Below are 72,089 nucleotides of genomic sequence, written 5' to 3'. Positions count from 1 at the left end.
GCTCGTTTCATGACCACGTCGCACTTCACTGGCAGGGACCGATCACGCATTTCAGCGACGTACGCCGCAAGCTTAGCCTACAGCTCCGGAAAGCGTCCAGACTTCGGCACGTGGGAAATTTCTCACTTGCCGTCACATTTCGCTTCGCTGCAGTCGCCACTCGCGCCACCCGTTCAGAAACATCGAAATTGCGGCCGGCTGCGCAGTGATTTGTTTCTTCGGCGCAAAGGATGGCAGCCCTCTTGAACGCTGCTGTGAGCGAGTGCCGAACGATTAGTGGGCCTGGAGCACTCATGACGACTGGGGAAGCATAGAAGTAGCACGTAGCCGGCAGTCAAGTGGAACGCGTCAAAAAGTTGGTCAAACCAATACCAATGCCTTTTAACAGAGAAAGAAACCCGCGAGCGGTGTCTGCTCTTCCATGAACTACCGATACTCCCCCAAGCGCCGCTGTTCTGAGAATGCCGCCGCAAATGGGAACAGCGGCGCTTCCATCAACTATCGACACCCCCCCCCCCCCCCCCCATGAGTGTTGCATTCAATGTAAAGCTCTCAAAAATGTTGAAAAACCCTTCCGAAAAGCGAACAAACACGCGGGATAGCGAAAAGATAAGGGTAGGGCCATAGAGCAAACATAAAATTGTAACTACATTGTAGCTCCCGTTGGTATCGCTTTTTTTTTTTTTGGCGGGGCCATGTTTCGGTTTCGATTGTAAGTCAACCCCCCAACTTCAGACTTTCAAATTTAAAAAAAGGGGTCGACTTACAATCGTGTAAATACGGTAAGTCCGAAAAAAACGAATGTATTAAAAAAAGATCACTTTATTTACGTTTTAAGGCCCCTATGCACGGAACAAGTGGTCAATGCGTTGCTGCAGGCACTTCCACTTACGTGCAACGAAGTCCACTTGTATTTCTGCCAGTTTTGAGTTTCGCTGTATGCCGATGCAAGGACTGCAAAGGCTTGAGCCAGATCCGCATGTGGAAGGCTCTGGAGCACACGGCACAACATCCGAGTCAGAGTCGTTGTTTGGCGGTGGGAGAACTTGCTTAATTATTTAGTCATCGTTCAGTTCAGCACACAGCGAAACCGCACTGTCGACATCTGCGAAGTCTTCAAATCTAACAGCGGCAGGAATCCGCACACTGCAGCCTAGCAGGTCATCAATGATGTCTGCATTTGAGCTTGTTGTGGTACGCAGTAGTTGAGCCTCTTTCCTAGTTCAGTAGTTCAGGCTCTGGTTCAGCCTGTACAGTGCCCTTGCAGTCCATTCGGACTGCGTTCGGACTGCGAGGGCACCATTGATGCCTTTTGACGCGGCCTATCTATAACTTCATGAGAAAGACTTCTTGGAGACAGCAGAGCGCTTTATGGAATGCAAACTAAACAAACAAGCACAGCATGGCCGATCGCTGTTCCCAAGGCAAAGCATAGAATAGATGGGCAAACTCAACAAACAGAATGGCGATAGCGGGCCATGCATGGGGGTGCCGGAAAAGGATGTGGTGATCGAGATCTTTATGCGACCTCACAATTGAGGCAAAGCCTCGAAGATTGGCAATTACAGTTAAATCTCACAGAGGCGTAGAGCGGTGACCACGTCGAGGCCTCAGAGATTAGTCTAACATATAATTTCCGAGGCCACACTTAATGTCTCTTCAAGGTTGCCATATGAGATAATGGCGGCAGAGTTGGCACATGCTACAGCCCCGGGCGGAGCCAGGATAATCGAATGTAGAGCTGGTGGCTGTCCGAAATAATGGTAGTCTTTACACATTAAGTCTATGGGGCCATTGGTGGTGCCGCAAAGCTGTCTGAATTACCGAGCATGTCTGGATTATCAGTGTTCGATTTATTGATCAGCGACTGTAGTTAGATTTGAGCAAGTTATTTAACAGGAGTACTATATAGGTCAGTAAGCTTTGCATACATGATATAGAGAGAATAATTTGCTTTGTTTGGTTTTGTTATATTCAGGTTTGTCTAATTCATCAAAGGATTTAATGCCAGTGTCTTCTTTTGCACGCTTAAATAAGGTTGCAGGTATGCATTTATCTGGAAATGCACAGGCACCTAAGTTTACTTGCGTAGGACAATTATGGTCCGTGGTAGGGATTAATTAAAGTGACAAGTTCGGCTGGAATTCTTTTAGGCTATGCCTGGGCCGAGGATAAAGAACACTGCGAGGAGTACGGACGGATGCTAAATGCCGACCCTGCCAAGGTTTCAATGAAGGCAAAGAAACGAGGCCTGCCTCAGGTACGCCATGTGTTTGCAGTTCGTTGCAGCCTAGAAAACTGAATGTCTGGGAGTTCTTGACAATTTTGTCGTTATTTTTTTTTCTCCAACTTCAGAAATGTGTCAGTACACCGTCATTTCAAGTCAATGGGCTTTTACATGTCCAAATGACAGCCCACATGTTCTAAAAACATTCTTCAAAATTGTTGAAGGATGTACTCATAATACATCTGCATTGACAGCTTTTCCAGGAATTTTATTGGTTTTAATAAAGCTAGTAACTTTCTGGAAGTATATTTAGGAAAACTCATTGAATTCACTGTTTTCAATAAGATATAGACAAAAATGTTGTGCAGGTGGACACTAGGACAAACTGGTGTGTCTGCAGTGTTGTGTGTTCATCCAGTTACCCTTAGCTATCCAACCAGTCAACGTTCTTGCTTTTACAGGTGTACTAGATTTGTAAAAAGTATTGTTCATGGAAGTCAAGTCAGTGATGTACATATTTTTACTTCGCTCAAGGGAAATTCTATAGTGTATGCGTTTCGGTGGCAAAGAGTGATTACTTGTTTCTCTGTCTTTATTATGAACATACCTCCATGATAATTATCTTGAAATCACATGCTGCTGGATGATTTGAAATGTTAGTAGGCTTGGATGTAATACAGACAAACCTCTGCTGACTATACTTCATATGACAGCAGCATGTGTCATATTTGCTCAGTAGTATTTTGTGTAGTAGTAGTATTAATAATGGTGGTTTAAGTAGCAGTTGCTTGCACCTGCAAGATTCTAGAATGCAAATTCAGGATTTTTCAGTCAGCCTCTAAGAGTATGTTTATCTATGCCAATTAATCGCAAGAGACCCATTTCATGAGAATGTGCAGAATAAAAATGGGAGTGCCTACACCACACACTATCAAGTCGTGACCTGCAGTTTAGTGCTATCCTTGAAACAAAAGGTCTGTACTTAAATTCATGCCCTGACCAGGAGTAGAACTGCCATGCCATTTTTGTATTTTTCTTGCTGTTGTCATAAGCTCGTTACAATGGACCCATATACAACAAACTTTTCGTTATAACGGACCATATTTCAACCTAAGTTTGTTCTATCTATTTTATTGATGCAACTAAGTTCGCTTTTAACGAACTGCGCTACAGCAGACTATCGGTTACAGCAAACGAAATTAGGGGTGGTGTTTTTTTTTTTTTTTTTTTTTCCCCCTCAATATCTGGTGTATAAAAGGTACTTATGCCCTGTCGACATGGGCTGGCAACTGAATTGCAGGGGTCAGTCAGCAATCGCTGCTCAATATCACACGAGGGGAGGAAATGTGCCGTCTTCTTTTGGGTGCGGGGTACCGGGGGGAGGCAAAGGAGATAAGGGTTATAGTCCGGCAGCTGCTGCTTATGACGCGGCTGCGCGAGACCATATCTTAAAAGCAATCTGCAATACGGACAAAGTGCTTGCCTGTGCCAGTGCCGTATCTTGAAAGTGACCTGCGATGTGGACAAAGTGCGCCCAGTGCCGGTAGCTTCGTATGCGCTGTGCTTTTGGCGTTTAGTTTACATTGAAGCGAGAGACAGCACGAAGGTCAATTCAGTCGCAGCTGCTGCCGCGCTTCCTCACTTCGTTTTGACAGCAACTATCCGTGGTCATTGAGCCAGATAAAACTACTGACCTTACTTTGCATAGCTGTTTACTCATTTGCTATTGCAATTGGTGCTTTGCTTTTTGGTAAAGCTGCGTTATATATATATATATACTTCGGACATTCGTCACTTGCTCTTTTCAGTAACGTAGTGGGGTTTGCTGGGCCAGTTGGTGCATGGGGAACCTATAAGGGTATAAGGGGTCTAGCGTTGTCCTGTTCATTTTTTCTTACTTGTGCTCGCGTCTGTACTTGCTGGAACCCCTTATATGTTCACTTTGTAGTAATATTATTAGACATTGCGACCAATGTTTCGGAAGTGAAGCGTTTCAAATATTACGGAGTTTGGATAAAACTGATGTTTCTAGTCTGATTATCAGGGTCCGTTGTAGCAAGAGTTGGCTGTACTATGTGTATGTTTTTAAACCAGCCAATTCCTTGACCTTGGCAATTCCAAAACCTTGACAAAATGGCTACAGGAAAGTTCAGTATCTAGTAGTATATGGCCTTTCGTGGTTGGAGGGAATTTACGATTCCGGCAACACAGTCTTATGACGACAGTGACACTGAAAAGGTGAGGTAGAGAGCATTATGAGAAGAGGTAAAGTCACAAATGCTTAAGGTGAATATGAAAGAAACATGTACAAATAACCTTTTTTATTGTGGCAAAAACAGTACTACTATCAACTTCTGTTAATTCGACCCTGACAGGACCGATGAAATTAATTGGGCTACCCGGTGGGTCAACTTAACAAGATGCTGGGAAAACGTCAAACCACCGCTAATTCATTTGACAGTATTTGCTTGATTCTAACACGCCCCTGAATCAAATGCATACCCACTTCCTATATGTCCAAAGTAGAAGACTAACATAGAAGTAACATTAACACTCCTAAATAAAGTAGAAACGCACCTAATTTTTTTAGCAAGAGAAATGGACTATGTGTGTTGCACAATGGCGGGCAATTTTCTAAGGTCAGCTTTGCCGCATGGATATTAAAGTCAGCTTTGCCGCAATACATTGGTATAATCCATAAATCGTGAACGCAGCAAACACAGTTTTAGGTCCAATTTTCAATTATTAAAAAAAGACCTGTGTTAGAATCGGGCTGGCTGAAAAGAGGCGCTTTCGATGGGACATGGCGTGTTTAACGCTTTCAATGAGCTCTGAGCTCCGTTATTGACCCCTCTGCTCCATCCCTGTCCATCTCTGCCAGATGATCTGCAATTTCTTGTTGCATACATGCTAGTTGGACTAGACAGCCGTGACTCGATATATTGACTGTTGCTTGCTGCCTTTATTTTGTTCTTTTTTTCCAAATAAGGACCAGTATTATATAACGTAGCATAACTATGAGTAACAGTGTTGTCTTTGTCAGCATCTACCACTAGTTCCATGTCAACTCAAAAATTGAAAAAATGCAGCAACGTCTTGAAACTTGTCACTGCTTCCTGGGCTGCCCTTGTTTGAGGTTCCGGTGTCATTGGTGCTAGACTTCGGGGGAAAGTAAGTTTTATCCCGTGGGTCAATGTAATTGACATGTCTACTGTTGTGGGGGTCTGGGCAGATACACATTGGAAAGTTGGCGTTGTTGAGTTCCTGAGCATTTGCTTCTGTGTGTGAGGGATTAGTCATGAAATATAACTCTACATTTGAAAGGATGCCCAAGACCTTCCTAGTGAACAGCTCGTTGCCAGCTTCGTACAACTTCCCAGGTAAAGCCAAACATGTTTACATTCATATTCATATGATGATGGGGCTGCCCATGTATGTAGCCCTTGAAGGAAAACTTCTACAAACCTTGTCAAGCAGAGACTGGTGCCCTCAGTGTGAATAAATTCATAAGCAAAGTTGTGCAGGGAGCACCCATCCTTGCAAAGATGTGGTTTTTATCGTCTTGAAATATTATATGCATACCGGTCTAAATTTTGGACCCTAGTAACTCTTGGACAGATTCACTGGGTTATTTGTCGCACTCTGCGTATTTCGGCACATGCCCATGCCCCTGTAATGGCTTAAGGTAGGAGTTCCCAAACTTTCTTGCTTCGTGGAAACCCACCTGCCTCCCCAGAGTTACCCCGCGCCATAAGCAGAGTCCCAGTGCTAATGAATTGTGAGATGCGCAAAAGCTTACTTGTTTATTTTGTTTTTTCGCAAGTTAGTTGCAGCTCAGTCTCAGACTCCAGGACCTTCTCCTGTGTATTGCATTTTGTATTATTGGTAGGCAAAGCGCTGTAGCTATAGTCAGTGAGAACCTAACAAGACACAATACAAGCTCCACCCACAAATTTATATATAGTAATGAAATCTGATTCTGTTCCTGGTTCAGATGTTGCAAGTCATTTGTGCTGTGGTGTGGAATGGTCATCGATGTAGTTAATACTGATCACAATGCGAACCTCAGAGGTTTGGGCCTCCCGGCCACATGGGACTGTAGTGCATGGTGTGCAAGTCAAAGTGGTTGTTCCGTGTTTTTATTCGGGACATATTAGAAACTGGTGCAGTGTGGAACCAAACCAGTCTGTTTAAATAGAAGTTGCTTGTGATGCTAGCGTGCCTTCACGGCAAATCACAAGTAAGTGTGGGTTGCGTGTTCCTACAATATGCCATCAGCCAATCGTCATATGTTGACGAGTACACGCGCCACTATATTCGAAAATGGCCTTTAGGTTGCAAGACAGGCAGGTCCATTCTCTTTCAGACCGCCCCACGAGCAGGAATGAAACACATCCAGCTGCACATTTTTGCAAAACTTACTTGGTTTGCATTGTTTCTCATGCTCCAAGCTGTCGATTAATTTGGCCTTTGGAGCTTAGTTCTTTTTGAGACTGTCCTGCTTTAGTGGGGGTCTTAAGTTCAACCTCTGAACCGCGGCAAACTTGCTTGAAGTTTGCTTTTTTGTAAGAGTTACTTACATTTGTGCCATTTCACTATAATTGTGTGTACAAGTTCCTTCTTCTGCAATTGAATTTTTCTCTATTTTCTATTTGATCCCTTTGCCTCACCCACTTGTGTCTTAGCTGGGAACCCTGGGTGCTGGCAATCACTATGCTGAGATCCAAGTAGTAGAGGAGATTTATGACAAGAACAATGCAGCCAAGATGGGAATTGAGCGTTGTGGTCAAGTATGTGTCATGATCCATAGTGGCAGCAGAGGGTTTGGACACCAAGTGGCTACCGGTGAGTCATGCCATTTGCATTATGTTGTGCCATGTAGGGATTAGGCATGCAAGATGAAGTGAGGTCCATTTGAAGTAACTGGTGTGGAGGTGGTGGCCAAAGCAGCGTCATGCAAGGTACACTACCGCAAGCTGTTAAGCCAGATTAGTGCTGATCTCCTAAAGTAACAAATAGCAAGCAAGGCATGCTAAGGATCAGCCACAGTATAGCTTCCACCTTTGAAATTTGCAATACAGGTGCAGGGCATATCAGGTTCTTGAAATAGCCATTAGTTAGTGAGCACAAAGGTTTTGCCTGCTGGATGATTTGAAAGACTGTTGGGCTTGGACGTAATACAGAAACATCTGTGTTGAAATCCCATTATATGACAGCAGCTGAACCTGTTCATTATTGCTGTTTGTTGTCAATCGAATGTGCACACATGCTGAGGCAATTTCTATATCTGTCCATTGTCTGGGCAGATGCATTGGTGGCCATGGAGAAAGCCATGAAGCGGGACAAGATCGAGGTCAATGACCGGCAGCTGGCCTGTGCCCTCATCCGCTCCGCTGAGGGACAGGACTACCTGAAGTCCATGGCAGCTGCAGCAAACTTTGCCTGGGTCAACCGCAGCAGCATGACTTTTCTGAGCCGTCAGGTGAGTTTATTTAGAGTGCAGCTTTTAGGCGCCCGTTCCTGTGGCAAGCGTTGGTGTCGCACGTCATAACCAAGCGACTGAACACAGCAAAGGATGAGATGAAAGACTGTGATAGCAAAGAGAGCGCGAGGGGGGTGCAGCAGAACCATGAGGAGGAAAGCGGAGGAGGAGGGTGTAATCAAAGCGTGAGAAGAAAAGCATAGTGCTGTGAAAGGCGGGCTCTGCAGTTACAATGGCTACGGGATGGCACCAGAATAGCGCGTGTCGTCAGTTCACCAAAGCTCTGCATGAGCAGAGGTCTGTCTGCAGCGGCTGCTGTGTGCCGCATGTGACAAATTGTCTGTGCCAGCCAATATACAGTAGACTCCCGTTAAGATAAACTTGCTTAACATGAACCCTCGGTTAAGATGAACAGTGGAAGTCGTTTGTTTGGTTTCCCATAGAGTCGGTGCAAAAAAAAACCTCTTAATATGAACACTGCACACGTGCTAATTGGTTAAGATGAACTTTCATGGCCAGCCGCGCCTTACCCGCACGCAGCTTTACTTGACCATCCGAGCAGCACTTTAGGGGAAAGAAAGAAATAAAAGATAAAAATTAAAACTTTTCTGCGCCGTTGACTATCTGTGCGACGCGAGGAGACGAGGAGACCTAACCATGTCGGTGTTACTGCGAAGGTTCCGCTGCTCCTCTGCTCCTCCTCTCCCACCCTTCCTCACTCACTCCTCTGTCTCCTCCCGGCCCGGCTACAAGAATCAGCTGCGCTCTCAAGTTCATTCTCTCCTTTGCCTCCCCATCGCCGGACCATGCCCCTCTGCCTGAAAGGCCATTTCATTCATTTGTTCTCATATACGAGGTATTTGGACACACACTGCATGCTCAATTATCATTTTTAGAAGCGCTCCTGATTATATGAACTTCTCATAATTTGAACGCTTTTCATGATCCCTTGGAGTCTACTTTATTGCGAAATGAAAACACTAAGAGCTGCGCTCAAATTTCGCGTTGGGAAATATTGTAATTACTGGTGAATTTCTTTTGTTGGCCGGAGCTCGGAAAAAGTACGTACTAAACGGTCGTACTGTTTAACCGAATTAGCATGAGATCGCCCACTTACCTGTCTGAAACGGAACTGAGAGAGTGCGATAAAAGGGGGAAAAAAACATGCAGTATTTATTCATTTCGCGCAACAAAGGTGTTATTTTCGCATGACGCCGCGGCGGCCATGCACGACGACAGCGGCCTCAAACTTGCTGAAGCTGCGTGCCAGCTTTTCAGCCAGCCCCCTCTTCTCGGCAAACACTGGCATGGAAGATTCCTCGTCGGCGTCACATATTTTCCGTGCATGCACGCAGTAGTGCTACAGAAGTACCGGGGCGCCTTTTTCATTGGCGGGTGCTGTTCTCGTCGCGACGATTGTATTCATGAGGCTGACATAACACGCAGCTTCTGCCACTGTTGGGCCTAAATCGCCGCCCGTGCTGTCGTTTTCCGTGCCGTCCTCATCACTGTTGCTAGTCCGCACTTCGGCAACAACAGAGGCAACAATGGCGAAAAGTCGAACCTCGTAGCCGACATCTCTTCGCCGTCGCAGCAGCGCTGCCGAGCAACTTCTTTGTATTCCAAATGCCACACATTGTAGTCAACAGCAGATCCCTGTCGTGTGCCAGCGCCGACTTCTCTGTGTCACGTTCGATAGCACAGGCGATGTCTAATTTTTCTTCTATGCTGAGCACTCAGCGTCTTTTTTTTATCCAAGCTTCGGCATGACGCGAGTCCTCGCTTGCACGACGCCACAATGCTCTCTGGCATCTCTCCATATCTCTCTGGCACGGCACCGAAATGATGATGTTGATGTGGCTTCACGCGCAAACGCGCAGGGCGCTTGGAGGCCGTTGTTCCTATCTCTGAGGCTTGTTGTCCTGCCGGGCCGCTCGATGGAGACGACGCACTGCCGTGTTTGCGCGATGAAAAGTGGAAACGCTACGTTTTAACCGATGCGTATGCAATAAGTTGGTACGGTTTGTGCGGATACAAAACACATTATGTTCAATGGCCGCTGAGTCGGGGATTTGACTTTACTACTTTTAAAACGAAACTACTGTTTAAGTGGGTACGGTTTAACGAGGTTTTGCTGTAGTTTGGAATGAGCCAGGATATTGATGTCATTGCAGGGTCAAATACGACGAAGCGAAGTGCTATGGATGTGGACACAACTTTGAAACGCAAATCTGAAGAACGCGGAGGTGGCCAACCTGAAATTTATTTCACAGGCATCGCTCTTGAGTCTTCGTTTCTTTATTCAGAGTTTCCCTCAGCTGCTGCCCCGAAATTCCAATGAATCTGCTGAAGAAGCTTTAGATGCCCTCGAAGCTGAGTTTGCCACATTACAGGCGTACAGTCTTCCAGAGGAAATTCTGAATGAAGAAAGGTGGGACGTGCAGTGGTCTATGGTTGGAAAAATGAAAAACACTGATGGACAACATGTCTCACCGAGTCGCCAAGGTGATGCTGGATTTACTCGTGATACTGCATAGCAACGCAGAGTGTGAGAGGATTTTTAGCACGGCGCGAAAAACTAGGACTGAGTTCCGCTCATCAATGTGCAACACTACCCTCCAACACCTGCTGCTAGTTAAGGGCCGTCAGTCTGGACCATGTTCTGCGCAAAGCTACTCCGGCAAATTTTGAAGTGAGCAAAGTCTGCTACTGCAAGGTCCTGCAAAGGTTTTCATCGAACACTGCCTGAAAGTTTGTAAGACCCCCCCCCGTTGACTCGAATAAAGTCTCCCGATTTTTCATCTCACCAGGTTGGCAGGTTTGCCATGACATGTGCACTTTTATCATTAATCAATGTTAGTGCTGTAAAAGCTTGTTAATTCACAATTCGTTAATGTGAAATTTCAGATAATTCGAAGTAGCTGCTGTGATCCGTCCAACAGTGTATTAAAAGCTATATGTAACACATCCCTCTAATTCACACTTAAGTCCGCTCCGCCACTGATAATTTGAACGAATGGGGAGAGTGCTAGTGCGCGAGAGCACGTTGGGGACACTGCCGTCGCCACGCGGGCTGCACATGGCGAATGACCATGGAGGAAGGAAAAAAACTAGGAGGGAGTGTCACGTGATTCTGCTAGCCTCTGCAAGCCAACCTCCTCTGAAGCTGCCCCTCCCACTCACCAGGCCCTTGTGCGTGGTGCCTTTCGGGTAGGAGTAGGCCCACATTGTTGCCGGACTATTTGTGTTGTTTGGTGCGTGGTAACGACTAGTGGCTTAGTGGCACCTGCCATCAGAGGCACAGAGGCGCGTAGGAAGTACAGTGTGTGGATTTCTGCTACCATGGGTGTCGCTGTTTGCTTCAAATGCATTGCCTTGAAACGTGGAAGAAAGAGTGGGGAGCCAGACCCACGGCGACATAATTTTTAAATCATCACTTGTGCTTACCACCGCAGTTAGTCCGCACTCTCACCTTGAAAACCATGCAGAGTACGCAGGTCAGAGTGTGGTCTATTATTTCGTCAAATAAGTTGTTGTGTACTTGAAACTCCGGTGCGTATTTTCTTGCTAATTTTTCCTCTGCCGTCTAGCGCCTATATAGGATGAGACAAGATCTTTTGCGGAATAGTTTTTTTTGTCACGTGTTTGCTTAGTAAAAGGCTCTGCTGTGCATCTTTCGTTGTGAAATAAATAAATAGCATTACCCTGCACTCTAAACGCCGAAGTTGACGCCTTTCCTTGAGATTTACTTGCACTATTTTGTATGATTGTGTGGTGCGATATTCTTACGCTGTTGAGATGTGCCTATTGAGTTCTCGCTGGTCTGTTAAGAGGTGGAAGGCATTGAGCAGGACGACAGCGTCAACTCGGACTGTCTGCCATAACAGTGGGCCAGCACGGTCTCACATGTGGTCGGGTTTGCCCGTCTATCGTTGGGCACAAAATGGAACAAATTTTTTTCACATGGAAAAGCAGTCGCTATGGATCCTGGATGCTCGCTTGAGCACCTGCACAAGTTTGCAGGGGCGAAAGGCATATTGTTTCCCAGAAGGTGCCCCCTAACGCGACTAATCGCTATCAGAAGGGCGGCTCGGTTGCCTTCAAGCGTTTGCAGGGCAAAAGGTTTCCTGGTTTCCTTGAAACCACCCCGAAACGCGACTAATCTTTAAGCAGGTCTTCACAGGTTGTTGGGCATAATGCTGATTCCTTTGTTCACTACTGCATTGGCGCCTGTCTGCTGCTTGCTAAAGCGGTGAGTCGCGTGGTGGTTCGGTGCTATACCCGACTGACATAACATAGACTCGACTGCTTGACACACTTGAATTTCTTCACTCAACCTCAGCATGCGTTTGCCACGCCGACTATGTACGCATATTCCAAAACCCCTACAGCAGACACAACCAAAGCAAGCTGACCAAAGCTACCACTTTCCTATCACGTGAGGGCCTATTTCCCATCATGTGATTCCTCTTAAATTTTTTATGACTAGGCTTCAAAATTGTCATGTGATGCTCCATCCTAGTATTTTCCTTCCTCCATGCCACATTCTCTGTTGCAGGACAGTTCTCTCCCTCTCAAGACCTTCAAGATAAAAACGCAGACAAAGTGCTGCATATTTTTTTTTCTTTCTTTCTTTACACCTTTCGGTTACATCTTGGAGGCTACGCTCTTTCTCTATGAGGTGTTCTGCTGAGGAGCAGCACCAGGTAATGTCTGAAACATGGCGGCCGTGACGTTTATCGGCGCTTGTAGTACCAAAAAGCAAGGCCTTTGAGATTCAGAGACCAATGTCGCAGCAGGTTGTGGTGCGTTTCACGGGTGCATTTTAGAGCGCAGCTCGTTTCTGCGGCGAGCGTTGACGGTGCAATGGCGCTTTTATGGTCTGACGTTTCCAGCCCCCGTCGCTTGTGGCCAGTCACGCTACGCCGCTTGCTTTGCGCCAAGCAAAATGCCGTCCCCTCTAGGCTTCGACACGCTTGCCATCGGCTGTTCTCTTCGGAGCATGCGCAGTGTGATCCCCAACCCACGCGCTGCTTTGAATGGCTGTCTGCGACCGTCAGCGAAACGGCCTGGGCACCTGTTCTTGTTTGTTTTTTTCCATCATGCAGTGTATTGTGGATCAACGCATTACGTGGATCTAGCGATACGACGTCGTGCACATCGGACCGCATTGTCTGCGTCTGGTTACGTTGGCTGTGCTGGTGCTTTCGAACTGTAGACGTTTTTGTTCTCGCCAACGTGACATAGCATATGTACGCACGCTCACGCTACGTCGGTCTATACACGTGCTTTAGCCGAGCGTTTTTTTTCTCTGACTTTCATTAGTTTAAATTTTGTATAATTCAAATTTTCGTAGCATCCCCGTGGAATTCAAATTGACGAGCTTTTACTGTACTGCTCTGGTGACTCTACAAGTAATCTGCGATGTCATACTATATATATATACTGTAGTTCTTCATAAAGGATATCATCATTATTATAGACAATTTTTTTTTAAAGAGTTCGAGGGGCGGAGGTTACCAGGTGGCATACTGACTAATTTGGGGGGGGATGGGAGAGGGGGTAGGCACGTGCCTGCGTGACCCCCCCCCCCCCACATCTGGCTATGTCACTCGCTGTGTACCGCTCATACTTTGCCTGTAATGCACCACAGTCTTGTACCGGAGAAAAAAAAATAGAAGAGTGGTTGTCTTAACTGGTTTCATAAACCACATTTCATGTCTTTCCTAAACTTTGTGAGAACTGCCATTTGTGCCATTATATATTTCATGATATGCTTTCTATGCCTGCAGGCATTTGCCAAAGCATACAACACAACCCCAGATGACCTGGACATGCACGTGATCTATGACGTGTCGCACAACATTGCCAAGGTGGAGCAGCACGTGGTTGATGGCAAGATGCGCACCTTGCTCGTGCACCGCAAGGGCTCAACACGAGCCTTTCCTCCTCACCACCCTCTCATTCCCGTTGACTACCAGGTGGGCAGGGCAGTTGAGCATTGCTTTGTAACATGTACCATTAGTATACGTTAAAACTCAAAACTAGAATGCGATTTTGCATTCCCAGGTTCACCCACATTTATAACAGTGGGTATGCCCTTTGAATGGAAAGCTTCCAGAAATTGTGAACGCTTTCTTCTAGTCAAAGAGAATTTCTGGAAGCTTTCCATATCCAAAATCTAGACCCTGACAGCTGTGTGAGTGTGCCATCATTGTTCCTGCTTGCATAGAAGTGTTGACTATAACTGTGTTACACATGCGCTGTTTTTTTTTTTTGACATTTTACTGATGTCAGTTGTACAGTAAGTCATGTGTCCTATCTTCATCTTGGTCTTTGCCTTCCTCGCAGTTTACTTTCTTGCTTTCCTATTCTGTTTGCTGGCATCCCTCTGCTCAGAGCTGCCTTGGGCAGGCATCTATGCTTCTGTGTCCTGTATGCAAGTCCATGCAGCTGCTTCACTTTTTTTTTTCTCACATGTGTTATTAGACTCTACAAATTACTTTCTCACTTCTGCTGTTTTTTTTTTTTCTTTTCTTTTTTTTTCTCCAAAATAGCTGAGTGGCCAACCAGTGCTGATTGGTGGCACGATGGGGACCTGCAGCTACGTCCTGACGGGCACTGAGCAGGGCATGGGCGAGACATTTGGTACTACTTGTCATGGCGCCGGCCGTGCACTTTCTCGGGCCAAGTCACGGCGAAACCTTGACTACCAGGATGTACTGGACAAGCTGAATGAGATGGGCATCTCGATTCGTGTGGCCTCACCAAAGCTGGTCATGGAGGAGGCTCCAGAGTCGTACAAGAATGTGACAGATGTCGTAAACACGTGCCACGAGGCTGGCATCAGCCGCAAGTGCATCAAGCTCAGGCCTATCGCCGTCATCAAGGGTTGATCAAGATTGTTTATCTTCGGTGATTGGAAGGTGTCAATGAGACCACATTTCCAAACTTTGGTGTTCAGGACTGACGGAGCATGGTTTCCACTAAGGGGTTTGTTGCAAGAACAAGTTTGTGTGTTTGTGTGTGTGTTTGTTTGCATATTTGTTAACTGATTAGAGGCTGAATCTATGTGCCCTGGTGATGTCTGATTCAATGAATGCCCTTGGACTGCCCTAGCTGGTGGCACTGTAAGGATGAAACCTGGTGTTTTCCTTATCTTTCCGTCTTCTTTTTATTTTATTATGTGCCCTCCGTTCATATTCAAGCCACTATGGACAGCTATTTGATGACTGGTACCAAGCTTCATTTCAAGTACAGCTCATATAATAAAAACTTCAAGCTGTCATCACTTCTGGTTGAAGAAAAGAGGTATTCCCCCAAGCCTAGTTGTGGAGCACAGAGCGTGAGAAAATTAAATTCGATGCAGTTTACTTCTCCATACAGTCATCATACTCCTCTTGGAAATTTTTGGCTTTGAGGTGAGGGCATAAGCAAATTTTATCCCCCCCCCCCTTTTTTTTTTTACAAGTTTTTATGCTCCAAGAACTGTTTTGGTCAGCCGTACAAGTGTAACAGTACGGTGTTGGTAGTTGAAGTGCTGCAGCTGTAGTCGATGAGAACCTAATAATTGAGTACAAGCTCTACCCACAACACAGTGCACTTGCCCTTCGTCTCTGAAAGAGCCGGGCCAGCTGAAGTCTGCTCACAGCATAATGACTTGGTCTGATGATGCAATTGCTAGGTTAATTGGAAAACAAAAGCTTGTTGTCTCAAGCCAAAAGTTTACCTTTGGCTGAGCACTAATATCGGGATCACCCATGAAATTGGCCAAGACATTCAGGTTCCATCTTAGAACCAGTGACAACAAAGACAGATCTGTACAGAGAAAACGAGCTGTTTTAAACTCTAAAGAGCACTTGACGTTACAGACGTAAGCAAAGCTAATTGGCTGGCACATCTATGTAAATTGTTTTTGTTGGACAGCATACATATGACCTTTTATTCCTAGGTTGTCACTGGCTATAGTAATGTTTTTTGTTGACCCTCACGTAATGTTGTGCTTTGCCCTTCGTTACTCATGCTTCTTTTCTTGATGGAATTTAAAAGTGTAATATAAAGCAATTGCCGTGTCCTACTCGTGGGATCTATATGTATAATTGCAACTGCATGATCTTGCACATAAATCGAAAGAGATTAACTTTACAGAGATTTCTGATGGCAACAGTGTCTCCATGCTTTTTTGGAAAACATTTCTATCAATTTGCATGTTGTCTACAGTGTGCATGCTTGTCTTTCCTTCCTGGAGAAGTGAGTTGGTACGGCCCAATTCACTTTGACATGTATTTATTTGACATATTGCATACTTGTCACTGAGCAAGTACATGACGACACAGCAGCTGGCTGCTGTTTGCAACTGCTATGAGCAAGTAAAGTGATTTTTGAGCATGACAAATCTTGTGTGCTTTGTTGTTCACCCCTTTTCATAAAGTAAGGACATGAAGACATGCAGAGTGAGGCTTTCTCTGCATGTTTCTGACTGTCCAAACTAAGTCTTGACTGCTGTTTGCAAGCATTTAAAAAGTGTTGTCTTGCAAATAGTAATGTGTAAGAAAATGGGTGAGGGGGAGGGAGATTGCCAGTATGTAAGTGAGGGACATTTAATTGATATTTGAACAAGTTGCTGCAGAAACGCAGAGTTGGAACATCACTGCTGTTTGCGAGGTGGCTATCGTTTTAGTTGTCAGAGGTACTATTTCATTTCACTCAAAAAGGTATCTTTTAGCACTTTCCTGTAGCACCTGTTCCCATCAATAGGCTGCTACTGATGGTTTCAAATTTGTATTTTGCTGCTTTCTGGGCGCTCGCAGGTAGCTGGCAATATCTATTGGGTTGTTCAGGAACTATTTATTCATTTTCGCTTTTCTGTTTCTGATGCATGGGGATTTTTAAAGCACCTCTGGAGAAGGGGCTTGGTCGGTGCGATGAGTACTCATAGCTTCCAAGATTGCATCAGCATTGTGCACCGCACATCCACGGAAACGTCACATTTCTACGGATTCCGATACATCTGCACACAAGTTCTGGAACGTTGGAAGCGGCACTGACACGTATGACAACTTTGGTTTGTCAGATTTCAGCATGGAGTTGCTTTCTTGAACCGTTTCAAAGCACTTGTGCACTGATAAGAAGATATCCTGCATATTCTAAAGGTTACAGTTCTTACCTGCAAGGTGTGAACATCCTTCGGTCGGGATCATTTGCCGGTGGCTGCGCAGGGAGTAATGTTTTTGTACCAAAAGGTGGCCTGCTAGTAACCTTGATATCGCACTAGGGTCAATCACTAGGTTTATATAGTACATGTCAAGAAATTCTTTGCATAGAAAGGTGATATTTGCTGGAATATTGCAAGGTCCTTTGCTTGGAAAATGTATATGTAATATAAACTTTTGCCAAGTTTAATTTGTGCAAAGCAACAATGACTTATTTATTACAACTTTGACAAAATTATTTAGATATCTTTTTCTTCACATTTATTTTTAGATAGCCACTGTTTGGTCCCACAACTTCCTGCAATTAGATACCATACAATTTAGCATCAAACATGCTCTGTGGTAGGAAAAGACAAGTACTTGCTGGACTAGCCAAAAACTGCTGCTTTTCCCACAGGCATGAAAATATTAGGTCGTGGAAACTCTTGAAGCTCGCATATGGTGGGGAAAAATTCAGTTGTAGTGTCCCAATAATTTTTACCAAATTGAGCAAATTTACTCGCCACACTAGCAGCCATTCCATTGCAAACATACCCTGTCTGTTTGTCTCTCGGTAAGCCTGCTATGGTTGCTTAGTGGCTATAGTGTTGGGCTGCCAAGCACCAGGTTGTGGGATCATATCCCTGTTACAGCAGCCGCATTTCGATGGGAGCCAAATGCGAAAACACCTGGGTACTTAGATTAGGCGGACGTTAAAGAACCTCGGGGGCCGTTAAAGAACGGCATGGGGGGGCCTGACAATCAGATCACAGTTTTGGCATGTAAAGCCCCATAATATAATTTTTTGTCTTAGTGACTTGCCGAGGTCTCAGTTCAGTGAGAATCTTGTGAAGATGTTACCAAGTTTTGCCCTTTTAGATGGGGGCAAAAAAGGTTTTGCAGATATATATCAAAATCCGAGCAACTCGTACATCAAAGACATTGAAGCTGTATAAAGTTTTCACACCCTTTGAAAGCCCTTGGGCTCTCGTTAGCCACTGCCCAGTACTTAAAGGATTTTGGCGAGTGGTGAACATACATAATGTAATGCCTGCACTGTGCACTCCAAGTGCAGAATTACTTTGTAAAAAGTGAGGAATAAGGTAGAAATGCAGGAAGCATTTCCGTGCCCTAAAGTGATCTAGCAGGGCAAGTGTGCAGATCTTAAGCTTCTTATTTGCTTCAGATTTGCTGCACAGCTGAATATGAGGACAGGAACTGCACATTGGTTTCACGATTGAGAGCCTACTGGCATGGCTTCAATTTGCAAGCCATCCTGCTCCTGTCCTGGGTTAGAGGACTATGTAGTGGATCTGTGGTCGCAATACTTTGTTGCACAAGAAAGGCCACAACATATTTAAAGTGCAAAGCATTTCTTTGCCTTGTTGGAGCGAAGGTTAAAGCAAGGTCACAGCAATTTCGTGTCCAAAAATGTAGGCTTGTACTAGAGATAGTGTGAACAAACACCGGAAATAGTACAAAATAAGGTAGCCTGATTGGCCAATACCAGAAATAGTGCAAACAAACACTAGATACAGTAGTGGAAATTAAGGTGGCTTGCAGCAGCATGTGATGCATGTGAATTTCACCAACATATCGTTGCCATGCTGTCATTTTGTTGTCATTTCATTGCCTTCATGACATTGTGATTATTCTTTCGTCGTCATGCCATTGTCATCTTTCCCCCGTTTTTCTCCGTTGTCACTGTGTTGTCATATCCTCGCCATACCGTTGTCGTTATTCTCATCATCATCATGCTATTGTCATCACAATGTCGCCATCATGGTCCTTCCATCAGCGTAATTTTATCGTAATGATTGCCCTGTCATCAACCCATTGTTGTCATACCTTTGTCGTCACACCGTCGTCGTGATTCCATCTTTGTCATCCCTTCGTGATCAGGCCGTCATCAACACGTCATTGTATCATTGTAATAATTTTAACAGTCATCTCATCAGCATGCCATCGTTGTCATGCCATTTTCATCATACACTCGTCATACCATGGTCGCCACGCTTCCGTTATCAAATCATTGTCATTATACCATCGCCCCCACTCTTTGCACACATTTTTGTCATCTATACCTTTCATAAGTGCTTCACATGACAGATAGTCATCAAGAATGGTATCTGCCTTAATTTCTTTATTTGTAAGAAACTATGCCAACGTGCAGTTGCTTATGGATCATTAAAGGAGTTCTGACACACATTTTTAAAGTTGTAGAAACTAGTATCACACGCATCTTGCACTAAAAAGGATCACGCTTATCAGGTATGAACACCTACAGGCTATATTAATTTAATGCTAAATGTGTTTCAAAATGCCCAACTTAGCAGCATTGTGATGTCATGATATCGAGCAAAATTTGCTGACATCGTGCAGCAATAAAGTTGGATATGGCGATGATGCTCACACACACACAAAAAAATTTGCAGTTCAGTGCATGTGTTCTTGTTTGTTTGGCAAGTGTTCTGGCACCTGCCAGTACTTTTTCTGAAGTTTAGGGCGCTTTTACTTTAACTGAACAAAAAGCGTAAAAGTCAAAAATGCTTGTTGGGACTCCTGTGGCATTGCAACCTCCACATCTAAGGGTTTTAGGATGTTTGCAGTTAGCATAGCAAGTCATTCAACTATAAGACTTACAGGAATTATGCACGCAAAAATTTTTTGTGTTGTCTCTACAACCTTTTATTTAAGGCTTGATTATTGTTTATTGTTCAAGTTGAACTTCTTCAGCACCCTGAAAAAAAAAATGTCACAAGATTAGCAATAGTTTCAAGCATGGCAGTAGTACCAGGCATTTTCGCACATTGAAATACACAAAATTTTGGCAGGAGCACAGCCTCAGTTCGAACAAAACGGAATTTCAAATTAAGGAGATCCCACTGTACTAGTTATTGAACTATACCAGAAATTTCTAAATTTTCCGCCGTATTTACAACATGACAGCAAGTTTGCTCTTGTAGCCACAAGTGGTTGCCATAGGTATGTTTCCTACACATTTATCGATGTTGACAAAGATGAAGATTATGGATAAGCTTATAGGAGTTTCAGAACTGCTGGGGACCGCACTCCGCATCATGCTCGGCATATAGCGCGCAGCAGGAGCTACAGAGTAGTGCAGTCGCAGAAGTCTTGCTATTTCGCGATGCTGTTATCTTGAAATGTAACACACTCCACAACTTACAAATTAAGGTTGCATCAAAACATGTATTATTAGTGCCCCTTCTTCCTACCAGTATTCGACATGACATACTGTCTTTTAGTCGTGAGCACACTGGCCGCTGGTTGTAAAAACATCACTCTATTCATTTGGTGTTAAATATAGGTTCAGATTTGTAATGACTTGGATGTAATGCATATTTTCCTGCATAAACGTACGAGAGTTAATGTTACATGATTCATACCTGTCTTCTATATGTGACGTGCTATTTTTTGTCCATGAATGTGAGAAGTGATATAAGACCCTCTAGTTTCCCTGCGTTGCCTGCTGTGTATGAAATGGATTACAAGCTAGCCACAAGAAAGATTCTGTGACTTGTGCGTGAACTATAAATATGAATAACATCAACTGTGCATCAGAATGTAGCCACAGAGTGGTACGGGAAGCTGTTTCAGACTAGGTCGACAAGCCTTGTGACCTGACCAGATTCAGTTGCACAACTACAACTGTGTTGCCAAATTTATTAACAATTTAATTAGCGATCCCATAGCAACTATCGCACAATTTTTGCTGTCTGCCAGTGGGATGAATTTCAGCTTGACAATAACTTGACAAATATACTAAGCCAAAAACATGGCATTTACTGCTGCTGCTGAGGGTTGCAAATTGAACTACGTGTATGATATTTTGACTAACTACATAAGCCTAGCTTGGCTTGAAAGCCTTCAGCAGCTAGCAAATACCATAAGCTATGTTGGAGAGTCCTAAGTGAAAGCTGCTCCATGTACCAACTTGCCCAATTTTGTATCCTCTTCAATGCATGCTTCACAGGTGATACAAAAGAAGGGCTCTGGTACTTGTCTTTGCACCATTAAGCAAAGTTAGCTGTACACCACTGTGATCTAAGATAAAAGCCGCCTTAAGTTACCTCTCCTTCTTGTGTTCTTTGGTGACCCGGAACTGTTGTTCTGCTTTAAGCTGTTCAGCAGTCTTGAGCTTTCTTGAGGGAATTGCCTTGAACGCCTCATTCCAGTCCTTGGTGGCCTTCATGTCGAGAAGGATGCGGGTGATGTGGTTCAGAGCGAGCGTCTTGGAAGACGACTGGCCCCACCTGGGTGCAACATGTATCTCGTGAACATTCACATTCTACCAGTGACAAGCTTGTAAAGTTTGGAAAATGCAGGCCCCGGCACAAATGTGTTTAACCACATTTTTTTTTCCACTGATTTTGAAGCATGTGTTAGCCAGTTACAGCCGAACTTCAATACAACTAACATAACGAATTGTCAGATATAATGAAGTAAGCTTAAAAAATTTAATTTTTATGCCGATATCAGCATGTATGCTTATAATGAATGTACAATACTATAACAATAGTATGTTCATGTAGGACATGACTTTGTTATAACAAGGTTCGATTGTGCTTCATAATGCTTACCTAACAGTCCGCACAAGTGGCTTCCACCACAAAGTCTCATTCACACTATCTTGAGAACCATAAGAGGAACATGAGTCACTTAAACAAGCTCTAGCAATTTTGGACAACAGTCTGTTCACATACTGCACACACTTGTATATCTCACTTACATTCCTGCTTTCATGTCTACTATTTCAAATCCGCATATATCTAGTCTCATAAAACTATTGCTTGCAATTTTTGACCTTTATACACTTCAGATTTTTCATCTTTCAGGCTCTCTGAGGCGGGGCCTTAGGGAGCCTGAAGTAGCGTGGCTGAGCTCTGGAGTGGCTCACACAGTCAAAGGAACACAACTGCCTCCGACCACACCAATGAGAGTGACAACGTGCGCAGGCTTGTTGGTTGTTCATGTTGAAACGAGCGAGTTGTAGCACGGACAAGGAACAAGAAGGCACAAAATAATACACACGTTTTTGGAAAGATCCACAAATGCTCTTTTCAAGCTCAACTCACTGTTATTGAAATGTGCACTAAACATACTAAGTGAATCTGTGCTTTAAACACTTCGCCAAACTTTTCAGCGAGGTATTACAGCAAGGCAGCACAATGCAGTATTGGTAACTTTGTTTCCAGGTTGCAACCCAAATCGCTCCATTTTTAGTTGCTACGTGATGATGATGACTTGCTCGAAATTTCATCTTTGTTCCAGTAGGTGGTGCCCCAATCCAGTGCCCAGTGACTGCTTTCTTGGAGTAACAGAAATAAATATCGAAGGCAATGCTCTTTGCAAATCAGATTTGCTGAAAGCAATTTCAGAGCTGGAAACATGTAACCATGTTTTGGACACTACCTACTGTTTGTAGATGTCCCTTTTAATGTTTTCTAAAATATAGCTTTAAATTACTTTTTGTGAGTGCATTGGTGTACCAACATGGCTCAGTAATAAGCTTTTGGTAAGCCTTTAAAAGCAGCGATAAATGGCAATGACTATCCCCTTGGAATACTGTGGAGATGAGGCACCAAAGAATTTTACCAGGGAAAATCACTAGCTATTTACTACACTAAAATGTCAGACTTCAGAAAGGTAATGCTGTAGTTAAAGTGACTAAAGCTCACTAAATTTAGCAACTTTCTCACTAAATTACCAACACACCCCAGTGGAGATGGGCTGACAAAAATTAGATGACCGGGTCACAAGGCATAATATAAACACTCACTGCAGGTACTCGTCCAGAGGAAGCCTAGCAAAACTGATTCCCTGTCTCTTGGCTCGAGCCACGGAGTATGGCATCTGGGTGCCGAGGTCAACCATGGCACCTGCACAAACCAACCATTTAATGTGGTTGTATTTTATGTACATACAGTAGCACGAAATAGAACAAAAGACATCTGCTGGCTGAGGCCTGGCAGTGTGTTATGAAGAACATGAACGCTAACATGGAAGCGCATAGCAGTCGGTCTCAAGCCTAACTAGGATTAATATGTGGCAGCTGCCATTGAAAAGAAAGTGGAAAGGGAGATGTTGAGTTAAACGGTGTAGGGTCACTGTTTAGGGAACCCTAACAGAGCCTATACGGCAACTCTAAACAAGTGGCTCTACCGTCACGCTTCATTTCTACAATGCAGGCAACCTTTTTGAACCTACAGTGTACGACCATTGATGAGTGCTGTATCGCAGTGGTTGTGTGCCTTGTTGGAACAAGGCTAACTGCACTCTCCTTTGTTCTCTAGAAGAAACTAATCTGGCTTCCCATCTGTAGCATACTTTCTTTGTTTTCCAGTGAAAAGACTTCTCCATTTGTGAGTAGTATTAGTTATTACCCTATGGTGATTTTTTTTCTGTTCTTAGTGCCATATTCTATTCTTTGTTGATGATCTGCTTTAATCTTTGTGACCTGTCATATCGTTTGCTCTTTTCTTTCTTTTTTCCTCTCTTCCATGCTGTTTCTATCTCCACCTTCTCAAAAAGTAGGCAGGCATTGTGGCCCTTTCGGTGGCCATCTACAGCCTGCTTCTTAGCTTCATTCTCTATCTGTCCACTGTATGTACATTTTCAAACCAAGTAATAATAATAACAATCAAAATTATGCAAATCCAACACACATCTTGGTATCTATGTGAAGCAGTTAATCAACTGCTGTAAATTTGACCATTTGATTCCTGTATCTTCGGTGTAAAGGAAAATATGGCGCACCCATGTTATGCAATGTGACACACAGCAATAATCTCAGAGCTAGATGGCGTTGGTGCGACTGTGGCCTAATGTTTGAAGTGTTGGGCTGCTGTGCCAGGGGCCGATGTTCAATTCCACAACCAGGCACGTAATTAAAATTTTTTAACAGCGGAGTTGCTCAAAGTTGATCCTTCGCCTTCCCGTGTCACGCAGGGCCCGGTTCCGGAGCTCACTGCCAGAGTGCACACATGAGGGTAGGAGCGGGGCACCGCTGGCATGGGAGCAGACCAATCAGAGCAGGTGCCAGGGGAGGGCGGGGGGAAAGAAAGGCACAGGAGCAGGTGTTTCGCCAGTGCGTGCCCTTTCGCCACATAAATTCCACTCAGCATGAGCGGCAGCAGCAGCTCGCATGAGAGGGGCAGCACCGACGTTGTGCAAATCCCAAGCTTCAAGAGCAAAACATGCAAGCAGCGCGCCAGAGGAGGGAAGCCACTATCACTGAGAATGGAGAACAGGAAGCGTGAGCCAAGCGCCGGTGGAAGCAAGCCAATCCCACTTTCAAGAGAAGGCAACCCAAGCCAAGTGCCAGCATAGGCAAGCTAAACCTAATTTAGAGAGTAGGAGGCCAAGCAGAAACGTCGACACAGAGAAATTCCTCCCATGGAGGGTGCTGATGGATGGTTCAGGTGAAAATTTCTCAACTGTGAGTGCGGCTACAGCTGCAAAGTGTGTGATAGACTGTGGTTTCATCACAACCTCATGCAACAGTAGAGTGCGCAATTCAGAACTGAAGCTCAAATCTAGCAAAACGATGACGACAAGACAAAAGACTTTCATGAAAATCGCACCAAACACAAGTTCAAACTTGAGAAAACGACCACCAGCTTCGCTGTTTTGACAGTTCTCACTGCGTGGAACTGGCTTTACTTTTTTTCGGTGAGCTCTTTGGCAATGCAGCAGCAGCATCCAGCAGCCATGGTCAGGAAACTCCAGGGGATTCGCAAAGAAAGCTTCGCTTTAATGCTAATCTTGCAGCCAGCTCATAAAGATATGCTGTTTGCTAAAATCTCAATTCTCACCCTCATCCACCTCCATTTAGGCAGTGGTAATTGTCAAATCAGCAATGTTAGTCACTATCATTATTGTAACACTTGGGCGCATTGCCAGTCACAGGATAACATTTGATACCTCCATTCAATGCTGCACCTGCATGCCAAATTTCATCAAGATAGGCCGATAAATAAACAAAATCTTTAGGACCGTCGTCCCTCCTTAATGTGCAAAAAGAGTGCAGTAGATGTTCTACTTCACCAAAAATATGCGTCAGTACTCCTTTAAAAACAATGGCATGACCATACCTACGATGTAGATAGCATCATCACTGTAGCGGAGCGGCTGCCTTGCATCAGGTGTCAGGTAGACCAACTTTTCCTTTGGATACAGGTCAAGGTAGCTGTTCTCGGTGACAGTTATTAGACAGCTCGGCTTGCCCAAGTGAGGTATGGCCTTGTATACGTGATGCTTGTACTGCTCGCCTTTCAGACCACAGAAGACCAGATTGAACGGATCTGGAGAGAGCCTGTTTGTGGCAAACACTTCTTGCAGCTGGTCAGCAGCATTGATCAACTCGCGATTTGTCATTTCCTGCTCGTAGTCCAGGTCAAACACCAATGTCTGCCCAAACATGGCAGCATAAGCCTGCAGAGTGAGACCAAGATTCACAACTACACACAGAGAATGCAAGCACACTACAACTATGTACAAAAATCAGTAACATACTTTGGCTTGCAAGGTATGTGGGCTGACCAGAGAACTAGGAAAACTGGTGCCTCAGCCACTGTGGCTCCTGTCGGACATTTCTAGCGAAAAGCCAATAACTGCAATTGTTGTTTATTTATTTGTTTACATCAGGAAGATGCTGGATGGCCCAGGCAAAAAGTGAGAAATTCGCTTGAAAGAAAACAGGGCCCCCCTTGTACATGGCATACAGCAAGAATAAACACTCAGATATGTCTATACGACAATAAGTGAGCACAGAACTAAGCATGCAAGAGAAATTGTACAAAAAAAGAAAGAATAACCTGACCATATAAGCAAAAGATGCGCATTCATGATAATTCATCATGGAAACTTATCTGCACTTGGATTGTACGTAAATTGATGCTAGGGATTTATTGCTTCCTTATAAGCACATTGTAATCTGTCACCTATCGCATGTTAATTTTTTTCTTTGTGGTTCCTTTACTAAATTTGTTTGCTGGTTGTGTGTGAAAAAGCAGAAAACTGCTTCAAAGCTGTCAACACATACAGCTAAATACACTATAAGGTTGACCAACAATGGTCATATGTGCATGTATGAGCTACCTGGAAATCGATGCTTTTTTAAACAGAATATGTGCTTGTACTTATTAGTATTTTTTCTGATTTCATTAGTTATCTGTGAACAAACAACTGAAGTCATGGGTTACTCTAGAGCCGGTCCAATTTTGTAGAGTCAGCTTTTTCTTTACCATGATGGTGACAGCGAAGCTTTGATAATGTGATAAGAGACTTTCTGCTCAAAGTTGCAAATAGTCTGTATCTCTTAACAAAGTGAATGTATGGCTTTCTACAATGGAAATTGTGTGTTCAAATACGTGTGACACGTTATAAGCAGCTCCACAATCTGATGATCACAAACTAGCCTAACACCTTAAAAGCACTTCCTGTTGGGCTAGTTGGTAGCTGTTCATTATAAAATATAATGGCGCCAAGTAAATGGACACACACAAGAGAAGAGAACGGGACAGGGTGCCACTCGCAACTGCGAATGGTGCCCTGTCCCACTCTCTTTTCTCGTGTGAGTCCATTTATTTAACCTAACACCGTTTTTTGCCTCAGAGGAAAGCTTCTTTCCATCCCCTGAAAATTCCCTATGGTTTACCATACAACTCAACGTATGCACGCGAATGTGTTCTTTGGAATGCTGCGCATGAGAAGAAGACTGACTCTGCCCCACTATAGTGCCTGCTCACAACTGCCCAGTGATCAACAATATGGTCGTGCACAGGAAACCTTCCTCAGTGCCTCTATTACAAGTTTTCAACATCCACTTGACTCAGCCATACACCAATGGGCTACTGTTTTGTCTGTCTTGAAGCAAAGAGCTCAAAGCACCCAAAGCCCCCAGTTTGAGAAACACAGCGACCTACAGCAGCAAGCTTGGTTGGTCAATCCTTCATGGTGTGAACCCACTAGAGGGGATAGGTAATAATTTAGGTTGTTGGAGAAAAAAAAAAGAATTGTAAAATCAAAGAGAACATCCGCCGGACGTCTAATTTTGGGTATCGTACCACAGATGTTCCAAGAATATTGTACATGGTCCTTTTTCAGCATGCACATTAAAGTGATATTAATAGTACTTTAATTAATAATCATAATGAAGAAGCTTAGTTCCACAAACTCTGTTATGAATTCTCAGAAATATAAAATTTTCCAAATTGGAACAATTTGCAAAATCAGCATGGTGGTCTCTCTGTATCACTTTTAAAATTAAATGGAACATCACATGCGTTCCTCTAGGAGAAACCTAGTGTCGATGCACTTCGTTTCTCCAACAGGAATATATGTTGGTTGGCTTGCCTTTAAGAACGTGTGTGTAGCAATAGCTATTTTTAGCACAACTTTTTCGTTATCGGTGCATTGCCGAGTAGGAATGAACCACAGCTCAGCAGAATGTCGCGCGCCCCTACCTGTCTGTAATTCTGAAACCTGTGAATCGATTGATCCCGGATGAAAAGGAAAATTGTGTTCTCGATGCCGTACTGGATGTGGTTAATCGAGCCGTCCTCAGCGGCCTTCTTCAACTTCTCTTCCTTGGCCGCGAGCCGCTCTAATCTGCGTTGTTCCTTGCGTCGCTTAAGAGCGCGCGTTGCCATCTCAGTCTTGAACAGGTAGTTGAAGTACTTCGCCCTTTGCAGCGGAGAACGGATACCGAGCAGCTTCTCCATGTCCTCAACGCTCAACACAGAAGGTACGCGTCCCACAGTGTCACGACAGCTCACGTACTCGAGCAGGACAAGGTGAATCCGTCGTCTCGTCTCATCGCTCGTTATGAGCTCCTTGAAATCGTCCACTGACATTTCGGTGTTTTGAACAGGGGCAGCAGATTTGTCGGGTTCCTCATTTTGAGCGTCCGTTGCTTTCGAAAAGTCTGCTGCAGTTGAAAACGATGGAAGCGAGAACGGCGCTACACCGTTCACACTGAAGTGCCCTCGAGGGCTCGGTAAACACTGTCCGAAGCGCGCAGTACCGACTCCCCACGCGGGCGCGCAGCACCGGGTGAAAAGGACAGAAATCCTCGAAAGGAACTTAGCCATGATTCTTGAATGCTATATACCAGGATCTGCGCGTCCTTTTCCAAAGCAAATTCCGAGATTTGCGATGCCGCTACTCCGCACTTCACTTTACACAGATCACGCTGTTTTCAAAACGAGCGAAAAGTACACAAACATGATCCGCGAGTTCTGCTATGATGGACAGCTGTCAGATTTCTGGCAGATAAATAGTAAAGTAGACCACATTTGAAAGTAACCCTCATAAACTAAGGACACTCTCATGTGGTGCCGAGCAAGGCACTGCAAACGCACATGCTGACCATGTAATTTTGGATTTGGCTCCGGCTTGGGTTGGCGCATTCGCAATGGTTTCTTTTCATTTACGTTTGTTGCAAGCCGCACGTGCGTAAGACATCTGTGTAAATTGAATGAAAATTCATTTGTTTTACGTACGTTTTTAAACCCATTTTACTAAACTACAAAACTTTACACGATGCCTCCTTCGCCGTGAGAGCAACTCGAAAAATTCGCGCAAAAGTTCGTCTGCTAGCCCAGTTCTCATGCGCAGCAATGCGATGGAGAAGGCGTCATGTCGTGTATTACAGTGCCAGAGCTGTTTTCTCGTCTAACGTCCATCGTTTTACAGCGAAGACCGAAAACTAGAGGTGTGGATATGAATTCAGCGAAGCGTTCACACCTGAAACTCCACGGCTAGTGATAAACAAAACTGCAGCACCGGATCGCTGTCGTCCATTCGTAAACAAGGAATGTCGCTGAAGCCAACGTTTCCTCAAGAGCACTTGTATATGTATCCTCGTCGAAACTTTGGCTTCAGCGACACTTTTTGTTCTACCACTAGCTCAGGTCGGCTGTCAATAAAATCTATCTCGCTCTTTGTTTTACCAATGTCATTCACTCAAAAAATTGAGTGATTGAAATCGTGCCAAAACCACGATTTCATAATGAGCCACACCGTAGTGGGGGACTCCGGAATAATTTGGGGATTCCGGACTCGCGACCACGGCCGCCGCATTTCGATGGGGGCGAAATGCGAGAATACCCGTGTACTTATATTTAGGTGCACGTTAAAGGGACACTAAAGTGAAAAATTATTTCTTCTGCATCAGTAAATTACCTTTTTAAAACACCAAAAACACCCCTCTTACAACGATAACACGTTTGGTAAGCCAGAAAAAGCGCAAGAACAATATATGGGTGGGAAGTTCCCGCACCTGGTGGCTGTGACGTCTAGGAGTTTGATGGCATCTTTTAGGGCCTACTAATTATATATAGCGGTACAGATTGACTACATTGTGTTCTAAATGAACCAAATATTGAACATGGCAAGTTTCGGAAACCTTTACTCAGCCAACGCGGCCCAAATGCGAAAACATACTTTGGAATCCCTGTCGTCACGCTGACGTACCGGCGCTGGGGTTTCGGCGCGAAATTCAAATACAGATGCTTGGACCTTCATTTCCTCATCTAATAATCAAACTACATTTTTGAAATGACTGCCTGCAGGGTTCTCGAACAATGCTTCATTGGTCTAAACTGATTTATTGTTTCGCTTTAGTATCCCTTTAAAGAACCCCAGGTAGTCCAAGTCATTCCGGAGTCCCCCACTACGGCGTGCCTCATAATGGCATGGTGGTTTTGTCACGTAAACCCCATAATTTTTTTTAGTTGGCTTTTTTTTTGCGGGGGGAGGGGGGAGGCGTGCCAGGTGGGCACCGTGACGCGCCCGAAGCGACGTGACAAAAGCGAAGGATAGTCGTAAGGTTTCCTATTATTCACGCGGCTTCAGTCCTGCATGTCTGGCTTAATGAGAACTGGCGCTCGCGCAAGTACTATATGCGACTGCCGCCAGCGCCGATCGTGTCAAGGAGCTATATCTGCCGTACAGAAGTATGAGTACTGGTTAGGCCGCCGGGCTGTTGTCTTGAGACCGTGGTTCGGTGCCACCATTGGCTACGCATTTTCTTTCTAAAAGAAGGACACTAAAGAGAAACACTGAATTAGTTTAGATTGATAAAGTAGCCTTAAAGAACTCTTCGGTCGTTGATTTCGCCGTAATAAATTGGTTAGAAGATAAAATCATGGTCAAAGTATTATTTCTTTTTTCTTTAATTTCGCGCCAAAATCGCAGGGCTGGCACGTTTATGTGACATCGTGGATGTCAATGCATTTTATTGCGATAGCAATTATATGGACACTCCAGGCGCATTTCTGCCGTCGCCGTTGCCGTCACAGTCGGTGTCGCCGTGAGGTTCCGTATGAGTGGAAGCGTATGAGGGTGAGCCGGCGAACGGCGGTTCAATCTGGAGTGCGCGAGCGAGGAACGCGGCCCGAATGGCGTGCCCTGTCCTGTCGCGCGCGAGGCAGGGGGGTCAGGCCATGGGTCAGGCGGGGGGCAGGGGCGTTCTTTTCCATCGGCTGCTACAGGGTGCCTCGATGTCCTCCTCGTCCGCCACTCCGTATAGAGTGGAGACAACCGCGGCGTCTCTTACAGTGTTAGCCACGCGAATCGCGGACGCCGTAGTAGACGCCTTTAGCGGACACCGTAGCTACGCGTTGCCGGCACTCGTATGTCTTGAAAGTGACCTGCGACGTGGCCTAAGTGCGCGCCCGCGCGGGCCTCATCTTCAAAGCGATCTGCGATGTTTGCAGAGTGTGCGTAGTGCCGTTAGCTTTGAATGCGCTGTGCTTTCGACGTTTCGTTCGCGTTGAAGCGAGAGATGCATGAAGGTCAATTCGCTTCATTCCTCACTCCAGAATTTTGACAGCGAGTTGCGCGCTCATCGAGCGAGACGTGTTCATGTTTACCTGTGCGCGCGTCACACCGTGCTGATTAATTTAGTCAAAACGCGTTGGCGGGCTAGTTGGTTTGAATCCATGAGTGAATGTGTAAGCGCGACTCAACGAGGACGCAGAAAGAAGCAGCCACACAAAGACAGCGCTGTCTCTGTGTGTCTGTTTCTTTCTACGTCCTCGTTGAGTCGCGCTTACACATGCTATCATTGTTAATTTAGTTAGTAAGCGAATGTTTACAAATTTATACGGCCGATAAACCTACTATCCTTACTTCGTACAGCTGTCTACTAATTTGCTATCGCAATCGGTGCTTCGCCTTTCGGGTGGAACTGCGAATATTTTTTTAGCATTTCGGCCTTTGGGATTCAGTAAAAGGTCTTCAAACTTCCTAAGTTCAGTCTTTGATTTTTTAGAATACGATGCAGTCTACTTTTTACCAATACATTGTTAACTAGGCCTTAGCAGGATGCGTCAAAATCCATGACGTCACGCCGAAGTTGGTACGCAAATTTCAAGGTGGCGTCTCCACCCATGTTTTGTTCTTACGCCTTTTCTGGCTTAGTACCAAGCGTCTTCTCACGGTGAGATTGGCTTCCTTCTTCTTCCTTCTTTTTTTTTTGTGTTGTGGAAGAGCAATTTACCAACACAGCTAAAATCATATTTCTCTTAAAGTTGTGTTGCTTTAAATTAAGCGAAGCTTTCCTTCAAAGACTTTAAGTAAGCTTGCTGTTGAGTGCTGCATGCTGCTATATCTGCGTTGCCGAGTAGCTAGTCCACACGTACTCCTGCACAGCAATAGCTAGACGCGTAGTGGAGTTGCTGCGCGTCTTGCCGGGCCGCACGCATCTGCTATGCTGCAAGCGCGGTGCAGAGCCCCGACATGCAGTTACCTGTATATACCTCGTACACGAGCGTTACCGCTAAGCCAGGCGACGCGGAACATTCTGCGGTATGTGAGGCACGTGGACAGTTCCTTGCGCATGCACTTAAAATAAGATCGCATCACGCTGAGTGAGGTGGTGCGCCAGCCATGCATCGCCCAAAAACCCGATCTTGCTTTTTGTGCCGTTTATCGCTCGGTCTGGCACGTGACTACAACCTACGGATCCAGCGATTACCGGCTGTCCATCACCAGCGTTGCTGATGGCCCCGATCTTCAATAATGCGTCCTCTTCTCACCAGTCCTGCTTTAAAGGGGACATCCCTTCCATGGTCAGCAGGTCGACAACACTGCTGGCTACTGCAGCGACGCAGGAGGATATAAGAGCCCGGGAAGTCCTACGCCCCTTCTGTGGGAACGGTGGAGCGGCAGCCATGCAATCTCCCAAAAACCCGATCTTGCTCTCTGTGCAGGTTAGTAAACCCCCCTCTCTCTATTGTAAGCGGACTAGCAACGTCTGCCTACTGCTCCTACCGTGCCCAAGTGTGCTCCTCCACTGCTTGTGGGAATGTGCATTTGTTACAAAGCTCTTAATGTGTTGCGCTGACGTTGAACTAAGCCCTGGTCCTACTAACAAAGAAATACTTGATGATATCCCTAAACTTTCTGAAAACGTTGACCACCGTCACGTTGAACTCATAGAAGCTCTCGACCACCTAAAGACAAAGCAGGAGGCTTTAGTACAGACCGTCGCGAACCTAACAGTAAGATTATCCGCGGTTGAATCCTTCGTCAAATCAGACGGTTCTGCAGCTCTTAATGATGCGCCACGCCTAATCACCGAAGCTGTGAGAATGGAAGGCCAGGCACTCAATTCTCGACTAGACGATCTTGAAGACAGGTCGAGACGAGATGACTTTATTGTTCTTTGGAATACCGGACTGCCCGACTTAGACATGGGCTCAGTCAGGAGGCCTTTGCCTTTGTTGAAGGTTTTGTCTCGTCACCTTAAAATACAAATTTCCTACTCGGAAGTTTCTCAAGTGCACAGGTTAGGATCCTACACCGATAAAAAGACTCGACCAATTATCATCAAGTTTTCGTCGTCTGAAGTCAGGGATGCAGTCTGGGCGCAGAAATATAAGCTCAAGGGGACTGGTGTATCAGCTAGCGAAGATTATTGCAGAGCTACGCGAAACTCAAGGGAGGAGACTAACACAATTTGCACAGGTAGCCGGGAAGTCGTACTCTCTTCGCATGAATAAACTTATCATGGATAAAGAAACGTACGTTTACTGCTCAATAAGTGACAGCGTACGCGAAATTGCTTCAGCATAACCAGTAGATGCGCATGATTGCGTTGGCACTGTAACTGCACGTGCTGGCACTTCCAGTGCATCATAGCTATGCCCGCCCAGATCCTGCACAAAAGACGCCTCTATTTTTCTTTTCAATATACGGAGTATTCTAAATAAACACGTAGAATTGTCTTCCGTTATCGATGCCTGCTCTGCTGAGATTGTTGGTCTGACGGAGACATGGCTTTCTGCAAAAGTTAAAAATGAAGAAATTTCGGACTGTGAAAAGTGCTACAAATTTTACCGATGTGGTCGTGATTACCGGTCTGATGGTGGTGTTCTGCTGGCGGTTGCCGATAGTCGTGCTTCCCATGTAATTCGAATTGTATCATCGCTTGAGCTTGTGTGTGCGCGCGTGCTCATTGATCCTCGCGAAATAATTTTTTGTGTCTGTTATCAGCCACCAACTGCATAGTTGTCCTTCTGTAATGAACTGCACGATGTTGTCAATCAGCTGTTCGTTAGATACCCAAAATCGCCCCTCTTCTTACTTGGCGACAATTTTCCTGACATCAGGTGGGAACGAGACTCGGTTTCCTTAAAACACAAGTCAGCTGAAAGCAAAGAATTTTAAACTTTTTGTCAGGACTTGAATTTAACCCTTTACTGCACAATTTCTTGCTTCCTCAAAATATTATTCATGGAGTTGTAGGGAAGCATAACTGTACCTGTAGTCCCATAGAAACTTACTTTAGCGAATGTCTGTGGTTTCAATTTGCAGAAAAAGGGTATGTTGCATATTTGCAACAACGTGCAAATAAAGAAGAAGTTGAAAGTAAAAGATAGATTTAGTGCGACTCATACTCAGATGCTTATTTGCACGAGGCAATCATTGGTGCACCTATGATTTAGTGTGGAACAAAGAGAAGCACTTGTACATGCTTGTGCAGCACAGGTGGTTCCCACACTTCGTGCAGTACGTCATGCAGATTCCCGTCCAGCCAGGAAACAATGCAGTGTTTTCGGGTTATTGTCAAAATGTAGAACATCGAAGCACAGACGTAAAGCTGTGCCCGTGACGACGTGACACGGCAACGTGCGGAGGCGCAGCGTACTTTTGAAAAGAAAAAAAGGAAATTCGACCAGAGAACATCTTGTCCACATATTGAATCGAAACGGACTTATACTCGTGGCTGTCGTGACTAAGTGAATAGTCACTGCCTTCACTATCAGGAGGAATTGCTGGGCCATACCAGCGTTTCGAAGCCATTTCACTATTCCGAAGAAAATAAACCATGTACACGTTGTTGCATTTGTGCAACATAGCAACGTTCTGTCGCCAGGAACAAACTATTCCGAAATTACAATGTTTTTTGAACCTACAGAGTCAGAAGGATGTGGAGCATAGCGTAAGAATTTTTTTTGCGCTTTGTCTTATGTAGAAATACATTTACAATTTGTAAAACTTACCTATATCACTGCTCGCGGGCGCGCGCAGCCTTCGCCATGTTTGTTTTGGTAGAAAATGCGAAGGATTAGCACAGATTGCAGCACAAGGTGCCGCGTTTTACAGACCAATTTTGCGGATATGCAACAACGTGTACAGGCAGCTCCAAACTGACTTTGCTTCGGTTTTTAACGCCATTCATCAGAATGTTGCGTAAATGCAACAAGGTGCAGTAAAGGGTTAACTCAGCTCGTTCACCTTCCCACTCGCATAACTACCACTTACGTTAATATTCTAGACTTATTACTTACCACTAAAAAAAAACTAAAAAAAACCATGTGTTGAGAAAATTGCACAAACAGGCCTGGAGTGCGGCCTGATCCCGGTGACCAGAACCGGTAACACACTCTCTCACCAGAGCAGGATTGGCCACCCTGGTGTAGTACTTGGCAACAACCTCCTATATGAATACAACTATCAAACCCCGGTCCTCAGTCTCCAGCAGCCGCGAAGCAACTGACCACGGCGGCGGTCAGATCTCTGACGCAGCAGAGGGCGCTAAGAATACCTGGCTCCGGACAGGCCGCCATTGGAATCAACCTGGCAACGTTTAACGTTAGAACGTTATCCAGTGAGGCGAGTCTAGCATTGTTATTGGAGGAATTAGAGGGTAGTAAATGGGATATAATAGGGCTCAGTGAGGTTAGGAGGACAAAAGAAGCATATACAGTGCTAAAAAGCGGGCACGTACTGTGTTACTGGGGCTTAGCGGAGAGACGAGAATTAGGAGTCGGATTCCTGATTAATAAGGAAATAGCTGGTAACATACAGGAATTATATAGCATTAACGTGAGGGTGGCAGGTCTTGTTCTGAAACTTAATAAGAGGTATAAATTGAAGGTAGTACAAGTCTACGCCGCTACATCCAGTCATGATGACCAGGAAGTCGAAAGCTTTTATGAAGACGTGGAATCGGCGATGGGTAAAGTCAAAACAAAATACACTATACTGATGGGCGACTTCAATGCCAGGGTAGGCAAGAAGCAGGCTGGAGACAAGTCAGTGGGGGAATATGGCATAGGCTCTAGGAATAGCAGAGGAGAGTTATTAGTAGAGTTTGCAGAACGGAATAATATGCGGATAATGAATACCTTTTTCCGCAAGCGGTTTAGCCGAAAGTGGACGTGGAGGAGCCCGAATGGTGAGACTAGAAATGAAATCGACTTCATACTCTGCGCGAACCCTGGCATCATACAAGATGTGGACGTGCTCGGCAAGGTGCGCTGCAGTGACCATAGGATGGTAAGAACTCGAATTAGCCTTGACTTGAGGAGGGAACGGAAGAAACTGGTGTATAACAAGCCAATCAATGAGTTAGCGGTAAGAGGGAAACTAGAGGAATTCCGGATCAAGCTACAGAACAAGTATTCGGCTTTAACTCATGAAGAGGACCTTAGTGTTGAAGCAATGAACGACAATCTTATGGGCATCATTAAGGCGTGCGCAATAGAAGTCGGTGGTAACGCCGTTAGACAGGAAACCAGTAAGCTATCGCAGGAGACGAAAGATCTGATCAAGAAACGCCAATGTATGAAAGCCTCTAACCCTACAGCTAGAATAGAACTGGCAGAACTTTCTAAGTTAATCAACAAGCGTAAGACAGCTGACATAAGGAACTATAGTATAGATAGAATTGAACAGGCTCTCAGGAACGGAGGAAGCCTAAAAGCAGTGAAGAAAAAACTAGGAATTGGCAAGAATCAGATGTATGCGTTAAGAGACAAAGCCGGCAATATCGTTACTAATATGGATGAGATAGTTCAAGTGGCTGAGGAGTTCTATAGAGATTTATACAGTACCAGTAACACCCACGACGATAAGGCGAGAGAGAATAGTCTAGAGGAACTTGAAATCCCACAAGTAACGCCGGAAGAGGTAAAGAACGCCTTGGGAGCTATGCAAAGGGGGAAGGCAGCTGGGGAGGATCAGGTAACAACAGATTTCTTGAAAGATGGTGGTAACACTGTCCTAGAAAGATTGGCCGCCCTATATACACCATGCCTCATGACCTCGAACGTACCGGAATCTTGGAAGAACGCTAACATAATCCTAATCCATAAGAAAGGGGACGCCAAAGACTTGAAAAATTATAGACCGATCAGCTTACTGTCCGTTGCCTACAAAGGATTTACTAAGGCAATCGCCAATAGAATCAGGAGCACCTTAGGCTTCTGTCAACCAAAGGTCCAGGCCGGATTCCGTAAAGGCTACTCAACAATATACCATATTCACACTATCAATCAGGTGATAGAGAAATGTGCGGAACATAATCAACCCTTATATATAGCCTTCATTGATTACGAAAAAGCGTTTGATTCAGTCGAAACCTCAGCAGTCGTGAAGGCATTACGGAATCAGGGTGTAGATGAGCCATATGTAAAGATACTGGAAGATATATATAGCGGCTCCACAGCCACCGTAGTTCTCCACAGAGATAGCAACAAAATCCCAATAAAGAAAGGCGTCAGACAGGGAGATACGATCTCTCCAATGCTATTCACAGCATGTTTACAGGAGGTATTCAGAGACCTGGAGTGGGAAGAATTGGGGATAAAAGTTGATGGAGAATACCTTAGCAACTTGCGATTCGCTGATGATATTGCCTTGCTTAGTAACTCAGGAGACCAATTGCAATGTATGCTCACTGACCTGGAGAGGCAAAGCTGAAGGGTGGGTCTGAAAGTTAATTTGCAGAAAACTAAAGTAATGTTTAATAGTCTCGGAAGAGAACAGCAGTTTACGATAGGTAGCGAGGCACTGGAAGTGGTAAGGGAATACATCTACTTAGGGAAGGTAGTGACCACGGATCCGGATCATGAGACTGAAATAACCAGAAGAATAAGAATGGGCTGGGGTGCGTTTGGCAGGCATTCTCAAATCGTGAACCGCAGGTTGCCACTATCCCTCAAGAGGAAAGTATATAACTGCTGTGTGTTACCAGTACTCACGTATGGGGCAGAAACCTGGAGGCTTACGAAAAGGGTTCTGCTGAAGTAGAGGACGACGCAACGAGCTATGGAAAGAAGAACGATGGGTGTAACGTTAAGGGATAAGAAAAGAGCAGATTGGGTGAGGGAACAAACGCGGGTAAATGAGATCTTAGTTGAAATCAAGAAAAAGAAATGGGGGCGGGGGGGGGGGGGCATGGGCCGGACATGTAATGAGAAGGGAAGATAACCGATGGTCATTAAGGGTTATGGACTGGATTCCAAGGGAAGGGAAGCGTAGCAGGGGCGGCAGAAAGTTAGGTGGGCGGATGACATTAAGACGTTTGCAGGGACAACATGGCCACAATTAGTACATGAACGGGGTAGTTGGAGAAGTATGGGAGAGGCCTTTGCCCTACAGTGAGCGTAACTAGGCTGATGATGATGATTATGATTATGATGATGATGATGATGATGAAACCAGACCTAGCCTCCGGCTTAAGTCATTCACCGGGAATTAGCGATCACTCTATAATTCACTCTATGGGCAAAGGATTCCAACAAGAAAGAAACAAGGGTCATCCAAGACTACGGTAAAGTAGACGTAACTGGAATGAAGAGGGAATTTCAGGTCTTTGCTGATCGGTCTTTCGCCCGTTTTGAGCAGCGATCGGTTGAGGACAACTGGTTGTTTTATAAAAACAAACTCTTGTCTCTTAATGATCGTTTTGTGCCTAAAAGGAAAGTTTCATCAAGTACCCGCTCTCCATGGTTTAATAACACGTTAAAGCGCATGCGCAACAAAAAGAAGCGGATATTTCGACGCGTAAAATTCACAGCCACAATAAACCACTGGTCTTGCTATCAACAATTTAAGAGAATTCTGTACTGCGCTTTCAAAAGCGAAAGAAGGAATTCTTTGATAAAACTCTTCTTTTGCTACTTCGTTCTAATCCCCGTAAATTTTGGAGCATTATTAACGGTACTAAAATGAAGCACAGTCAGTTAATCCAGTCTAATGTTCCAGTAGTTCAAAGCGAAGGCTGCAATGTTCTGAACAATGTGTTTGTTACTCATTTTCATAAGAGCACCCCCACAGTATTTCCACATATACCAAAAACCAACTTCTTATCAATGGGATCTATCGCTATTGACGCGGTTGGTGTCGAAAGGCTGATTGTCAACTTAGAAGTGTCTTCGTCGGCCGGTCCAGATTGTATCTCATCAAAAATGCTGAAGTGTACGCAAGTTTATTCTGCACTGATATTGTCAAAGCTTTTTTAACAGTCCATACAGATGTCTACACTGCCCTCTGATTGGAAGATAGAGAATGTGCTCCCTGTGCATAAATCTGGTGATGTACATTCCCCCAATAATTACCGCCCCGTATCATTAACATCCATTCCAGTCAAAAACCTAGAGCATATAATATACTCGCACTTCATTGAATTCCTTGAGTCCAATTCCTTCTTCAGCATTTATCAGCATGGATTACGTAAAGCAGTTTCGTGCGAAACCCAATCGCTACGTTTTACTAACGACTTGTTTATTAACGCGGATCATGACTTTGATACTGATTGCATATATTTAGATTTTGGTAAAGTATTTGACTCCGTCTCACACGATCTACTTATCTTCAAGCTTAATTTAACATAGACCCCAATGTACTTGCATGGATTAAGGAATTTCTCTCTGACCGTAGTCAATATGTGACGGCTAAAGACTTCTCTTCACCTAATTCTGCCGTAACATCTGGTGTCCCGCAAGGGTTCGTTTTGGGCCCTCGGCTCTTGATTTATATTAATGATATTCCTACTTGCATTTCTTCCTCAACTGTCCGACTTTTGCAGATGACTGCGTGGTCTATCAGAAAATTACTAACCATGCCGATTTATCTCAACCTGCAACTTGATCTTGCTAGGGTATTTGAATGGTGCAGTCAATGACTCAGGACACTTAATACAACTAAATGTAAAAGTATGCAAGTATTTCTCCCCAAGCTCTTCATATCCTCTGCCAGGCAGCACACTCTAGAGACAGCATGATCTCCCTGACATGGATCCCGGCCCATGCGGGCCCTGTCCACCCACACTTCCCCAATCCCACCGAGGTCACCCACTCCATCGCGCGAGGCCTATAGTCTACCGCGCCGGAGTCACTAGAGACGAGTTGGACACCATGGGACAATCTGACCACTTATTAGAGTAGTTTGCTGGGCCAGTTGGTGCATAGTGAACATATAACGGTTTCCAGCAAGTAGGGACGCGAGCACAAGTAAGTAGAAATAGAAATAACAAACCTTGTTATTGTTCTTGGGTGTATACGCATGCGTGGCGGAGATTTGTGGAATGTATTCACCATAAACTTCAGTTGTAAGTCCAGCGTTGTCCTGTCCGTTTCTACTTACTTGTGCTCGCGTTCGTACTTGCTGGAAACCGTTATACGCTGACCACTTATAACGATCTCGTTAAGGACTTTTACCTCAGTCAGTGAACCTTCCTCCCACCTCACCCCAAGTTCAGCCGGGCGCAGGCTACCACCTTGCGTCTGCTACAAACAAACACGTACCCCTCACCCGCCCGCCTCCACCTTATATTCCCAGACATTTACACTACCCCCAACTGCCAGTGCTGTGCATTCACCCGGCTACGCTTCCGCATATGCTGCGGGAGTGCCCAGCACAGTACACACACATTAACAGCACGACCCTTTCGTCGAGGCTGCGTGAGGCTCTGCGGAGCTCCGCCCTCGACGACTAAACCTGGGCAACCCAGCACGCCCGTGGGGCGGCGGTGAGGCAAGCCCTCGACGTCCCCTCATGGGAGGCTTAGGCGCGGCCATCATAAAGTGCTGGTTCTACAATAGAAGTTTATTCCCCTGCCCCCTCTCGCCGCAGCACTAATAATTGTCCGCGCACTTACTGCCTCAATAATATTCCATTACCATCTGTTTACAGCTATAAATACCTTGGTACCCGCCGTGGTTGCTCAGTGGCTATGGTGTCGGGCTGCTGAGCACGAGGTCGCAGGATCGAATCCCGGCCACGGCGGCCGCATTCCGATGGGGGCGAAGCACCTGTGTGCTTAGATTTAGGTGCACGTTAAAGAACCCCAGGTGGTCAAAATTTTCGGAGTCCACCACTACGGCGTGCCTCATAATCAGAAAGTGGTTTTGGCGCGTAAAACCCCATAATTTATTTTTTTTATATATACCTTGGTGTTCACATTTCTTCTAATCTTTCGTGGAATACGCATGTCGAATATGTAACGAACAACGCCAATCGCATGCTTGGCTATCTGCGTCGAAACTTTTTTGATGCCTCATCGTCCCTGAAGTTAACACTTTACAAAACCTTGGTACGTTCTAAATTAGAGTACGCATGCACCATATGGGATCCTACTCAGCCTACACTCACTCAAACTCTTGAAGCCATTCAGAATCGCGGAGCACGTTTCATCTTACGAAATTATCACGTCATTCCAGTGACACATCTATGAGGAAAACCCTAACCATGTCTGACCTTCCGTTGCGTCGAAAGTCATTTCGCCTTAACCTTTTTCCTAAAATCTGTTATTATAACAACGAACTGAAGGACGTTCTGTTTCATCCAGCTCATTATATATCTTCAAGGACCGATCATCGCTTCAAGGTGGGTCTACCTTCTTGTCGCACAAAATTGTGTAATGACTTCTTTGTTCCTAGAACAAGTGTCGCATGGAACCACCTTACGTCCCCAATCGCCAGCATAATTGTTGACCACAAGTTCAAGATTGCTTTACAAAACGCCTACTAATATATATATATATATATATATATATATATATATATATATATATATATATATATATTTTTTTTTTTTGCGGCACCACGTCTTGCCATTTTACCCCCCCCCCCCCCACTCCTTTCTATAGTACCTTTGGGCCCTGAAAGTATTTTAAATAAATAAATATGTGTATCATTGCAGTATATTTAATTGAAGCGTTTCACGTAAGTCTTACTTAACGTTGATTCCAAACAGCGCATTGGATCTAAAGTAATATTACTGCAGGCCCGTAACAGCGTGACTTCAAAACCTACCTGCCGCAATGTCCCTGGAATAATGAAAAAGAAAGAAAGCGTCGCTTTAATGTGGTTTATAACGTACTATCGCGAGCAATGCGAGTGGGAACACGCGAACACATGGCAAATAGCCTCGAAACCGCGTTAGCGCGATACGCGGATGGCGTTGTCGAAAACAGCGGGGAAACGGGGGCGCTCTTCCGCTAACTTTTTGCACTCCCGCCTCGCTAGCGCCGCTCCGAAACGGCAGCTGATTGCGTTTCACCGGCCATTAGCGATAGGGCCGTTATAGCACGCAGAGCGTGGCAATCTGTTGCCCATAGTTCTGCACAAAATACTTTTCTCTCTCTCTCTCTCCATGACACGCACGGAACGTCTGTCAGTGAAAGCGGCTGGATACTATAGCGCCTGTAATGGCGTTCACGGGCAGGAAAAAGCAGTATTTTTATACCTATTTTGAGGGTATCCTGGCTCTCGTGAACGGGGCGAAGTTGCACGCAGCAGTTGGTGGGAAAGTCTTTATTGAGCGCTTGCGACATGGTAACAAACTTTGAATGCACATTTTAAAAAAGTACTCCATTATACCAGCATTAGCTTGCCCTTTCTTTTGCCGCGTTTGGTGGGCTAATAATAACAGGTCATGGCTGCGCCGGCTTGACTGACGGCCTCCATTCTTTGAAGACATTTGCACTCTTCTTGAATAGCTTCTCACAGCTCATCAGTAGTCGCCAAGTCCAAGGAGCGCGTGGAAAGGTTAGTCATCACACGTGCCTAAACATGCTCTATTATGTCCGCACCCTTCGCGCACCACTCATTGCGCATTACCCCTCATTCATCTAAAAGACGTGTCGCTACCTTTGCGGTATGCACATGAATAGATAGTACTCATCTGAGTGTGGACATTTCAGTGCATATGGGATCATATCGTGCTCCAATAATGTGTAATACGCAGCACTCATAAATCTCCCAGAGAGAGAGAGAGAGAAATTTATTTACAGAAAGGTAGAGAGGTCGGCCTGAGCTATAACTTGCACTGGCCTGCTACTCTACTCTGGGGAAAAGGGACGGGGAGGGAAAGGGCTGATGAATGATGATGGTATAAGGAAGAGATGCGTATATACAAATTCACAGAGTTGTGATATCTCTAAAGGCGTGCGTCCAGCCCAGTGGCTTGCAGAAAAGCTACAGCGGCTCTTGTTACCAGGGCTGCGCTGGTTGCATTAGGCCAAGGACCTAAAAGAAACTCGCCCGATAGCGGTCTCTCATGGATGTTTGCTATGGAAGAGACAAGTTGCTGCCGTTCTTGCGCGTACGCGGGACACACGCAAAATATATGTTCAAGTGTTTCTGGCACCTCACAGCATTCACAGTTTGGGCTAGTATCACTGGCACCTATCATATTTCTATAACGGTTGGTGAATGCGACACCAAGGCGAATCCGGTGCACCATGCTCGTGTGGTTTCTATTGAACTTGTGAGGCATACGAAATCTCATTTCTTGGTCCCATTTTGCTTGCAAGGAAACTTAGGCCGTTACGCGAAATAGTCGCCCAGACGTTTACTGATATGCGTCCGCTTGCGGCCACCTCCTTGATGTTTTGTGGACAGAAGCGTTTGTTCTCCGTGCGCCACACTCTTTTGTGCTGGTCACAGCGGCTCGAGAAAGTAGATTCGTCAGAGAAGGTGACATAATTCCAATCCGCCACCCTCCAGCTGCGGTGATCGACATCGAACTTCAGCGAGCAGTTTTGTTGGCAGCTGTGAGAAGGGGCTTCTAAGCGGCGATGCCAGTTCGGAGTGCGACTTCCCTTAACCTTCGCCTTACCATTCTGTCACATTTGCCAGATGGAGAGTACTGCGCACGTCCTTCGCACTTTGAAATGGCTTCCCAGTGACTGCAGCAACAATTTGTAGGTCTTGGTCCATCGACGTGGCGGGGGGGGGGGGGGGGGGGTCACCTCTCGTGCGGCGCATCCTTAATGCGTCCTTCATATCGGTATGCTTGGCCTATCCTGTTGATGGTCTCCAACTGGCAGCGTGTCAACGCAGCAATCTTGCGCTGCTTGTAACTTTGACAAGTCGACGAGTTCTTTCCGCTTATGCAAAGGCACTCGCGACATCGTTATAGTCGCTGAAACACAGATGACTGCTAGGAACGAACAGCCGCGGTCTGCTTTATAAGCATATTCCACGAAAAAAGAAACGAGAAAAAAAAACAGCCGCATCAATACTCTTGAAGGGGCTGCATGATGGGTCATTGGCTGTGGCTGCGCGCGCTGATACGAACTCATATCATCGCTAGCGGCCGGCGACACGCATTCACTGCCGTTTGGTAGCAATGCTAACGAGGCGGAACCGCGGCGTCCTTTCCACTTTTTTTCCAACAACGGCCGCTGCGAATCGTCACACGTCGGGTTCGAGGCTATTTGCCACGATTTCGCGTGTTCACGCTTATATTGCTCACGATAGTACCATGATAGTACACTACAGTGATCGCTTGAACTTCGCCGCGGCGGCCGCATTTCGATGGGGGCGAAATGCAAGAACGCCCGTCTATAGTGCATTGGGTGTCTGTTAAAGAACATCAGGTGGTCGAAATTAAAGCGGAGTCTCCCCTACGGCGTGCCTCACAATCAGATTGTGGTTTTGGCATGTAAATCGGCAGAATTGAATTTTAACAACCGGTGTTTATTGCATATTAAGTGCAATATATAGGAAGGAGGACCTGCGATGGGAACATTAAAATACGAAATCATCTCAAGGCATTGTTGTCAGCAGGCTATCACACATGCGATAGCTGGCGTATTTCGCTGCAGGGCAGAAATATTGAAGGCACACTAACGAAAGAATCACGGCGTTGGTGCATCTGAAAATATTCGTAATCTCACGAGCTAGTTTCTCTCCACAGCGTCCTAAAAATGTGCAGTTCTCAAAAAGTAGGTTCACAAGCACACGTTTGGTTCCGCAGACGATCATTGATACATCAACCTGCTTGGCTGATATTGCAGTGCCCGCATGAACCTGGTATCTAGTAAACTGGCCACATGCAGGAAGTATCGCATATGTTTCTTTTCACATTCCCGTTTTTTATTACCTTGTTTGTTTACTCTATATACGGTGAAGAGCTGAGAGTCTGCCGCGAGTTCTGAGCAGAACTCTTACACCAACTTTTTCTCCCTGCTACATGCATTAACCTGTGTGAAACCTCATGCAGGTAGAGGATAACGGCCGTGCTACAATGAGGGCTCTTTAAATCGGTTGTATAACTTTGTTCTTCATTTTGCCGTTTGAACGTTGCTAACAGCCCTTCCGCTATCGAAGTCAGCAGAGGAATCAGAAAGCCCGCTTCCTGGAGCCTTTGCATTTGGTTAAGGAAACTGTGCTTCTCGTCTGCTGCTGGCATGACCGGGTTAAAGCTGCCTTAAGGCTGAAAAGGACGATGCTTCGTTTTACTATACAGTTTAGAATGCGCTTGCGTGAAATCTCATTTCATTACTTCTTTAACCGAGACGAAAGAAAGCGCCAGCGTCGTCTTCTTGCGCCATCAAATAGGCGCCATTTCGGAGCCTCCCGGGTCACGCAAAGCTTCGAGTCCATCAGCACGGAATGGGGGACCTTGACTCCCGGCGAAAGGACCGCGGAATCCCAGGCACGAGAGATCCGCAGACGGCGCCACAGCGTTGCCAAGCGTTGAGGCCCGGTGACACGAGTGACGCGAGGGGGCAATTAGTAAGCCAGAGCCGAGATCAACCGCGAAAAGAATCAAGCACGACGAATGTAATAAGCAATAACGGGAAGGGAACTGGGAGAGGAACCCTTAACGGGCGCCCGTCTGGAAGTACGGGTCTCGTCGCTTTGGTAGCTGGCAGATACCACATTTATTCGCGTATAACGCTCCCTGCCTCGCGCGTGCACGCACTCAAACGCGATACGTTACGCTATATGCCTATTGGGGCTGAGTTGCTGGGACGTAGCGCGAGTGGGAGGAAGAACACGAAGGAACAGGACTAGTGTTGTCTTACAACTCTGACTTACGATGAACGGTGGATTGTGGACGCCACATTCTATAAGTCACTGTTGCACCATCTGAAGGAAAGCGAAACGGGCTTGCATTTAATTTCGTACTGAAGTTACGCCGCGTGGAAACCGAAGCGAATAAAAAGAAAGCAATAATGTAACCTTCTGACATCCAACCAGACATAACCGACTTACAAGTTGTAGGTCAACGCTAGTCGTGTGTCTCTGGCGGTTTTCCGATACTTGCTGTTAACAGCTAAATATGTAGCAAAGCGGGCGGCGACCGCCTTAAATCTCGTTCCATTTCTGACGAAGCCAACAAAGAAGGCAGCTTCGCCAAGAGATCACGGAATTCAGTAACGATGCAGTTTAGTTTGCTGTCGACACCAGATTGAGTCCGAATGGCCTGCCTTAAAGCTCGCCGAAAAGTTCGTCTGCGTACAAGAAATCATTGGCAGGCTATCCACGTTGTTCTATTTTTTCATATTTCTTTTTTGTCGACGCGAAGTGGCGATAAGCCACAACCACTTCTGAATGTGTTTCAATACTTGGGATCGACACGTTCTTCTTAGTCGTCAACGTGTACACAGGCTTCACAGATAACTGCGCGTCGGCCTAGTTGGAACCAGATTCATTTTTATACAATCTTTTTGTGCGCAAAACAAACAGGGACAAAGAAAAGGAGCAATACAAGGACGAGCGCTCTTCCTTGTGTTGCTGATTTTCTTTGTCCCTGTTTGTTTTGCGCATAGAAAGTTTATTTGAGAATGCTTCAGGGATGGCCAGTATGGAAACAGTCCCTCTGCGTTGCTGTCGCAGTCGCACAGCGTTCTCACGAAGTATCAACCACTTCGCCAATGTTGGGCTCTCAGTAAGAATTTTGAATTGACCATGGATGTCAGCCCCATCTGGAGAACTCACATTAGAAAATCTGAGTTCCCTTGGTATTCACCTGAATTTCAGTGGACGGGCTTTTTCGCATTCTGTCGAAATCAAAATGCTGTCAGCACGGCCCCCCTGCTCAAGAGCGGAGATAAAAGAAGCGGGAAAGCCGGTAGGTTAACCAGAAGACGAAATGGAAAACTTGTGCGAAAGATGAGAGAAAAAGACTTTAAAAAAAATAGGGAGCCAGCCGCATTTATCTGTCAGTGCTGACAGAGACAGTCTGTCAAAGTGTCACGCTGCCATGGCATGACGAAACTGAGCTCCCTTGTCCATTACCGCATCCAGGCTTTCTTTATGGTTGGGGGTGTCGGTGAAATTTTGTCGAGGAATCACGGTAGCCTTTTAGGAGGCTTCAAAGAGAGTAGAGTACTTGCACCAGTATACGGTTATGTGAATACTCCAGTTACAGTCTTAGCTGGAAACCAGCCATAGGAATCACTGGGCGTAAGTTTAACAAACTTAAAGTAACCAATCTGGAATCGCTTTAGATCAAACTATGAGGGAGAAAAGTGCGAATATTTTTGATCCAGACATTCAAGACTGCTTCATTAGGTTTAATGAGAACACAGGAAAGTTGACCTGCCTATCAAAGTGCCTCGAGCGGCCAGTTTTGCGGGCATTTGCAGGCTACTTTCACGCTCAGCAAAACACTTTTATGTAGCACGTAATGAGCAACAGAAAGCTGTATCGGGTATTTTTCACGTCGCTCTACAATTTTCTCACTGACACTTCTCATCTAATTGAATATTTGAGAATTTGATTAATTAAGACTAATTATCTAATTAGGCGGAATGAAAAGAAAAAGCGTGCGCAGCTTGCACTAGTGGTGCAAGGCTGGAGTCAACAGCGGAGCTTGTGATCATCTAGCTTTTACGTGGCTTGTCTAAGTTGTTTGTAGGTGTTGCGAGGTTATGCTAGGTTTTGCTAAGTTGTTGGTAGGCTTGGCTAAGTCGTTTCTAGGTTTTGCGAGGTCATGGTAGGCTTGGCTAAGTTGTTTCTAGGTTTTGCTAAGTTGTTGTACCGGCGGGCTTGACGCTGGAAGTTTTTGAGCAGTTGCACGCCGGGATCACTTTCTCGGCGACGCCGAGCGTTCAGGCGCCGACTCTCGCATTCCCTGGACTGAAACTAGTGATCCTCGACTCGGCGTCGCCTCTTCTCAGCCGCAGCCTAGGTGCGGTGTTCCGGATCAGCTCGGCGGCGGTGCATTGATTCTCGCTTGGCAGTACGGCGCTCTTCCTGGTGAGCCGCTTCTTCTTCGGGCGTCCGGACTTTCTTAGATTTTTCCCATGGCAGCAGCAGGTACGCACGGAGTAGAGGGGGCGAGAGGTGTGTCACCGCGCCGGCTGTTCCGAGCTTTTACTTGCATGTGACGTCACGACTCCGTCCTATGCGCGTGGGGTGCGAGTAGGTTACGTGGCTCAGTGCTCTCGCGGGTGAACATCTTGAAGGGGCAGCGCAATATGACGAAGACAGAAGGCAGGAACACACAGCCTTCTATCTTCGTCATATTGCGCTGCCCTTTCAAGATGTTCAACCAGTACGAACTCGCCCAAGTGTCGATCCTTCTCTCGCAGGTGTTTGCTAGGAAACGCGAGGCGGCGCACAGCTGGACTGCGTTTTCTGGTAACGCTCCACGGCAGAACTAAATGCTTAAACTGCTCCGCTGTTAAAAAATAGTTTTAGTATCTCCAATCGACGGTAAACAGCATTACCTTTACGTGGCACGTGGCTACGTGGCATTTGCATATTTGTAAACTTTCGCTAAATTTAGCTGCGACATCCTGTTTATAGTCATTCACAAGCATTAGCGGTATCTCGTTTATTGCGAAGAAGAAAAGTTTAAGCAAAGAGTTTATAATCTACATTTTCTTCCATTTTTTACACTTTCTTTCCCTCAAGGCTACTAAAATGCTTGATAACTGATACATGCATGAATGAATGTGGGGTGTTTAGTGGCGCAAGGGCCAGGTTCGGCCAAAGAGCGCCATGCCAGCGTTAAATAACTGATACATTCAAGGCTGGCTTACTGCATTCGCATTTTATCACCCTGGCATGTAAACAGGCTACGAAGAATGGAATAGCTGTACCAAACATTGTGCAACTTCACACACATTGTGCACAGCGTTTCCGTGTTTCATAATCTGATTTTTTTTATTCGTATGGGCTGCCACGAGGCATAACATCAGCATTAAATTCAAAACAGGGTTTTTGACGAAATGCGCGTTCAAATCCTTGAAATTAGGGAAGCTAAGATAATGAAATGATTTCCTCTCGCTTACCTTTACCACGGAAGTACACATTTAAAAATGATTCGATGTGATAATTGGCAGCAATTATGCAAATGAGATTATTTACTTTCTAATCAAAAGAGCCATGCGATTATTCACAATGTAAGACTTGAACCGAACCATCCAAGGAATCCATAACCGCTTCAGAAATGAAAAGTTGACGTTGCTAATTTTTACAGCGTAATTCGGCCAATTCCACACAGACAAGCCGAACTGAGCAGCCGAAGAGCGCAACTGACACGCGCTTTCCGTGAGTGGCGTGGCCGCTTGCGCCTCATCGTTGGGCGAGCATCAGTGGGCCGTCCTTATCAAGCCGCGATCGCTCCATAGCATGAAGCGACAGTGAGGCGCAAGCAGTCACGTCACTCACGTATAGGTACCTACAAAGAGCTTGACAGTTGCGCTCTTCGGCAGCTCAGTTTGACTTGTCCGTGTGGAACTGGCCGGAAACTACGCTGCCGAGCACCTTGCCGTTCGGTAAGAACTTCCGTTTGTCACAGGCGCAGCAGATCCAAGGCAGGCGATCACGGTTCACCGTATTGTTTTAGTATGCGTCCGATGCACAAGCGCACTTCATACTTAAAAAGCTTTCTTAAACTTCTTTAAAGAATTCGCGCTGCCATGAACCGCAAACCTGACGACCAGCTAAGATGTCGACCGCGTTCAGTCTAAATGATCGACGGGTTTTGACGCCCCAAAGCAAAGTAGGGGCTATGTAACATGCCGTAGTGAAGGCCTTCGAATGAAATTTGACGGACTGTGTTTCGTTAGCGTGCGCTAAAGAAATTCGGTGCGCGAGCATTTTTGAATTCCGCCTTCATCGTAACGCTTCCGCCTAGAGTCGAACCGGTGACCTCGCGTTCAAGGTAAGCCGCGCGGCGTATCTGTGCATGCTAAAAGCCGCCGCGGCTGCTGTCTCGACGAGCTGTTTTGTGCCGCGTGTTCCGCTCGAAGTCAGGTTCCGTTATCCGCCGGAGTATACGGTACCTGTGAGTCGTGTGGCAAGCATGGCGAGGAGAGGGTCGTGCGACGACGGTGCGCGCATTGCTCGGACCACGACAAACGACGACGAGTCAGATCGCTATCGCGGCGGTTCGGCCCTGCCGCTCGGGCAGCACGCGTGAAAGACTCCCCTTGTGCGCGAGCTCGTGCTCCTCGGAAAGCAGCCTCTCTGCCGCATCGCTTGCGAGGAAGCTCGCTTCGGCGACGGCGGCAGCTGGTGCCCCGACCGACGGCACAGCGCAGCGGGTCTTGCGAGATTGTGCGGATAAGGACCGTTCGCTTTTTGCAACGACGCGCGAGAGGCTGTGCATTGCTACCAGCCGCGCACGAGGGCGCTGCAAGCAGAACAACCGGCACGGCACGCCTGCTTGGCTCGTCTCCACCGCAGACCATTTCACCGCCTTGCCGGCTGTTCTCAAGTATTCCAGCCGACTCGAGTGCGAGCAACGACTACGGTGCGGCCGCTGACAGCGGAATTTGTGCATTACTGCCTATCATCGTCGTCGTATCGCCACCACTCGCGATCGTCACCGTAATCAGCATTACTAACAGCGTCCTAATTATGTCGATACACCTGAGGCTTCGGAAGGTTACTTCAAGTGGGGAGGGAGGAAGGTGGGATGAGGTGGCTCAATACATTTGCGAGGACTGCCCACTGTTTTGCGTGAAGTCTCGCGGGAAAGCACTAAGGTCGCTTCTAGGTGGTATACGTTGTTCCGCGCATATGTTCCCCGATACGCAACAGGCGTCTAGGAAAGGCGGCAAATAATAGGGTTACTGCGTAGATTCTTGTGCTCCGTATGAATTTCGCGTAAAAGAAAAGTAAGCCTAAAGCCCATTAGAATGTCGGCAAAGCCAGGTCCACTAACTTCCCCAGTTAGTTTGGCGCTTAAATTACTCCCCATGCTATTGCGCGTGCTGACGCCGATTTACACGTTCAATAAACAGATTTGTCGAGATTTTCTTTCGTGGAAACAAACAAACACACAAAAAGCTTATAGCACATTAAAATGTCGGCAAGGACAAGTAGACTAATTTCTCTTAAATGCGTTGATTCGGTGCATAAAGCAAACGCCATGCTGGTTCACGTGCCGACGCCCTTTTGCACGACGAATGAACAGATTTGTCTAGACTGACTTTCGCGGGGAAAAAACCGAACAACAAACTTCAGCATATAGACCCGTTTCGCGGTGATCCCGTGGGCGCCGCCATGTTTTATCGCGTGGTGACGCGTCCATTGCTAGACTCCGTTGCCTCCGTGTGTACAATGGATGTCTATGACGACGCGGTGCGGTTCAGGACACCTCTGCTCCGGCTGATACCACGGACGCTGATTGGGTGAATGACACGAAGCTTTGACCTCAACTTCAGAGGGCCTGTAAGCGCTTTCTGAACCCATGCAGTACACCTTGTCCAAACAGCGCGAGCAGCGTATACAGAGCCTGTACTAAAAGCGGGCTAGAAATGAATTTCAAGTTGTACGAACTTCCTGATTATCAATTAAATCAGGATCACAGTGTCTTGCTCGTTTTTTATAGCGAATGCCGTATGCAGGCAGCCGTATGCCATATGCCGTGGCCGACGAACGACCTTGAGCCCCCGTTGCCTAGCAACGCCTCAGCCGCGCTCCAACAGATGGCGCCGCCGTCGCCGCTCGCTCAACCAAATGTGCTCCGCTGGGTTAGAGGGAGAGGAGGTGTCGGCTCGCGGGGGGTATATATACTAAAGCCCCTCCATCCACGCGCCACCGCCGCTTTCTTAGAGACATTAAAGCTAAACAATAAATCAGGTTAGACTAATGGAGCATTGTTTGAGAACCCTGCAGGCAGTCATTTAAAAAAAATATTTGAGAATTAGATGAGAAAATGAAGGTCGAAGTATCAGTATTTGAATTTCGCGCCGAAACCCCAGTGCCTGTACGTCAGTGTGACGTCAGGGATTCCAAAGTATGTTTTCGCATTTGTGCCGCGTTGGCTGAATAAAGGTTCCAGGAACTTGCCATGCTTAATATTTGGTTCCTTTAGAACACAATGTAGTCAATCTGTACCGCTGTATATAATTAGTAAGCCCTAGAAGATGCCTTCAAGATCCAAGACGTCACAGCCTCCAGGAGCGGGAACTCAAGTAGGCGTCGCCACCCGTATTTCGTTCTTGCGCTTTTTCTGGCTTACCAAACGTCTTATCGATGTAAGAGTGGCGTTTTTGGTGTTGTAGAGCGGTAAGTTACTGATGCAGAAGAAATAGTTTTTCACTTTAGTGTCCCTTTAAGTAGCGACAACCTTTGTTGTGCGCCGCCTTTTCTCCTCACACCAAATCCGGTTCCGGCATTTCCGGTTTCAAAATTTCCGGTTCCGGAGTTTCCGCTTCCTGGAGTTGCGCTGCGGGAATTTCCGCTTTGACTGCTGTTAGACGATGGCACGATGGCCTATCTTCCACCATGGACGATGGTGAGACGCCAGCGCATGCTTAGCAGAGCTGTGGCAGTCACCATAAGAAGAATGCAAAGGGGACAAGCTGTTGTATTCCGCTGAAGTAGTAGTTCGCGGTCGCTGTTTTCCAAATGCACGAAAAACGGCAGTGGTCTCCAAGCGCCCAGGCACTACATTCCACTGTACATTGTCTCTCGTGACATTACCCGTCGCAGGTTGACGCGAAGCAGCGAACACGACCAGATCGCTGATTACAATATGCGGTGGTTCTTGTATGAAATCACATTCACAGTTTAAACCGCAGCTGGTTAAAGCCTCTCCATCGACGTGAAAGTAAACAACGCTAAAAAAACATAGCGTCACTTCCACTCGGAACAGGAAGCTGCAGCTACGTAAGTTCCGCTTGGCGCCGGAAGCTTAAGGGGGGAGTGGGAGAGGAGCGTGGAGGAGGACGGTAAGTTGGCGGTACTTAACCTGGTTAAAGCCCCTCCATACATGTTTACGCCAAACGTGCACGTGCACGGATTTCAATTCTTACTTTGTGTTGTTTCTGCAAATCCTGACAATTGGAGAACAAACAAATTACAAGTGGCAGTGGCGGCTGCCTCATTCGTATTTTCTCACTTCAACATTTAATATTTTAAACGTTTTGGATGTCCACTGTAAACACCATGCGCATACAGAATATATTTAAATATATACACAAGACAAAATTTATTATATTTTAAAGATAAGAAGGAAGCCAATTAACAATTCATAAAGGTATGGATAGCTTATGCCTATAGGGAATGAATATGTTGCTATATCTTGACCTCGCTTCGAAATGCTTTGCGTGCTTTTTTGACCTTGAAAAAAGACGTGTAGGCTATAGTGACCCCTCCGGCAGAGTGTTTTATCAACGGCTTGTGAAATGCACGTGAATGATATGTCTCAGTATCGCTTCTTTTTCCAGTAAGCAAAACTAGTGACTCATTAAAAACACTTCTAATAATTTACATTGATTAGGGATGGAAACATAGTCACTTGCATGCAGAAGTCATAAATATATACAGGGTGTCCCAATTAACTACCATGCACCAAGACTTTTAAAAAAAAGCAATGCGTTACTCAAATTCTGAACTGAAACTTGCAGCTCAAAACCTAAGACGGACCACAAAAGGAAGATACGACACACACTGGCCCTGACTGACGACTTCTCTATTTCCTTGTCGTCGATGCATATATAAACCCTAGGCCACACAACCGCGCAGGTGCAAAAATTACATTAGAGATCTGCCAAATTATCACATACGCAAACGTAGGAAGTCAAATTCAGATGGGTGCAGGGACAAAGATGTGTCACTGATGCAATTATCGCATTGTATTTTTATGTGGTAGGCCTCTAAGGCAAGCCGCGCATGCTCATTCTTGCTTTTGCCAAGAATCGACGTCCCATCAAGTCGCACCTCACAATTGTCGCAAGAGTTTATATGCGCAACAAGGTGCGCTCCTCTAACTACATGTGTTTGCGCTGTAAGTTTAAGTTCAGAATTATGTACCAACTAGGCCCAAATGAAGTTTTACTGCGTTACTCGAAGAAAATCTAGTGCATATTGTTTCGAGTACAGTGGAGTAGCTGCCAGTAATTTTTCCGTTACTGAGATTTAATTAGGCAAACATAATTAATTATCTAACTCGAGACATACTGTCATAATTACCAAAGAGTCAATGGCGAATTTGTAGGCACAGTCAAGGGACATCTAACTGCGGTATTTTCAGCGACCTACTAATTGCGCACTAATTTCTTTCCGACTGATAAATAAACCCTGCGAAATGGGGCGAATACCACGTGACTGCGCTCTCATCCGCATCAAAAAGCAGCGTCCTCGAACAGGCTCCTGCTGAGTTAGCCAGAACGAAATGAAGGGAAAATATAGCACTCCTTACAGATGGTTAACCAGCTAATCTTAAATGTACGGACCCGGTGTTTATCACTGCGTTAATCCCGACGGTTCATAAAACGACGACTTGGTAGGCTGCCAGGTCCTCGATACGCAGTCGTTGCTTGCGCTCGGCTGCATGAGCGTGTTCTTGTGCCCGGGCTGCAACATCGGGACGGTGTAGACGAGCTCGTTCCCGGTTCTGCTCGCGACGTTGCTGATTGAAAGCTGCCTGATCCTCAGCAGTACGTATCGCGCGTGGCCTACCCATTTCGGATCCGGAGAGAAACTGCAGCGCGCCCGCACGGCTGCGACGGAGAGCAACGACGCCTCTACTGGCGCAGCCAATCGCGCGCCTCTCCTTCACTTCTTTTTTCGTACATTCGCATGGGGTCGCGCCGGGAGAGTTTTCGGCGTATATGCGACAGATGGACGGACGGACGAATCGGCTAGCCATATACAGCTTTGTTGTAAAACATCATGATCAAGCTAGTAACACGTACGTGCAGTGTTGGAAACAAGCTGTGATAGCTGTTGTCCTAGAGATAAAGTGCACGGATGGTTCTTTTAGTTTGTCATAAAACCTTTCCCCACAAAAGCGAATTGACAACGTCAGTGCAAATGTTCAAAGGTGCGTTTTGTTTCGTCCCCGTCGCCATGTCTTTCTCTAATAAGCAGAAGATAAAAATAATCCTTCACTTGGAATCTGCAAATGACAAGAGGAAGGCCACAAATATGTAACGCTCATTAAAGTGTGGCGGAGGACGAAACGCGTTGACTATCATCAGAAATGATGAAAAACTGAGACAGACCGGCAGCTTCAACAAACAGCGGCGTAGGACTCCATCTCTGAGTCCTAGCCTACGCACGGATGTTCTAGCATTTATGGCCTGTAATGGTTGGGGTCGGGCATGAAATAGATGATAGCTGGCCCATGCCATCGTCCAACTCATCCACGCTGAGGACGTTGTTGAAAGCAGGGACTTGTTCTCATCGAGAACGAGGAATATGGGATTTATTTACAGTATCTACATGAGAACGTTACAGTTCATCAGCCTAACATGACTGAAAAAGCAATGCACACTCAGCAGCTGCACAACAGCTGCTTATAAACACTCTGTCCTCTATAGATCCCTATGTGAGGGGAAACGTCCGTTCAACCGTCGACCAATTCTGAGCGTCCGAAGTCATCGTAGCCGACCAACACCCTCTAGAGAACTCCAGCCGACCCGCCTTTGAGGGGGAGGATTTACACTCACTTCCGCACAGGTTTCACTGACCACAACGAGGTGACAGGGTTCTCGCAGACACGGGTCCTGCCCCGAGCAGACGCCTCTTGATCCCGCAGTCAGTGGCCGCCGCGTCTGTCCATTGACTGACGACTTCTAAGGCCCGTGAGACGGCGCCACAAAACTTCTTATTCCAGGAGTTCCCCCGCCCCAATCATACCGTGACGGTGACGACGAATCCACTAACAATACCTGGTCCGCCGACTGCGTGCAGACATAGCGGCACCGTTCGGTTGGTGACTGTCGTATTGTCGTCCTTACAAAGCGAGTCGCCGCAGTAAACATGGTGGCGCGGATCGGCTGCTGACACGGCGCATTGTTGTTTTCCCAAAACGAGTCATCGCTGCGGGCCGGGCGGGATTCGACGGTCGCTGCTCTAGTTCGCCAGCCCCGCAGCTGCAGCGGGCTTGGGAAAATTTTGCAGGTCGGCACCCCTGCAGGCCGTTCGTAACAGGCCTTAAACCGCCAGGCTAGCGTGCGGGATGTGGCCGCCCAGGTACCAACTTCCAAGTCATCCCTTTGAAGGAGTCTACACGACGGCCTTTCACCCGTATCACCTTAATTAGCACTAATGCTTGGAAGATAGGGACCTGTAGAATCGTCTAGATTTATCGAATTGAGTCCTCACAAAAGCCGATGAGTCACCGGACTTTTTGAGCAACATCATATGCACACATGAAGCCAATTGTCACAGAAACACCCCGGTAAATTTGCATAATTCTGGCTATTTGTGTAACTAAGATGCACACTGGGTAAAGCGCAACCGGCACCAGTACCAGTGGTCATTCAATGTGGGGTGCGGAATTTACGCCGGTGCTATAATCAGTCCCACCTTCTTCTATCACACACTGATTCCACAGCGTTACCTGGACAAAATCCTTGAAGGAGTAGTGGATGAGTTTCTTAGCGAAGTGCCCCTGTCACGTTTTCCACATTTGTGGTATCAGCAAGATGGAGCACCAGCACACTGCAGCAGCCGAGCACAAAACTGGCTGGATGCGAATTTTCATGCGCATTAGATTGGAAGGCACGGGTCTGTAAATTGGCCGGCTGAGTCACCTGACCTCCAACCACTCCATTTCTTTCTTTGGTGTAATGTGAAAGTTGTTGCTTACTTGATCGAGGCAGACGTCAGATTAGCTCAAGACAAGGATAACGGATGTCTGCTGTAGAATTCGAGCACCAGTCACCAAGGAAGCCACTGAAGGTGTGATAAAGCGGACTGCGTAGCTGTAGGACACTTATTCGAACACTTCTAGGCAGCAGGTGGTGTTCAACGGCGCTTACGATTAATAGATAATAAGGGCACACTGAAATCTGATGTATTTTTTGTTTGTTTTTTGGTCAGGCGTCGCGATTGCCAATTTGGCTCATATAGAAGTGGCTGTTTACTTTATTAAACGCATTGGCTTTCTCTTTCTCAACACGTGGGTCGCTTCCTAGTCTGTTTATTTTGCTTTTATTTTCTGCCACGAGCTTGTTTTTTAAAGGAAGTACACACTCTCAACAAAAATAAAACCGTCACTTTAATTTGGCTTTGGTCCGAAGCAAGTTTCTGGCGCGAAATATAGCTGCGGGAACACTCTTTCGATGCGGTGCGAGCAGAGCCGAGTTTTTGAAACATTCTGTGCCGGTTCCATTGCTTTTCGCGTTTCGTGCGTGGTTAGAGAGGCGCTTCGGCAGCGTTATCAACGGGCTTTTGTTATCAATGTGATCAGTCGGCCTTGAGAGACGGATAACAATTGTGACGTAGAGAGGAAGGAATAGGTAGCTGCAGTGCCTCGAAACCTGCTGTTGGTGCTCCTTCCGTACCATTATCAAGGTGAGGCGCCGTCTCTTCGAGTTTGAGACAGGCAAAGCAGTTGCTTTCAATCAGTTTATTGAAGGCGCTGCTTTATGATGTGGGTGGGAGCGCACTGAAGTGGTATTTTTCATATTTCGTGAGTTTTGTTTGCCAGTCAGAAAAAATTGCACGCAATTACTACGTTGCTGAAAACACAGCAGTTAGATGTCATTATGGGGTGCCTACAAATGCCTCATTGACCCTTTGATAGTTAGGACAGTACTTCTCGAACTGGATAGTTAATTTCAATTGTCGAATGAAATTTTAAGAACGAAATACTTGCTGGCGGCTACTCCACTGTACTGGGAACAATATGCACCAGGTTTTCTTCAAGTAACGCAATTGCTCTTTCTTTAAGACTTGGTGCGTGATAGTTGGGGCACCCTGTATAATTCACTCAGTAACCGAAATGAGGCCAAGCCCGATTCACTCGAAATCAGAATCAACAGCAATCATGCGCAGGAGCACTTATACTCGGACTCACAGAAAAAAAGAAAAAAAAAAGAAGACAGAGAAAGGCTGCAGTTTCGCCGGAAAGGCGACGCAGTATTAGTGGCAGCGAAGTATACAATTACGTGAAGGAAGATTACACCACCCAGAGACGCCAGATACTTGGCGTTGGGAGAGGACTTAGGCTGTGAAATTGAACTGTTTCCTACTATGAGGTCTTGTAAATTCTCATATAAGGCCATCACTTCAGTGAACAATTGTTCAAGGTAACACGAAGTTTCTTCAAGTGCAAGAAATTATATATATATATATATATACATATATACATATATATATATATATATATATATATATATATATATATATATATATATATATATATATATATATATATATATATATATATATATATATATATATATATATATATATAATAAACAACTTGCCGCAAGTGGGAACCGACCCACAACCTTCGCATTTCGGTTCCCACCTGAGGCAAGTATTCATCCACATTAATTTCCAATAATTTATCGTTTCTTTATTTTATTTATTAAGTACAAGTAATTTCTTTTATGTTGTCCTTGGTGTCAGTGTTTGTTGGCTTCTTCTGATATGACTAATAAAAATCGGGCCCCTCGGTTAACTCACTTTCTTCTCGTTTATTGCATAACGAGGGTCTCGAATCCGGCAACATTGATGCCTTCAGGTAGCATGTGTGGGTTTATTGACCAGTTGCCTTCACCCAATAAGATCACGGTCTCGTGACGCCTGCGGCAAAAAGGACCTTCCACGTCCGCCGCCAAGGTCTGTGAGTGGTGGCGCTGGCTAACACTCCCAGGATTCTACTGGGTTCTAAGTGGATGGGGAAACGGCGCCGCGGTAGCTCAATTGGTAAAGCATCGCACCCGAAATGCGAAAGTTGTGGGTTCGGTTCCCACGTGCGGCAAGTTGTTTATTCATCCACTTTAATTTGCATGAATTTATCGTTTCTTTATTTCATTTATTAAGTACAAGTAGTTTCCCCTATGTTGTCCTTGGGGTCAGTGTTTGTTGGCTTCTTATGATATGACTATATATATATATATATATATATATATATATATATATATATATATATATATATATATATATATATATATATATGGAACCAATGTGTCCGTGCACAATGTTTCGCTTTTACTGCGAGCGCGTTTTCGCACCGTGCCACAGCGTGTTAGCATTTGGCAGTACACAAGCAACTGTTGCGTGGACGCCATCAGAGCTGTTCAAAAATAATTTCATTATAACTAGGGTCTTCGAGGCCACGACGACTTGTGATGTGCCGTCCGCGATGATTCAGCATCTTTTTCTTCTAATTTCTCGGACGTTTCAATGTCGTTATTTATGTCATTTATTGTGTCATGCTTATTTTTTAATAGGCTTCTTACCATTCTTTTTCCATTCCAGTGAACTTGCCAGTATCTAGCATCAGCAAGCTCGCAGACCAAAAGCTTCATTACATTAGCTGGGCAGCGCGCGCGGGCGAGCGTCTCAATGCGTGCTTCCTGCTACGCACCGAACATCGCAGCCCCGACGCCGTAGCAGAAATCTTTCTCGCTGAAGTGCTTGCTGCACATCCGAGTTGCAGCCGATGGCTGCTTGCCTGTTCTGAGTTTCACGATTCAAGCTTCACGCAGCTTCTTGTCCTGCGGGCACGTGTGAAGACTGACACCGCGGGCTTCGTTGCGTACGTCCGGCCCTGTGGCAGCGAGCAGTAGCCTACCTTGTTGGACACCTTCAAAGGCAGCCGTTACCTATTATACTGTTTCCAAGTGTTGTCATGCAGACAACTGAAACGGAAAAATCTCCCCACTTAATCAGAACCGCATCGCAGGTGGGACTTCACAGCTTGCTTCGGCGCTTCCGAAGCAACCGACGCGGCCGCTGCGCCCACGTGATCCCCATATCACGTCACGCCGACGGCGGCGCAAGCTTTTCCAATGTTGGAGCTCCCCCCCCCCCCCCCCCATAACCCATTAAAATGCTGGCGAAGCCAGGTCTACTCACTTCTATGGGAAGCGATGGCTCGACGCATAAATCACTCCTCGTGATAATGCATGTGCTGATGCCGATTCACACGAGGAATAATCTGATTGGCCCAGTTTGACTTGCGCGGTAAAAAAGGTAAGTCTATAATGCGGTAAAATGCGAGCGAAGCCAGATCTACTACCTTCCCTTGAAAGCGTTGGTACGGCGCATAAAGTACTCCCCGTGCTCTGCAGGTGCCGACGCCTTTTAACACGATGTCATAAACACGTTTGTCCAGATTTATTTTCACAAAAAAAAAGGCAAGATAGTATTTTCGGACATTAAAATGTCGGCGAAGCCAGTTCAACTAGCTTCTCTTAAATGTGTTGTTTCGGTGCATAAATCACTCCCCATGCTAATCCACGTGCTGACGCCCGTTTACACCACGAATAAACGGAATTGCCCGAAATGATCTACCGATAAAAAAAAGAAAAGAAGATCAGCATACATAGCCCAATAAAATGTCAGCAATTCCATGGGCGGCTTACACGAATATCCAATAACGAATTGGAGAACGCGTTGTAGTGCGGACTAGGAATCGTCTAGGGGACGTTTAGGAACGCTTTCTTAGATTCATTATTTTCGTTATTAAATGTTCCTACAAGCAGCCCGAGGTCCACTCACTTCTCGGGAACGTGAAGACTCGACCCATGCTAATTCATTCGCTGACGTCGAAACAGGCAGACTGACTTTCGCAGAAAAAGGTAAGCCTAAATGTTGGCGAATCCATGCAGGTCCCCTCACAACCCTGAAAAGCGAGGGGCTGGACGCATACATCAATCCCCATGCAAACGCACGGGCTGAGGCTGATTACATGATGAATAAACCGATTTGACAAGGTTCGCAGAAAAAAGAAAGGGACACCCAGTAAAATGTCGCCGAAGCCATGGCGGTCGAATAATTTCTGTTAGTTCGACGCGTAAGTCACTCCCCATATGTCAAAGACTTTCTGTCACAAATATAAAATTTATGGATGTAAAATCCCCTCCAATCACACTTGGGAACAAGGGGACACCGCAAGGGTCGGTGCTATCACACTTCCTATTCAACATAGCGATGAGGGGTCTCCCGGTGGAACTCAATAACATTAAATCAATAAAATTTAACATGTACGCGGATGATATCAGCATATGGGTTAACAGTGGGAGTGACGCAGCCATCGAACTTAATATACAGATAGCGGCGAATATGGTGGAAGAGCATGTGGCCAGAAGAGGCTTGGCGTGCTCGCCACAGAAACCGGATCTATTAATCACTGAGCCAAAATATCAAAGGGGCCACGCTGGGAGCAGCAGACCCATCAATGTTTTCGTAAACGAAAATTAGGTTCCCAAGGTGGAGGAAATGAGAATTCTAGGCATGTATATCCAGAGAAATGAATGCAAGCTCACAACAATCAAGAAGTTAGAAGGATACGCGGCGCAGGTCACGGGGATCTTTAGGAGAGTGGCACTCAAATGCATGGGCCTTAAAAAGAACAGCCTCCTCAGACTCATTCAACTCTTCATTCTTAGCCGAATAGCGTATGCCACACCATATCTTGTGTTTAAATAAGAAGAAAAGGAGAAAATAGATGCGATCACTAGGAAGAGCGTTAAGAGCCCTAGGGCTCCCAGACTCGACCTCGACAGACCTCATTCTCAAAATGGGGGTTCGCAACATGTTAGTTGAGCTCACTGAGGCAGTACGAGTGTCTCAGTTGGAAAGATTAAGCCAGTATAAAACAGCGAGAAAAATCATGGAATGGGTAGGAATCCAATGCAACAGGAGTGCCCCGACTGGCAACAAGGACATTCCCTTGGACGTGCGTAAACGCTTCCGAATTGTCCCCCCCCCCCCCGCTACCTACCTAAAGATATGCATCTTATCTACAACAAAGAGAGGAGAGCTCACAGGGCTAAGGCTCCGATAAATAAACATAAAAACACACCGGCGCATAAAGTAGCGTACGTGGACGCTGTGTGCGGCAGAGACGGGGTTGCGTTATCGACGGTGGTTGATGGCGACGGGTGCGTTAAGATAGCGTGCTCCACGTGCACGAGGGACGCCTGTACGGCCGTGGAGTAGCAGTAGCGCTCGCTAGTACGGGTACAAAAGCGGGAGTCATATTATGCGATATAAAATTAGCTATCCGAAATTTTAGCAAAGGGAGAATCTCTGAAGAGGCCCTCCAAATTCTACTCAAAAACCCTCCTAGGAGCTTTTGTTTTGGTTCCTACCCATGAAGTCCCTGGTAAGGAAGCCACTCACGAGCTCTCCCGAGCACTCTACCACCGGGCAACTCTAGAGCAGCCAGTTCCAGGGATAAAAGATAACGTCATCACGCACAGGAAAATTGCAGATCATTTCAAAGCCGAAAGAAGAATCTTTCCGCCTCCGCATCGGTCTCTCTCTCTGGAGGACGTTCGCATTTGGCGGCGCCTCCAGGCAAACAATTATACATAATCATATTGGATCTACTTAGCTCAGCCGAGGGACTATAACGATGCCCTCTGCAAAAATTTCGAGGAGAAAGGTAGGTGTTGTATATGTGGTTTCTGTTCCGGTTTGGGGATCACCTGCCGCCAGAGGCACCAATGTCGCTATGTGTATATATATGACTGTATGTGGCAATAAACCGGGAATTGTTTGGTTGCTAGCAGTTCGTGTACTTGGGCGGCACCCGCCGCTACAACATTGGCGACGAGGGTGGGACCATTTCGGGGGGCGTGACTTTCGCCGCTTGCTTTCCGGCGCCATGAGAATTTCTGGACTCGCGCCGCCGCCCCCGTTCCTGCCTGTGCCTGGTCGACCTGCTGTTGCGTGGCCGCAATGGTTCCGCATCTTCGAGAACTACCTGCTTGCTTCGGGGGCCTCTGACTGCACGCCGGATCGTCGCAAAGCACTACTTCTTCACAGCCTCGGCGTAGAAGGTCAGCGCATATTTTATACATTACCACTTCCATCGTTGGACAACGTCAAGCTCGGTGAGCAAATTGCTACTGAGAAAACGTCGGAAGATAGCAAGGGCACAGGCGACACAAGGCCTGAAGTATCGTCGTACGATATCGCAGTCGCCGCTCTGCACGCTCATTTTTCGGCAACAAGCAATGTTGTTGCCGAACGGCATCGTTTCAGTAGGCGAGTTCAGCAAGCTGGTGAATCAGTGAGTGAATACATCACTGCATTGCGGGAGCTTTCTGCTACATGCTCTTTTCCTGTCGAAGAAGATTCGCTGCGTGACCAGTTCGTTGCTGGTATTTCGTCTCGGAGTTTGCGCGAGCGTCTTCTGCTTGAAGGATCGTCTCTCTCGTTCGCTAGAGCAGTACTACTGGCAAGACAGTTTGAGCAGGCGTACAATGATCTGCAAGAATTTCCTTCTGTAGATGTTGGACGCATAAATACTCGTGGAAATACGCCTACGCGTACACCAGAATCCGACGAGAGCTCGAAGCGGTCGCACAACCGCCAGTCTCATTGTTACCGCTGCGGTTCATCCCAGCACAATGCAGCATCAGTTCGCTGTCCAGCCAAAAGCAAGCGTTGCCACCATTGCGGTGTCATGGGTCACTTCCGCTCTGTTTGCCAGAAACGAGGCTCCGCCCCGGTGCGTGACGTAGACAGCCAAGACTCTCCGAGCAAGGAAGTTTTGAGCATTCTGGCTGTGACGACGGCCGCTCGCTCCGCTGTTCACATCACAGTTTCGATTGGCCGTGCGGACATAACTTTCCTTGTAGATTCTGGGTCGTCAGTTTCCATTGTTGCACACGATCTTTTTAAGCAGTATTTGGAAGGCCAAGTACTTTTGGCCCCGACTGTTCGGTTACTGGACTATTCAAAACAGCCAATTCCGGTTCGTGGCTGTTTCTTCGCTGACGTTACGTACAAAGCTAGCACAACAAGCCTTCTTTTCTACGTCGTAGAACAAGGCACCTCACTCTTGGGTATCGACGCCATCAAGGCCCTCGGTCTACAGATTGATGGGTCATCTCTGCAATGCCTTGAAACGACGCTAACTTCTAATTCTCGAAGGGAACAGCGCCCTGACCCTACGAAAGCCGTGCAGGATATTAACCTCCCAAAGGAATTAGTTGGCGAGTTTGGATCTCTTTTCGATCCAGGCCTTGGCCTCGCGAAAGGTTTTGTGCATCACGTCAAAACGCGATCCACGGTGCAGCCAGTGCAATCCAAACTTCGGCGCCTTCCGCTCTCGCTACGACCATTGGTCTCGGAAGAACTCCATCGGTTGGAAAATCTGGACGTGATAGAGAGGGTGGAGGTATCTGAATGGGTGTCACCCATTGTGGTCGTTAAGAAGAAAGAGGGAGGTATTCGCCTCTGTGTAGACCTTCGACAAGCAAACAAAGCTGTCGTAATAGACAGCTTTCCCCTTCCTCATACAGAAGAGCTATTGCATAGTTTAGTGGGGGCTACAAATTTTTCTAAGCTAGCCCTCGCATCAGCTTACCACCAGGTCATGCTTCACCCTGCGAGTCGCGATTTGACCGCATTTATAACTCACAAAGGCCTCTTTCGTTTTCAACGAGTGTGCTTCGGACTGGCTTCCGCGCCTTCTGCATTTCAGAGTATGATGTCCTGCAAGGATTTAAGGGCGTGCTCTTCTATATAGATGACATTATAGTCTTCGGGCGGGGCCGGCAGGAGCACATAAATAACCTTGCAGCACTACTTCAACGCATTAAAGAGGCAGGACTCAAACTGAACAGCAAATGTATCTTCGATACGCAGGAACTTTCATTTTTGGGTCACAGGATCACAGCAAGTGGTATTGTTCCGCTGGAGGAAAAGGTTGCTTCCATCAAGGATACGCCGGCACCCACCAATACAGCCAGCCTTCGATCGTTCCTGGGACTGGTCGAATACTACTCTAGGTTCGTTCCCAACTTTGCCGATATGGTTGAACCGATGCGCGTTCTGCTTCGAAAGGGGCAACCATTTGTTTGGTCTGGCGAGGTAGGCTCCAGTTTTCGAAAGATCAAAGAGGCACTTGCGTCCAACATAGTCCTGCGGATGTTCGATGCATCTCTTCCAGTTGTTGTTTCCACTGACGCTTCAGACTGTGGGCTTGGAGCGGTTCTCCAACAGGTGGAGGGAGAGAAACTACACACTGTCGCCTTTGCTTCTCGAGCGCTTTCATCTGCAGAGAGGAGATATTCAGTAGGAGAACGCGAAGCGCTTGCGTGTGTTTGGGCGTGCGAGAAGTGGCATGTTTACTTGTGGGGACGCCATTTCACGTTGCTTACTGACCATCAAGCCTTGGTCGCATTGCTGTCTACTCAAGGGCCAGGAAGGCGTCCTTTGCGGATAGCACGGTGGGCGGAGCGCCTACTGCAGTACAACTATACAGTAAAGTACCGGAAGGGTTCGCAAAATCGAGTAGCAGATGCGCTGTCTCGTCTCCCTGCGTCACCTCCTCAGGAAGAAGAGACTTTACCAGATGAAACTGTATCAGTTGCCCTTATATCTTCTTGCATTACCAGGGAAGAGTTTGAACAGGCCCAGTCGGAAGACAGCACACTGCAACGAACCAAGGCCTACATTGAATCGTCCTGGCCTGCGCAAAAATCTCTGCCGGGTGAGCTTCAACCTTTCCTCAAACTTCGCGATGAACTGTCAGTGGTGGACAATTTGATTTTGCGTGGCGAACGCCTTGTGGTTCCCGCATCACTTACAGCGTGGATAATTACCGCTGCTCATGAGGCTCACCCTGGAATTGTGCGAACGAAAGCACGTCTGCGAGAAAAATTTTGGTGGCCAGCCATGGATAGGCAAGAGTCGAGCTAGCTATTCAAACGTGTAGTATATGCCAGGCAGCGGACAAGAGCACGAAGGTTATGGCTGCACCATTGAACCCGGTCCCATTACCAATGGAACCGTGGCTAAAGCTTGGCATGGACATTATTAGCCCATTTGAGAGAGCACCACACGATTGTCGATATGCGATCACGCTGGTCGACTACTTTTCTAAGTGGCCCGAAGTATACTTTTGCAACCAAGCCACAACACGCATAATAACAGGCTTCTTGGTGTCAGTGTTCGCACGTGAAGGTTACCCAGAGGAAATTGTTTGCGATAACGGGCCGCAGTTTGCATCTCGAGAGTTCAAAGCTTTTCTGCAGGATCGCGGCATCCGCTTGCGGCATTCGTCCGTATATTACCCGCAAGCAAACGGACAGGTATAACGGTTCAACAGAGTTTTTAAAAGCTTTGTTCAAGTGGCTACACTCGAGCAGCGTCCTTTACGCCAAACGGTAACAGAATACTTGGGCATTTACCGTTGTACGCCGCGTGCCACAACTGCAGTTGCTCCAGCACTTCTCCTGCATGGACGTCTGCCAAGGACTCGGCTCGATGTCGTTGGGCATCCGTCAGCAATATTTGCAACCGACCCTACTTCAGAGCTCCACCGCCTACGCGAGCGGGAGAAGCAAAAGCAGCAATCCAGTAAACTATACACAGACGCTCGCAGGGCCGCAAGGGAAACCAAAGTGAATGTTAGTGACCTTGTACGAGTACGCAGACAAACAACTGCTTTTAAAGGTGACCTGGCTTTTAGCCGCCCAAGAAAAGCGATAAGAAAGCAGGGGCAATCGTCTTTCCAACTTGATGATGGAAAAACGTGGAACGCTTCAAAGTTGTCAAGGATGCCACGAGCTTCTGCATCTATCTGTGGGTGGGGGGAAAGGAGTGATGCAAATGACACCGGTAGGGAAAGCAGCTCACCGCCTACCTTGGAGAGACCCGTTTCAGAAGCGCCAACCGGAACTTCAGCTGTGGCTGCTGCGAAGCAGCCGCCTATGCCACCAGTGACCGGCTGTGAGCCGGAAGAGACTTCGCCTGCCGCCAGTGGTTTTTCAGAAGCATCGGGGCCTCAGCGTAGGGTACAGCCATCAAGGAATACACGACCTCCAGACCGCTATGGACACTAAGTACAGAAAGACACGTTTTGCAGTGAACATGAACCTGTCACAATCTGCACGAGTGTTGAGTTTGCTGACGTTGTGAAATATGGACATAATTGGGGTTGTATCTTGTTTTCCTCTTTTTGTTTTATATTTTTGTATTAAGTGCATAAGGCAAGCACATTGTTGTTACTGTAAATATAATTCTGTAAAAGAGCACTAACGTACTACCACTACTAAATCACTAAACCATGTAGCTGTCTTTTTTTTTTTTGTAAGAAAAGGAATATATTGTATATGTGGTTTCGGTTCCGGTTTGGGGATCACCTGCCGCCAGAGGCACCAGTGTCGCTATGTGTATATATATGACTGTATGTGGCAATAAACCGGGAATTGTTTGGTTGCTAGCAGTTCGTGTACTTGGGCGGCACCCGCCGCTACAACAGTAGGCTACACCATATAATGTGGGAGTGTGCTGGCTCCCCAGGGGCCAAGGAAAACATTGACACTAGAGAAGCCTGGGAGGCCTTGCTACAGAGCGAGGCTGAAGACTACCAGCGCCGAAAATCCGCCTGGCCGTTGAGGCCGTGAAGACTCAACGTCCGAAACGCGCGCGGTCTGCTTCCTCCCCCCCCCACTCTACTTGCGTGCAGGTTATAGAGGTGGGCACCCCAGCTCGATGCAATAATAAAGTTTTCAATCATTCAATCTCCATGCTAATCAACGTTGATTAACACGACGAATAAACCGATTTGCCCATACTGGCTTTCACAGGAAAAGGTAAGCCTATAATAGCCCAGTAAAATGACGGTGAAAGCAGATCGAATTTTTTTCCAGAGCCTCGTTCAACACGTAAATAACTCCCCATGCTAATCCACGTGCTGGACGCTGATTCACGCGAATATCGTTTCAGCGAGGTTCAATAAATCCTTTTAAAAAGACTATCTTCGCATAGATCACTTCTCACGAATGCGCAGATGCCTCTTTACGCGATAAGTAACCGAATGGGCGAAGAATAATTTTCTCCCAAAAATGATAAAAACACTAGATACGGCGCATAGTGGAAATCCGGAAATAATAATGGAAAAATAGCCCTTGAAAATATCACTTTTACGAAAATAATGTGTCTCAAAAGTGCTGATTCTCTGCATATATCAGTCCCCGGGCTTGCGCAAACGCCGTTTAACGCGATAAACGAACGATTGGGCAATGAATAATTTTCCCCCTAAAATTGTAAAAATGGCAAGCCTATAGCCCATGAAAATATAATTTTTCCGGCGAAAAATAAAGTACCTCTAAGGCACTCGTTCTGCGCGTATATCAGTCCCAGGGCATGCGCACAGGCCGTTTAGCGCGATAAATGAACGATTGGGCAAAGAATAATTTTCCCCCTAAAATTGAAAAAATGGTAAGCCCATGAAAATATAATTTCTCCGGCGAAAAATAAAGTACCTCTAGGGCACTCGTTCTGCGCATTTATCAGTCCCAGGGCATGCGCAGAGGCCGTTTAATGCGATAAATGAACGATTGGGCAAAAAATAATTTTCCCCCTAAAATTGAAAAAATGGCAAGCCTATAGCCCATGAAAAAATAATTTTTCCGGCGAAAAATAAAGTACCTCTAAGGCACTCGTTCTGCGCATATATCAGTCCCAGGGCATGCGCAGAGGCCGTTTTGCGCGATAAATGGACGATTAGGCAAAGAATTATTTTCCCCCTAAAATTGAAAAAATGGTAAGCCTATAGCCCATGAAAATATCATTTTTCCGTCGAAAAATAAAGTGCCTCTAATGCGCTGGTTCTACGCATATATCAGTCCCAGGGCATGCGCAGAGGCCGTTTAACGCGATAAATGAACGATTGGGCAAAGAATAATTTTCCCCCTAAAATTGTAAAAATGGCAAGCCTATAGCCCATGAAAATATCATTTTTCCGTCGAAAAATAAAGTGCCTCTAATGCGCTGGTTCTGCGCATTTATCAGTCCCAGGGCATGCGCAGAGGCCGTTTAATGCGATAAATGAACGATTGGGCAAAAAATAATTTTCCCCCTAAAATTGAAAAAATGGCAAGCCTATAGCCCATGAAAAAATAATTTTTCCGGCGAAAAATAAAGTACCTCTAAGGCACTCGTTCTGCGCATATATCAGTCCCAGGGCATGCGCAGAGGCTGTTTAACGCGATAAATGGACGATTAGGCAAAGAATTATTTTCCCCCTAAAATTGAAAAAATGGTAAGCCTATAGCCCATGAAAATATCATTTTTCCGTCGAAAAATAAAGTGCCTCTGAGGCGCTGGTTCTGCGCATATATCAGTCCCAGGGCATGCGCAGAGGCCGTTTAACGCGATAAATGAACGATTGGGCGAAGAATAATTTTCCCCCTAAAACTGAAAAAATGGTAAGCCTATAGCCCATGAAAATATAATTTTTCCGGCGAAAAATAAAGTGCCTCTAATGCGCTGGTTCTACGCATATATCAGTCCCAGGGCATGCGCAGAGGCCGTTTAACGCGATAAATGAACGATTGGGCAAAGAATAATTTTCCCCCTAAAATTGAAAAAATGGTAAGCCTATAGCCCATGAAAATATCATTTTTCCGGCGAAAAATAAAGTGCCTCTAATGCGCTGGTTCTACGCATATATCAGTCCCAGGGCATGCGCAGAGGCCGTTTAACGCGATAAATGAACGATTAGGCAAAGAATAATTTTCCCCCTAAAATTGAAAAAATGGTAAGCCTATAGCCCATGAAAATATAATTTTTCCGGCGCAAAATAAAGTACCTCAAAGGCACTCTTTCTGCGCATATATCAGTCCCAGGGCATGCGCAGAGGCCGTTTAACGCGATAAATGAACGATTGGGCAAAGAATAATTTTCCCCCTAAAACTGAAAAAATGGTAAGCCTATAGCCCATGAAAATATAATTTTTCCGGCGAAAAATAAAGTACCTCTAAGGCACTCGTTCTGCGCATATATCAGTCCCAGGGCATGCGCAGAGGCCGTTTAAAGCGATAAATGGACGATTAGGCAAAGAATAATTTACCCCTTAAAATTGAAAAAATGGTAAGCCTATAGCACATGAAAATATCATTTTTCCGGCGAAAAATAAAGTGCCTCTAAGGCGCTGGTTCTGCGCATATTTCAGTCCCAGGGCATGCGCAGAGGCCGTTTAATGCGATAAATGAACGATTGGGCAAAAAATAATTTTCCCCCTAAAATTGAAAAAATGGCAAGCCTATAGCCCATGAAAAAATAATTTTTCCGGCGAAAAATAAAGTACCTCTAAGGCACTCGTTCTGCGCATATATCAGTCCCAGGGCATGCGCAGAGGCCGTTTTGCGCGATAAATGGACGATTAGGCAAAGAATTATTTTCCCCCTAAAATTGAAAAAATGGTAAGCCTATAGCCCATGAAAATATCATTTTTCCGTCGAAAAATAAAGTGCCTCTAATGCGCTGGTTCTACGCATATATCAGTCCCAGGGCATGCGCAGAGGCCGTTTAACGCGATAAATGAACGATTGGGCAAAGAATAATTTTCCCCCTAAAATTGTAAAAATGGCAAGCCTATAGCCCATGAAAATATCATTTTTCCGTCGAAAAATAAAGTGCCTCTAATGCGCTGGTTCTGCGCATTTATCAGTCCCAGGGCATGCGCAGAGGCCGTTTAATGCGATAAATGAACGATTGGGCAAAAAATAATTTTCCCCCTAAAATTGAAAAAATGGCAAGCCTATAGCCCATGAAAAAATAATTTTTCCGGCGAAAAATAAAGTACCTCTAAGGCACTCGTTCTGCGCATATATCAGTCCCAGGGCATGCGCAGAGGCTGTTTAACGCGATAAATGGACGATTAGGCAAAGAATTATTTTCCCCCTAAAATTGAAAAAATGGTAAGCCTATAGCCCATGAAAATATCATTTTTCCGTCGAAAAATAAAGTGCCTCTGAGGCGCTGGTTCTGCGCATATATCAGTCCCAGGGCATGCGCAGAGGCCGTTTAACGCGATAAATGAACGATTGGGCGAAGAATAATTTTCCCCCTAAAACTGAAAAAATGGTAAGCCTATAGCCCATGAAAATATAATTTTTCCGGCGAAAAATAAAGTGCCTCTAATGCGCTGGTTCTACGCATATATCAGTCCCAGGGCATGCGCAGAGGCCGTTTAATGCGATAAATGAACGATTGGGCAAAAAATAATTTTCCCCCTAAAATTGAAAAAATGGCAAGCCTATAGCCCATGAAAAAATAATTTTTCCGGCGAAAAATAAAGTACCTCTAAGGCACTCGTTCTGCACATATATCAGTCCCAGGGCATGCGCAGAGGCCGTTTTGCGCGATAAATGGACGATTAGGCAAAGAATTATTTTCCCCCTAAAATTGAAAAAATGGTAAGCCTATAGCCCATGAAAATATCATTTTTCCGTCGAAAAATAAAGTGCCTCTAATGCGCTGGTTCTACGCATATATCAGTCCCAGGGCATGCGCAGAGGCCGTTTAACGCGATAAATGAACGATTGGGCAAAGAATAATTTTCCCCCTAAAATTGTAAAAATGGCAAGCCTATAGCCCATGAAAATATCATTTTTCCGTCGAAAAATAAAGTGCCTCTAATGCGCTGGTTCTGCGCATTTATCAGTCCCAGGGCATGCGCAGAGGCCGTTTAATGCGATAAATGAACGATTGGGCAAAAAATAATTTTCCCCCTAAAATTGAAAAAATGGCAAGCCTATAGCCCATGAAAAAATAATTTTTCCGGCGAAAAATAAAGTACCTCTAAGGCACTCGTTCTGCGCATATATCAGTCCCAGGGCATGCGCAGAGGCTGTTTAACGCGATAAATGGACGATTAGGCAAAGAATTATTTTCCCCCTAAAATTGAAAAAATGGTAAGCCTATAGCCCATGAAAATATCATTTTTCCGTCGAAAAATAAAGTGCCTCTGAGGCGCTGGTTCTGCGCATATATCAGTCCCAGGGCATGCGCAGAGGCCGTTTAACGCGATAAATGAACGATTGGGCGAAGAATAATTTTCCCCCTAAAACTGAAAAAATGGTAAGCCTATAGCCCATGAAAATATAATTTTTCCGGCGAAAAATAAAGTGCCTCTAATGCGCTGGTTCTACGCATATATCAGTCCCAGGGCATGCGCAGAGGCCGTTTAACGCGATAAATGAACGATTGGGCAAAGAATAATTTTCCCCCTAAAATTGAAAAAATGGTAAGCCTATAGCCCATGAAAATATCATTTTTCCGGCGAAAAATAAAGTGCCTCTAATGCGCTGGTTCTACGCATATATCAGTCCCAGGGCATGCGCAGAGGCCGTTTAACGCGATAAATGAACGATTAGGCAAAGAATAATTTTCCCCCTAAAATTGAAAAAATGGTAAGCCTATAGCCCATGAAAATATAATTTTTCCGGCGCAAAATAAAGTACCTCAAAGGCACTCTTTCTGCGCATATATCAGTCCCAGGGCATGCG

General features: G+C 45.9%; 2 protein-coding genes across 3 annotated transcripts in view; one reads left to right on the top strand and one right to left on the bottom strand.

Moving 5' to 3' along the window:
* Window positions 1–14,785, top strand: part of RtcB (RtcB RNA ligase) — a 30,452-nt gene extending 15,667 nt beyond the window's left edge. For both annotated transcript variants that reach the window (XM_075669760.1, XM_075669761.1), the window contains exons 7-11: window positions 2,154–2,260; window positions 6,913–7,072; window positions 7,534–7,709; window positions 13,502–13,690; window positions 14,267–14,785. In XM_075669760.1, coding sequence (XP_075525875.1) covers window positions 2,154–2,260; window positions 6,913–7,072; window positions 7,534–7,709; window positions 13,502–13,690; window positions 14,267–14,605 — 971 coding nt within the window. In that variant the 3' untranslated portion in view covers window positions 14,606–14,785. The remainder of the gene's footprint in view (window positions 1–2,153; window positions 2,261–6,912; window positions 7,073–7,533; window positions 7,710–13,501; window positions 13,691–14,266) is intronic.
* A 4,778-nt stretch (window positions 14,786–19,563) lies between these two features.
* Window positions 19,564–28,316, bottom strand: LOC142557715 (mitochondrial ribonuclease P protein 1 homolog). Its single transcript, XM_075669759.1, has 5 exons — window positions 27,388–28,316; window positions 25,015–25,354; window positions 22,701–22,800; window positions 20,992–21,174; window positions 19,564–19,640 (listed from the first exon to the last, which is right to left on the bottom strand). The coding sequence occupies exons 1-5, from the start codon at window positions 28,012–28,014 to the stop codon at window positions 19,604–19,606; spliced, it is 1,287 nt and encodes a 428-aa protein (XP_075525874.1). The 5' UTR covers window positions 28,015–28,316; the 3' UTR covers window positions 19,564–19,603.
* Between the last annotated feature and the right edge of the window lie 43,773 nt (window positions 28,317–72,089).

The sequence above is a fragment of the Dermacentor variabilis genome, chromosome 9, assembly GCF_050947875.1.
Source record: "Dermacentor variabilis isolate Ectoservices chromosome 9, ASM5094787v1, whole genome shotgun sequence".
In the NCBI taxonomy this organism is placed as follows: Eukaryota; Metazoa; Arthropoda; class Arachnida; order Ixodida; family Ixodidae; genus Dermacentor; species Dermacentor variabilis.
This window is presented reverse-complemented; position numbering and strand designations above follow the sequence as displayed.

What these genes read in the sequence shown, in the direction of transcription:
- LOC142557715 (XM_075669759.1), bottom strand. Translation starts at nt 28,014, where the DNA reads ATGGCTAAGTTCCTTTCGAGGATTTCTGTCCTTTTCACCCGGTGCTGC. An exon ending in GGTTTCAGAATTACAGACAG is followed by an intron (nt 25,355 to 27,387) that starts GTAGGGGCGCGC and finishes CTCACTCTGCAG; the next exon opens with GCTTATGCTGCCATGTTTGG. An exon ending in TGATGCTATCTACATCGTAG is followed by an intron (nt 22,801 to 25,014) that starts GTATGGTCATGC and finishes TGGTTTGTGCAG; the next exon opens with GTGCCATGGTTGACCTCGGC.